This window comes from Artemia sp. Qi Xiang Cuo, chromosome 8 (assembly GCF_049724085.1).
Source record: "Artemia sp. Qi Xiang Cuo chromosome 8, ASM4972408v1, whole genome shotgun sequence".
Classification (NCBI taxonomy): domain Eukaryota; kingdom Metazoa; phylum Arthropoda; class Branchiopoda; order Anostraca; family Artemiidae; genus Artemia; species Artemia sp. Qi Xiang Cuo.
Window position 1 is genome coordinate 58968616 of NC_142801.1, and position 65202 is coordinate 59033817.

Consider the following 65202-nt stretch of genomic DNA (forward strand, 5'->3'; position numbering starts at 1 on the left):
GTTGTTAAGTCCATTACTTTGTGTTTTTACAACCAATCATGTTACACTCCCCAAGGTATTTTAAAATATTTTTTGTAATAAAATGATACCCGAATCCACTTCCTGCTTTTGGCTCCACTTAAAGTGATTCCAGTTCTAAATCTTCTGGCACCAACCCTGGTTCCAGTCCCAATTCCAGCTTCAGTGATTCTGGTCCTCTTAGTTTCGGTTGCGTGACTTCTGCTCCCTGATACCACCGTTCAGATTTCACCGAACCAGTTCCAATTTACATCAGTTCCAGAATTTATTATGCAGCTGTCCTCTTAGCAATCTATGGCTGGTCATTGACAGTACCTAGTTTATTAGAGTTTGTTTGTCATTTTGAAATTGTTTTATATAGTTCCCCTGTAAAATTAAAACTTTTAAAACATACATAGTTTAACTTATAAAAAGCGGGCAACCCCCTCTGGGCATTTTAGATGACAGTTAATTTTTAACATCACTCCTTAGTTTTAGCAAAATATTTGATCTATTTCAATATCTTTTCATCTTTAATTTTATAGTGTCTTGATTTGAATATTTTAATCGACAAGTATTTTTTACTCTGTTAGAACTATTTTGGATTTGTGGTAAGTATTTTTGTATTTTTTAAGAATAATTTATTGTTTTGTAAGAAATATTTTGGATTTTTTAGAAATTTTTTAATTTTTTAAGAATTATTTTTGTTTCGTAAGAAAAATTTAGATTTTGTTTGAACTTTTTATATTATGTAAGAACTATTTTTGATGTTGTTAGAAATCCTTTTGTTTTGCAACATGTATTTTGAATTTTGGAACAACTATTTTTTATTCTGTTATTACTATTTTTAATTTGTCTAAAATATTGTTGTATTTCGTAAGAACAATTTTTGTTTTTTAAGAACTATTTTTGGGTTTTGTTAGAACCTTTTGTATTCTGTAAGAACTACTTTCGGTGTTGTTAGAATTTTCGTGCTTTGTGACAAGTATTTCATATTTTGCAGAAGCCATTCTTAATTCTATTAGAACTATTTTGGATTTGTGTAAAAGGATTTTTTCTATTTTTAAGAATAGTCTTTGTTGTTTAAGAACTATTTCCGATTTTCCTATAACTTCTTGTATTTCGCAAGAATTGTTTCTGATTTGTAAGAATTATTTTTGGAGTATGTTTGAATTTTTGTATGCTATAATAACTACAGGGTGTCTAAAAAAAAATGTACTCACACTTATAATAGCGAGAAATTCTTTGTTTATGAATATACAGCAAAATGGAATAGCTTTGAATATAGAAGACAAATATCATTAGGAATCACGTTCATTAAGACGTGATTCAATAATGTGGTTAAGGACGCTGTTCAAGCGTCTGCCCTGGAACTGCTACATTCCAACACCAATTCATGCCCTAAACCAAGACGATCCTGACCGCCGAGTTGAATTCTGTGAATCGTACCTGGCAAAATGTGCAGGGTTTCCAAACAAAATTGTTTAGAGCTATGAGGCAACCTTTAAATTAAATGGCACGATTAATCGCCATAAGTGCACGTACTGGGCTCCTGTAAATCCTCAGGTAGCACTTAAGCGCAATGTCTACGTGCCAGGAGCACCAGTGTGGTGTGGGATATATGCTCTTGGCCTCATAGGGCCATTTTTTATTAATGGAGTGGGTACTAATGAGAGCTCCCTTAACTTGCTTCAGGAGTTTGTTTGTCTACAAATTCCGGAGATGTCTAGTGATGACGGCGAAATTTACTTTCAGCAAGATGGTGGACCTCACGCCCTTGGACTTCTTTCTGTGAGGATATCTCAAAGACGAAGTTTATCGCACCAAACCAAGAACAAATGAAGCTTTGAAAATGGAAATTGAAAGACAATGTCGCAATATTCCTAATGACCTGTTTCGTGATGTTTGCGAATCCCTTGGTGCGCTTTATCCGCATTGTCTGGACAATAATGGCCATCAATTCGAACATTTGCGAACATAATTCCTTAATCACATTTGTCGTCTATATTCGAAGCTATTTCATTTCACTTGTTTAAGAACTATTTTCGACTTTCTTACAACTTTTTTGTATTTTGCAAGAATTGTTTCTGCTTTGTAAGAATTATTTTTGGAATAAGTTTGAATTTTTTGTATGCTATAAAAACTAATTGGGATGTTGTTAGAAATTTAGTGTCTTGAAGCAAGTATCTGGTATTTCGCACCAAGTATTTTTTATTGTGTAAGAACTATATTGATGCTGTTATAATTTTGGTGTTGTGTCACAAAACAAAATATTTTGTTTTACAGCAACTAGTATTCTGTATTTTGCGGTAGCTATTTTTTATTCTATTATAAATATATTTGATTTATTTTGAACTATCTGTTTTATGTGAGAAATACTTTGCTTGTGGTTAGAATTTTTTGTATTTTTTAACAAGTATTTTGTATTATACCGCCAAAAACTTTTATTCTCTTAAAGCTATTTAGGATTTGTCTAAAGTGTTTTCGTATTTTTTAAAGAATATTTTTGGTTTTTTAATAACCAGTATTGAATTTTGTATTATTTAAGAATTATTTTCGATGTAGTTTATAATCTTCGCGGGTTGTTACAAGAGTATCATATTTTGAAGTAGCTATTTTTTATTGTGTTATAAATTTTAATAATTTTATTTGTTTAAGAACTATTTTGGATTTTATTACAACTTTTACGTTTTTTGCAAGAATTGTTTCTGATTTTTAAGAATTATTTTTGGAATATTTTTGAATTTTTGTATGTTATAGGAACTATTGGGGATATTGCTTGAAATTTAAATTTTTGAAGCAAGTATTTTGTACTTTGCTCCAAGTATTTTTTATTATGTTAGAACTATTTTGTATATGTGTTAACAGTTTATTATTTTTTAAGAACAATTTATTGTTTTGTAAGAAATAATTTGGTTTTCTTACAACTTCCTATATTTTTTAAGAATTATTTCTGTTTCGTAAGAACAATTTAGATTTTTTTTGAACTTTTATATTCTGTAAGAACAATTTTTTATGTTGTTAGAAATCATTTTGTTTTGCAACAAGTATTTTAAATTTTACAACAATTATTTTTTATTCTGTTAGTACTATTTTGGATTTGTCTAAAATATTTTTGTATTTCGTAAGAATAATTTTTGTTCTTTAAGAACTATTTTCGGATTTTCTTTGAACTTTTTGTATCCTGTAAAAACTACTTTCGGTGTTGTTAGAATGTCCGTGCTTTGTGACGCGTATTTCATATTTTGCCGAAGATATTCTTAACTCTGTTAGAACTATTTTTGATTTGTGTATAGGATTTTTTCTATTTTTAAGAATAGTTTTTGTTTTTTAAGAACTATTTTTCATTGTCTTACAACTTTTTGTATTTTGAAAGAATTGTTTCTGATTTGTATGAATTATTTTTTTAATATGTTTTAACTTTTTGTATGCTATAATAACTATTTGGGGTGTTGTTAGAAATTTAGTGTCTTGAACCAAGTATTTGGTATTTAACACTAAGTATGTTTTTATTCTGTTCGAACTATTGTGGATTTGTTTAAAGTGTTTTTGTATTTACTACGAATAATTTTTGTTTTGTAAGATCTATTTTTGATTTCTTAGAACTTACTATATTTTTTAACAATTATTTATGTTTCGTAAGAAAAATTTTGATTTTGTTTGAACTTCTTATATTCTCTAATAACTATTTTTTGATGTTATAAGAACTATTTTTTTTTTTTAACAAGTATTTCAAGTTTTTAAAAAACTATTTTTTATTCTGTTAGTACTATTTTTGATTTGTCCAAAATATTTTTGTATTTAGTAAGAATGATTTTTGTTTTTAAGAACTATTTTTGGAATTTGTTTGAACTTTTTGTATTCTGTAACAACTACTTTCGGTGTTGTTAGAATTTTCGTGCTTTGCGAGTATTATTTCATATTCTTCTGAATCTATTTTAATTCGTCAAGATCTATTTTTGAGGGGGGTACTGGGTTTTTTCTATTTTTTAAGTTTAGTTTTGTTGTTTAATTAATAGTTACGAGTTAATAAATACTTTTTGTATTTCTCTATTCTAGTTTATTAGGTGTAAGAATTATTTTTTTAATAATTTTTAATTTTTTGTATGCTATAATAACTATTTGGGATGTTGTTAGAAATTTAGTGTCTTGAAGCAAGTATTTGGTATTTTGCACCAAGTATTTTATATTCTGTTAGAACTATTGTGGATTTGTGTAAATTATTTTTATATTTAGTACGAATATTTTTTTTTTTGTAAGAACCATTTTGGATTTCTTAAAACTTTTTGTATTTTTTAAGAATTATTTCTGTTTTGTAAGAACTGCTTTGGATTTTGTTTGAACTTTTATATTCTGTAAGAACTATTTTTAATGTTGTTAGAAATCTTTTGTGTGTGTGTGTTGCCTCTGTGTATGTCTCGTCTCTGTGTGTGTTTCGTCTTTGTGTGTGTGCCGTCTCTGTGTCTGTGTTGTCTCTGTGTCGTCTCTGTGTGTGTATTTGTTTGTGTGTCGTTTCTGTGTGTGAGTCGTCTCTTTGTGTCTGTCGTCTCTGTGTGTTTGTCCTCACTGTGTGTGAGTCGACTCTGTGTGTGTGTCGTCTCTGTAAGTGTGTCGTCTCTTTGTGTGTTTCGTATCTGTGTGTGTGTCGTCTCTTTGTGTGTTTCGTATCTGTGTGTGTCGTCTCTTTGTGTGTGTTGTCTCTTTGTGTTTGTCGTGTGTGTGTGTGTCTCTCTGTGTGTGTGTCGTCTCTCTATGTGTGTCGTCTCTGTGTGTTTGTCGTCTCTGTGTGTAAGTCGTCACTTTGAGTGTGTTGTCTCTGTGTGTGTGTCGTGTCTGTGTGTGTGTGTCGTCTCTGTGTGGGTGTCGTCTCTGTGCGTGTGTCTTCTCTCTGTGTGTCGTCGTCTCTGTGTGTGTGTCGTATCTGTGCGTGTGTCGTCGCTATTTGTGTGTGTCATCTCTGTGCGTGTGTGTGTTGTCTCTGTGTGCGTGTTGTCTCTGTGCTTGTTGTCTTTGTGTGTGTGTCGTCTCTCTGCGTGTATCGTCTCTATGTGTGTTTCGTATCTGTCTGTGTGTCGTCTCTTTGTGTGTGTCGTTTCTATGTGTGTTTGTCGTTTCTGTGTGTGTGTTGTGTCTTTGTGTGTGTGTGGTCTCTGTGCATGTGTCTTCTCTCTCTGTCTGTGTCTGTGTCGTCTCTGTGTGTGTGTGTGTGTGTGTGTGTGTGTGTGTGTGTGTGTGTGTGTGTGTGTGTGTGTGTGTGTGTGTGTGTGAACATTGATGCTCAAGGTAAAAGTTTGAATCAAACACTTTTAGCATATCGAATGTCCTTACTGAAAAACTACTGCATTAAAAAAAAATTAAATTTATCATACGACCTAAATTATTTCATCAGATACGCCAGTACTCATAAACGATCCTTTTGAAATTCAGCTAACAACATCGATTCTCAAGGTAAAAGTTTGAATCAAATACTCTTAGGATATCGAGTGTCCTTACTGAAAAACTACTGCATTAAAAAAAAAATTAAATTTATCATACGACCTAAATTATTTCATCAGATACGCCAGCACTCATTAACGATACTTTTGAAATTCTGCTAACAACGTCAATCCTCAAGGTAAAAGTTTGAATCAGAAACTTTTAGGATATCGAGTGTCCTTACTAAAAAACTACTGTATTGAAAAAAATAAATTAAATTTATCATACGACCTAAATTATTTCATCAGATACGCCAGCACTCATAAACGATCCTTTTGAAATTCAGCTAACAACATCGATTCTCAAGGTAAAAGTTTGAATCAAATACTTTTAGGATATCGAGTGTCCTTACTGAAAAACTACTGCATTAAAAAAAAATTATCATGCGACATGAATTAGTTCATCAAAGACAGGTCAGCAATTATAAACGATCCTTTTGAAAGTCTACTAAAAACTTTGATGCTCAAGGTAAAAATTGAATCAAGCATTTTTAGGATATCGAGTGTGCTTATTAAATAAGTACTGCAAAAAAAATAATTAAAAATTAAATTGATCATTCAATCTAAATTATTTCATCAGATACGCCAGCACTTATGAACGATCCTTTTGAAATTCTGCTAAAAACCTCGAAGTTCAAGGTAAAAGTTTGAATCCAACACTTTTAGCATATCGAGTGTCCTTACTGAAAAACTACTGCATTAAAAAAAAATTATCATACGACCTAAATTATTTCATCAGATACGCCAGCACTCATAAGCGATCCTTTTGAAATTCTGCTAACAACATCGATTCTCAAGGTAAAAGTTTGAATCAAATACTTTTAGGATATCGAGTGTCCTTACTGAAAAACTACTGTATTAAAAAAAATAAACTAAATTTATCATACGACCTAAATTATTTCATCAGATACACCAGCACTCATAAATGATCCTTTTGAAATTCTGCTAACAACATCAATGCTCAAGGTAAAAGTTTGAATCAGACACTTTTAGGATATCGAGTGTCCTTACTGAAAAACTACTGCATTAAAAAAAAATTAAATTTATCATGCGACCTAAATTATTTCATCAGATACGCCAGCACTCATAAACGATCCTTTTGAAAATCTGCTAACAACATCGATTCTCAAGGTAAAAGTTTGAATCAAATACTTTTAGGATATCGAGTGTCCTTACTGAAAAACTACTGTATTAAAAAAAAATTATCATAAGACTTAAAATATTTCATCAGATACGCTAGCACTCATGAACGATCCTTTTGAAATTCTGCTAACAACATTGATGCTCAAGGTAAAAGTTTGAATCAGACACTTTTAGGATATCGAGTGTCCTTACTAAAAAACTACTGCATTAAAAAAATAAATTAAATTTATCATACGACTTAAATTATTTCATCAGATACGCCAGCACTCATAAACGATCCTTTTGAAATTCTGCTAACAACATCGATTCTCAAGGTAAAAGTTTGAATCAAATACTTTTAGGATATCGAGTGTTCTTACTGAAAAACTACTGCATTAAAAAAATAAATTAAATTTATCATACGACCTAAATTATTTCATCAGATACGCTAGCACTCATAAACGATCCTTTTGAAATTCTGCTAAAAACATCGGTGCTCAAGGTAAAAGTTTGAATCAAACACTTTTAGCATATCGAGTGTCCTTACTAAAAACTACTGCATTAAAAAAAATTTATCATACGACCTAAATTATTTCATCAGATACGCCAGCACTCATAAGCGATCCTTTTGAAATTCTGCTAACAACTTCGATTCTCAAGGTAAGAGTTTGAATCAAATATTTTTAGGATATCGAGTGTCCTTACTGAAAAACTACTGTATTAAAAAAAATTATCATACGACTTAAATTATTTCATCAGATACGCTAGCACTCATAAACGATCCTTTTGAAACTCTGCTAACAACATTGATGCTCAAGGTAAAAGTTTGAATCAGACACTTTTAGGATATCGAGTGTCCTTACTAAAAAACTACTGCATTACAAAAATAAATTAAATTTATCATACGACCTAAATTATTTCATCAGATACGCCAGCACTCATAAACGATCCATTTGAAATTCAGCTAACAACATCGATTCTCAAGGTAAAAGTTTGAATCAAACACTTTTAGGATATCGAGTGCCCTTACTGAAAAACTACTGCATTAAAAAAATTAATTAAATTTATCATACGACCTAAATTATTTCATCAGATACGCCAGCACTTATAAACGATCATTTTGAAATTCTGCTAACAACGTCGATGCTCAAGGTAAAAGTTTGAATCAAACACTTTTAGCATATCGAGTGTTCTCACTGAAAAACTACTGCATTAAAAAAAAATGTATCATACGACCTAAATTATTTCATCAGATACGCCAGCAGTCATAAACGATCCTTTTGAAATTCTGCTAACAACGTCGATGCTCAAGGTAAAAGTTTGAATCAGACACTTTTAGGATATTGAGTGTCCTTACTAAAAAACTACTGCATTAAAAAAAATTATCATACGACTTAAATTATTTCATCAGATACGTTAGCACTCATAAACGATCCTTTTGAAATTCTGCTAATAACATCGATTCTCAAGGTAAAAGTTTGAATCAAATACTCTTAAGATATCGAGTGTCCTTACTGAAAAACTACTGCATTAAAAAAAATAAATTAAATTTATCATAGGACCTAAATTATTTCAACAGATACGCCAGCATTCATAAAAGATCCTTTTGAAATTCTGCTAACAACATCTATGCTCAAGGTAAAAGTTTGAATCAGACATTTTTAGGATATCGAGAGTCCTTACTAAAAAACTACTGCATTAAAAAAAATAAATTAAATTTATCATACGACCTAAATTATTTCCTCAGATACGCCAGCACTCATAAACGATCCTTTTGAAATTCTGCTAACAACATCGATTCTTAAGGTAAAAGTTGGAATCAAACACTTTTAGGATATCGAGTGTCCTTATTGAATAACTACTGTATTAAAAAAATTATCATGCGACATGAATTAGTTCATCAAAGACAGGTCAGCACTTATAAGCGATCCTTTTGAAATTCTACTAAAAACTTCGATGCTCAAAATAAAAATTGAATCAAACATTTTTAGGATATCGAGTGTGCTTATTAAATAACTACTGCAAAAAAAATTAAAAATTAAATTAATTATACAATCTAAATTATTTCATCAGATACGCCAGCACTTATGAACGATCCTTTTGAAATTCTTCTAAAAACATCGATACTCAAGGTAAAAGTTTGAATCAAACACTTTTAGGATATCGAGTGTCCTTACTGAAAAATTACTGCATTAAAAAAAAAAAATTATCATACCACCTAAATTATTTCATCAGATACGTCAGCACTCATAAACGATCCTTTTTAAATTCTGCTAACAACATCTATGCTCAAGGTAAAAGTTTGAATCAGACAATTTTAGGATATCGAGTGTACTTACTCAAAAACTACTGCAATAAAAAAATAAATTAAATTTATCATCCGACTTAAATTATTTTATCAGATACGCTAGCACTCATAGACGATCCTTTTGAAATTCTGCTAACAACATCGATGCTCAAGGTAAGAGTTTGAATCAAACACTCTTAGCATATCAAGTGTCCTTACTGAAAAACTACTGCATTAAAAAAATAAATTAAATTTTGCATACGACCTAAATTATTTCATCAGATACGCTAGCACTCATAAACGATCCTTTTGAAATTCTGCTAAAAACAACGATGCTCAAGGTAAAAGTTTGAATCAAACACTTTTAGCATATCGAGTGTCCTTACTAAAAACTAATGCATTAAAAAAAAAATTATCATACGACCTAAATTATTTCATCAGGTACGCCATCACTCATAAACGATCCTTTTGAAATTCTGCTAACAACATCGATTCTCAAGGTAAAAGTTTGAATCAAATACTTTTAGGATATCGAGTGTTCTTACTGAAAAACTACTGTATTAAAAAAAATAAACTAAATTTATCATACGACCTAAATTATTTCATCAGATACCCCAGCAGTCATAAACAATCCTTTTGGAATTCTGCTAACAACATCAATGCTCAAAGTAAAAGTTTGAATCAGACACTTTTATGATATCGAGTGTCCTTACTGAAAAACTACTGCATTAAAAAAAAAATTATCATACGACCTAAATTATTTCATCAGATACGCCAGCACTCATAAGCGATCCTTTTGAAATTCTGCTAACAACATCGATTCTCAAGGTAAAAGTTTGAATCAAATATTTTTAGGATATCGAGTGTCCTTACTGAAAAACTACTGTATTAAAAAAAATTATCATACGACTTAAATTATTTCATCAGATACGCTAGCACTCATAAACGATCCTTTTGAAAATCTGCTAACAACATTGATGCTCAAGGTAAAAGTTTGAATCAGACACTTTTAGGATATCGAGTGTCCTTACTAAAAAACTACTCCATTACAAAAATAAATTAAATTTATCATACGACTTAAATTATTTCATCAGATACGCCAGCACTCATAAACGATCCTTTTGAAATTCTGCTAACAACATTGATTCTCAAGGTAAAAATTTGAATCAAATACTTTTAGGATATCGAGTGTCCTTACTGAAAAACTACTGCATTAAAAAAATTAATTAAATTTATCATACGACCTAAATTATTTCATCAGATACGCCAGCACTTATAAACGATCATTTTGAAATTCTGCTAACAACGTCGATGCTCAAGGTAAAAGTTTGAATCAAACACTTTTAGCATATCGAGTGTTCTCACTGAAAAACTACTGCATTAAAAAAAATGTATCATACGACCTAAATTATTTCATCAGATACGCCAGCAGTCATAAACAATCCTTTTGAAATTCTGCTAACATCGTCGATGCTCAAGGTAAAAGTTTGAATCAGACACTTTTAGGATATCGAGTGTCCTTACTAAAAAACTACTGCATTAAAAAAAATTATCATACGACTTAAATTATTTCATCAGATACGTTAGCACTCATAAACGATCCTTTTGAAATTCTGCTAATAACATCGATTCTCAAGGTAAAAGTTTAAATCAAATACTCTTAAGATATCGAGTGTCCTTACTGAAAAACTACTGCATTAAAAAAAATAAATTAAATTTATCATACGACCTAAATTATTTCAACAGATACGCCAGCACTCATAAACGATCCTTTTGAAATTCTGCTAACAACGACGATGCTCAAGGTAAAAGTTTGAATCAGACACTTTTGGGATATCGAGAGTCCTTACTAAAAAACTACTGCATTTAAAAAAATAAATTAAATTTATCATACGACCTAAATTATTTCTTCAGATACGCCAGCACTCATAAACGATCCTTTTGAAATTCTGCTAACAACATCGATTCTTAAGGTAAAAGTTGGAATCAAACACTTTTAGGATATCGAGTGTCCTTATTAAAAAACTACTGCATTAAAAAAAAAAATTATCATGCGACATGAATTAGTTCATCAAAGACAGGTCAGCACTTATAAGCGATCCTTTTGAAATTCTACTAAAAACTTCGATGCTCAAAATAAAAATTGAATCAAACATTTTTAGGATATCGAGTGTGCTTATTAAATAACTACTGCAAAAAAATTAAAAATTAAATTAATTATACAATCTAAATTATTTCATCAGATACGCCAGCACTTATGAACGATCCTTTTGAAATTCTTCTAAAAACATCGATACTCAAGGTAAAAGTTTGAATCAAACACTTTTAGCATATCGAGTGTCCTTACTGAAAAATTACTGCATTAAAAAAAAAAAATTATCATACGACCTAAATTATTTCATCAGATACGCCAGCACTCATAAACGATCCTTTTGAAATTCTGCTAACAACATCGATTCTCAAGGTAAAAGTTTGAATCAAATACTTTTAGGATATCGAGTGTCCTTACTGAAAAACTATTGCATTAAAAAAATAAATTAAATTTATCATACGATCTAAATTATTTCATCAGATACGCCAGCACTCTAATTCCGATTGTAAAAGCGTGTTTAATCATGTTGCTTGGAAAGGTATCCACAAGTACATGCTCTGAAAAGGTGCTAAGGAACGTAATCTCCCCAAATAACACCATTATAAGTACTCTAAGACACCTCGCCCCCATCATCCCATCCCTCCAGAAATATTTTATTCAGAGATTTCTTCCACAAGTACATGCTCTGAAAAGGTGCCAAGGAACGTAATCTCCCCAAATAACACCATTATAAGTACTCTAAGACACCCCGCTCCCATCACCCCATCCCTCCAAAAATATTTTATTCGGAGATTTTTTGTTAAAAAATTATCCAATCACTAATTAGAATCAATCACACTCCTATTATTCAAACATTAATTAATATCAGTCATAGAGTCCATTCTGTGAATTCCTTATTCTTTTTTGCAAACGTCAATCAAACGATTCCTATTGTAACAGCGCGTTTAATCACGTTGCTTGGAAAGGTATCCACAAGTACATGCTCTGAAAAAGTGTCATGAAATGTAATCTCCCCAAATAACACCACTATAAGTACTCTAAGATACCTCGCTCCCATCACCCCATCCCTATAAAAATATTTTATTCAGAGATTTCTTGTTAAAAAATTATCCAATCACTAATTAGAATCAATCACATTCCTATTATTCAAACATTAACTAATATCGTTCATAGAGTCCAATTTGTGAATTCCATATCCCTTTTTTGCAAATGTCAATCAAACAATTCTGATTGTAACATCCAATTCTTTTTAATAACAAACTACCTTCGATGTCTCTGATTGGCTCCTAAAAAATGTCTACGTCAAACGGTACAATCTTGTGCAATTCTTATCAATAACAAAAAACCAGTTTCTTGTACGCTTCATATCTATTACACTTTTGACCATATTCTTGTAGGCGTGAATGTATGGTTCAAAGCTTTATATAACTTACTACTTCCATACAAGATTAATGGTTAATATGAACATTTATCTTGATTCTCGATGTAGTTAAGTCGATTCACTTTATTTGACATGAAATTATTTTTTAGTGATGTATAATTGCACATCAGCTACAAGGACGTAGGGGCATCGGGTCAATTGGGTAGGCGGGGGGGGGAGGGTATCAAAACCCCAAAAGTCGGCATTCTAATGCCCAAATTGTCACTTCATTGAATTGTGAACTCTCATCGAACCTTCAAATGGATTTTGAGGATGGACGGGGGTGTAAAAGCTTACATCTAATCCCTTTTTATCCCCATGAATATTATTCTCTATGTTTTTGTCAGTGGCATTGGGAGGGGGTGGGAGTAAAAGTATCCATCCCATTTTAACAATATTTTACTTTGTACTATATAACATTACAGTGACACGTCTAACGGCACAGACGTGGGAAGGACGTGGGGGGGGGGGAAGTTCTACCAGGAGCTTTGTTTTAGATATTTAAAATTATAATATTTATCTTCTCTTAATTAAAATCAATTTTTTAATGTGTTTAAACATATGAATATAATGTATTTAAACAGAGAATTTTTGACCATATGAAGAACAACGCCCCTGTCTGTCCACCTAAATTTCTGTAGTAAAAACATTATTAAGAAATTATTCAATAAAACTGCTGTTTATGGAAGATTTTGACTAAACATTCAAATTTTGTCAGAAATTTAAAGTTTAATCAAAATTTAAAATTTTTAAATCATAATCCAGCATTTAATTCTTAAGTATAAAATTGAAAAGGCGGGATGCTACTAGTCAATTTATAATCATTTATATACACAGTTTAGCAAAAAAATCGGGGCTTGTGGGGGCGACAGCCCACATCATATCTTGGTTAGTATAAGACAAAAGTAAGTATGACTACAGTAAGTAAGTATGACGGTACTAGACCTTTAGGTCCAAACCTGTGGTGCTGATCCCCTTTTCGTGACCCTTCAGCCACTAAATACAATGGGGGGGGGCTGGGGGCCAGCCATCCTGTACTTTCGAACACCCTTCCTGTTTACCTTCCCCAGATTTCTCCAGGTACCCATTTACAGCTGGGTTAACTCTGGCTGAGGTTACAGAGTCACACCACTGACCCTCATCCCAAACCAAATAACTGGTCACGCCAGGGATCGACCCCGTGCCCCCTGGACAAATAATTCTCAACCCAGTGTGCGTCCACTTAAGCAGGACGGCTTTCTTGGTTATGCCTTATCATGATTTAAAAAATTATTAAAAATATAATTTTAAAGTTTTTTCAACTGAAAGTAAGAAGAAATTTAAAACTTAAGCTGGTTCAGGTTACTCAGAAGTTTACTGCAATCTTCGGCTACCACAGGCAGCGCAATAGAGCTGCCTAAGTTGAAATTGGAACGGGTTCTTTCTATTATTTCTTCCTTTCTTCTTTTTAACAAGGTACTTCGTATGGAAAAAGCTGTCGTGATGCTTTGGGAGGGGCTCATTAAATTGGAAGCTCTAGTGCCCTTTTAAAGATTCAAAAGTGATCGTTGGGCAAGCAGCTCCCTTTCCCCCCCCCCCTCATTTTATGCCCAAGAACACATCTGATGAAAACTTAGAGATAGCTATATTGTTTAGCATTATTGAACTATATTGTTTAGCATTATTGAGAGTAATTGTATACCGAAAACAAATGCTTAGGTTACATGAGCATCAATCCTTAATCTTCTTAAATTGCCATTTTTTAATCTTCGGACAAGTGCCCTAAGGCATGTCCCATGGTACATCCATCAGTGACTTTTTTGGAATGAATGTGCAGCCGTGTGGTATTACTTAATTCCACTGGAACCGGGAAGCTTGGTATATAGTTTTGTCACTTTCAAATCGATTTACTACATCAGAATTTTCAATTGATGGTAACTTGGTCCTCTTAGGGGCAAAATTGTAATATGGAGCCACAAAATGCCAGAAAACCCCACTTTCTCATGACAAAATTTTTGTGGATACTCAAAAAGAGTAGTAGAAATTGTAATTTATGTTCAAATGAGTCCACTTCCAACCTTCTAGGACCGTCAATTCAACATAGTCATTCTGGGCAGGGAGTGATTACCTGAACAGAAATTATTATGTATATGAGGGGGGTTGCCCCCTCCTCCATACCTCATTATTTACACTAAGTTTTTATAGAACTTTTAGAAAGGCTTATTATTGTGAGTAAAGAACTGCTAGAACTTTTAAAACAGCCCTAATCTTTTTTAAAAAAATTGGGACAAGAATTTAAACTTTACCGGAGAGTGCGAAATATTGAGGAGGGGGCAACATATGATTATCAAATTGAGTCAACATAAAGAAAATAAGACAAATAAAAAGAATTTCGTATAGGAATTCTGGCAAATGCCCCCTTGACAAGTTTTCCCTGGAAATTTCACCTCCAGAAACTTCCCTCCCCTGGAAAATACCCCTAGCAGAAAATTCAGCCCCCCCCCAAAAAAAAAAAGTAACGCCTGTATACTTCCCAGAAACAAATCCTAAACGTAAACAATGGAAAAATTCCATGACTTACACACCTTCCCCGGGGGGATGTGTATGTCTGGGGGGGGGGGGTCAGGTTATACCCAAAGGCATAGTTATTAGACTTTCCAACCATGCCGAACAAAATGAATATCTCAAAATTTTGATCAGACGACTTTGAGGAAAAATGGGTTGCGAGGGGGGCTAGTTGCGTTTCAATATTTTTGTTCACTTGAAAAGGGCATCAGAACTTTTAACTTCTGCTCAAATGAGCCCTTTCTCGACATTATAGGACTATTGGTTCTGTGTGATCCCCCCTAGGAAATAAAAAACAACAAATAAACAAGCATTTGTGATCTTTCTTCTGGCAAAAAAAAAACTCCACATTTTTGTAGATGGGGGTTTGAAACCTCAAGAATAGGGTTTTAGATACGATGAATCTAATAGTGTAATTTTCATTAAGACATTTTGACTTTTAGGGGTGTTTTCTCCTTTTTACAAAATCAGGAAAAAACTTTCAGACTCGTAACTTTTGGTGAGTAACACTAAACCTAATGAATTTTGTTGAAAGGGGTTAAAGATTTAAAGCTGAGGAAAACATTAAAATTGGATACAAAAGAGGTTATAAAAGTTTTTTATTCCTTTGCGTTAAGAGCAAATTGATAAATGTGAATATCATTCTTATTGTGGACTGACGTTCTTTTTATTAAATAAGTAACAATGTTTGGTTTCTTGAGCGCTAGAGATGCCTAGCAACTACCGTTGTCTTCTTCTAAGTTCTGTGTTTTTAATGAGACTATCGTGATGCCAATGTCAGTCTATTTGAAGATTGGACTACAATTTTCTTAATGAAAACTTTCGTGGCTTGTAGTCTTTAGTATACCAAAGACAGCTCACTGCCTATGAGTCCTTTGGGTTTGCTCAAGTCTGTACACATGTTACATGAAGAGAATGTAAGTAAACTTGTTTATTTGAGGGTTATGGAGTCGGTCCACATTACCACCGACTCGGACTCCTGAAACCTTATACATAATTATTCCAGCTCCGACTCCTAACTTTTTCTTTAAAGAAATAAAACCTCCAACTACGAACTACAACATTTCTTCTAATTTACTGCAGAAATCAATGAAAGAAATGGACATTAATAAGAGGAATGAAGAAAATTAATATTGAGGGCTAATTATAGGCTATAATTAGCCTAGACAGTGATTATAACATCTACAAAATGTTCAGTATAGATTGTAAACATTATTATTACTATCTAATAAAAGGATTTATCACTATTTTAACTTTTATTTATCGTCATGGAAAGGCAGTATGGTCTTTGTTATTACCTATTGCCACTTTTTAGTAGTATTTAATAGTAGTTTGCTTGACTCCACCCTTTGTGTGTTTCCGTAACTCCGGCTCTAACTCCGACTCCAACGGGTCTTACAGTATTTCTATTACGCCGATTCTGACTCCATTCACTAAAAATTTACTAACAATCGGACTCCACGACTTTGACTCCGCAGCCCTGGTTTACTTCATATACACGAAAATTAAGGATTTCTGATTTTTTTTTTTTTTTTTTTTTTTTTTTAATCCTCAAAATATTCTTTTTTTTAAGCTATTTCTAGCAATAAGTACTTCCAATACAGATTATTCTTGTTCCTTATTTATCGTTCGTATTTTCAAAGTGCTAATTTTCGAAACAAGGATGTTGATATTTTTACAACGTTCTTCTCAACATTATAATATAGAATTCTTATTGATTATTATGAATGACATGTTATTCAACAGTCTGTGTTTAATTTACTTTACTCTAAAAATGTAGTTTTTAAACTTTGATTTCAGAATGTTTTCTCCGTGAGAATTGTCCCCATTTTAAACTAATGTTTTAGGAATTTAGTTATGGATTTCGGTTCACAGGGATTTATGCGGTGTAGATTTTTTACAAGTAATAGAAATTATTTGCAATTATTGCAACTACCAAATTTATATTGCCTAGGGCACCACCTATCCCTATTTCTACCGACCTAGGCACTAAAATCTCCTTATAAGAGCACCGAATTTTACCTGGGATCCTGTCTATTTGTTCCTGTAATTTTAATTAAAATTCCTCTGGGTCACTACTATCTCCGTCAGTCGGTTCTACAGGGGTATATACTGCTCTGAACGATATGCTGCATTATTTAGTAATAAAATTAGCGCTTAGTAATCTATTATTAAGACCTTCCCAATCTAAACAAGACTTAACAGCTGCCTTATTCATCATGAGCCCTACTCCCTGTCTATGTACCCATCCTTCCTGCCTGAATCTATGAATTCTATCACTAATTTCATGTTTCCTAACCCTGGGATATGAGTTTCTGATACACCCAATAATTCTATTCCGTAGCATCCGAATTCGTCAGTCAAAATATCGACACGATAGTTATTTTTCAACGTCGTACCAGTTCAAATTGCAATTTTCATTCTTTAAATCATTAAGATTATTTTGGCCACAGGAAAGGCAATGGTCCCAGAACCAGTACAAGACGGGGATCAAATTAACGTTTCAACACGTCTTCTCAGGTTACACCAAAGTTCTTTAACCGGCTTAGAACCGGACAGTAAGAAGTCCCTGGGACCTCCAGTGTGAATGGAGGCCTTGTGCGATCCTGGGCACATTTTGAAATATGCCCAGCTGAAATACGGCACAGACAATCTAAAGTCTATTACCAACTCATTACATATCCATGCCTACAAATATTATGCTACTACGGGGGGGCAGCCCATAGTAGATAAATTAACTAGGAATAGTTTTTACAGCCCGAAAACGCCCACCAAAACAGGCTAAGCCCAACAGAATTTTCCATTAATTGAAATCCTGTGCAAATTCTGTGTCGTTTACTAGGCTATAAATTTCTCGAGGGGCGCCACTCCTCAAGTGGGAATAGAGTTGACCGCAAAATCCCCGGTCTTGCGGATACTCCAACAGGATTGAGACAGCCCTTTGCAGAGGCCATTGTCAATAGATCTGGATCTTATGCCTTGTCACAGTTGTCCTCCCATAAAGGATCCTCCTACGATGGTGTTCTGTCTCACCATGCAGTTTAACCCATTACTAGGAGAAGGTTTGTAACTCACGAAACATGTTCCCACACCGGTGGGTATATGCCAACGGATTGTTTTGGGTATCTGACTGACTCACCGTATTTCAAACACTAGGACGTACAAAAATTCTGGTTCAATCCCGCTTTCTAGGGTTATAATGAGTGAAAGGTAGGGATGGCTAGGGTATGTTTTGTGGATGAAGGATGACAGATTGACCAAGACTGTCCTTTTCGGCCAACCGTCTAGGGTCAAATGGAAAGCAGGTCGTCCGCGATTGGGGGGGGGGAGAGGATGTCGTAAAGAAAGATTGAAGGTAAATTAGAACTTTGTGGGAGAGAGGTTTTTAATAGATTGGGATGGAGGGGGAGGGCACATAGCCATGTTGGTCTCAGGTGGTTTGGTGCTACGGTGAGTTGTTAGAAGGAGTAGCACTAGGCAAGTTAATCTCTAGGACCTTTCAAATAGTCAATGAATTTGAATAATTCTGCCTTTCGTGAGAAATTGAAGAACATAACATCAGAAGAGCTTACAGAACAAAATAGAGCTTAGCACAAGGCCGTGCCCAGGATTTTTTTGGAGGCGGTTTTACTCAAAGATTTTTTTTTTTTGGGGGGGGGGGAGAGCGGGGGGTACACGAAAAAAAATCAAAAACGCATACAAAGTTTGTTGACATTCATTATTGTTACGTTTTTACGAGTCAAAAACATTTCGGGAGGGGTTCAAAACCCCCTACCCCCCCCCCCTCTGGGTACGGCCTTGGCTTAGCATAAAACTAATTGGAAGTGACACACATGATCAGTGAAAGAAAGGGGGCGGAGACTCCCCCAATCCATCTTCCTTTCTTTTACAGCCTTTATTAAAGTTACATTTCTATAGTTAACATTATTACTCTTATTTGTTTAAAAACGCATCACAAAATCCATAGGACATAGCAGAAAAACAAATAATTGAAGAAAAAACGCATACAGCTCAAAAAGACGAAAAAAAGACAAAAAAGAAATATATGTTATGTCGTTGGAAGGGATAGAGATGGTTTAAAATGGGTAAGCTCAGTAAACTTGGTAAAAATGGGTATAAGTTGGCTTTTCATATTAAGAGTCTCAATGGTATTTAAGCATCAGAAATCGCAGTCTCAACTTGAGATAGAGGTTTCTAAAGCTCAAATACCATTTATTAGATAGTTGGGGTAGGCCTCCTAGCCTACCCACAACTGACGTCCCTGCCTCACAGTTCAAGAAACATCTAGGCTAGGGCACAACTCGAGGGTAACTAACCAGCTTCTTAAGGTGTACATGAGCATGCACCTCACCCCCCCCCCCCCAACCTTCGTAGATACACACAAATTTGGATATTAAATTAGATTGGATTAGCTCTAATACGTAAAGTAGATATTTCAGTATTAAATTCACCTCTTAATCATGAATAAGGTGGCCTAAAGTACACATCTGAAACGAGCATAAAATCAAGAATATAAGCACTTGATTGTATAAGCTTGGGAGATGCAGCCGAGGAAGAGCTTTTCTGTTTGCAGTAGACTAAGACAATAATCAGAAAAAAAGTATTGAGGGGATTCAAATGAAACTGAATTCTTTTACTTTTGACTTGCTGATATGTAAAATTTAGTACTAAAGTGAAGCAACTTCGTATGCCTTTTATGTATATTTTTTTTTTTTTTTTTTTTTTTTTTTTTTTTTTTTTTTTTAATAATTCTACACAAACACTGTGAAAATCCCCAGTACTTGAGATTTAACTAAAACAAAACGTGCAGTTATTAAATTGTAATTTCACACTTCTCTTTAAAAATTTGAGGTACCATAAAAAGAATGTTGTAATTTTGTCCCGGGTTTTGGGGGGCCTTTGCCCCCAACCTAAATTGGTCGTGTTTTGTAAGTGGGGCTTCCCTTAGCCCAGGATCTTAAGGATATAAATTTCAAGTCGTAAGTAGAAGAAAAATATTTTTTCCTTTTCCAGAGATTTACTTTGGATGTAGGCTAATTTGCGTCAGTTTTCAAGTGTCGGTGTATCAGCGTAGCCAGCCAGAAGCTCAAAAGGCTCTCTCTGTTCATGAAAGCTTTCTGGAAAACTTCGGTAGTTGCTAAACTCTTGAAATTTCATGTTTTCATAAAATAGCATTTGAAAAATCCTGAAAACAAGCTTTTGATTCTAAAAGTATATACTATTAAGCATATACTTTATTAACGAGTATAATTAGTGTGTAGCCTAATGTGCCTTGATACTTTAGAATAAAGAATGGGGAGTTTTGGGGAGGGGTGACTCTTGATAAGCTAAATTTTGATAAAGGAAAGATAGGAAAGTGTTGACATATGAAGCATATAAGAGACCTCAAGCAGAGGTACTAGGCATAATCTTTAACATTTATGCTTTCTATAAAAACATTTCTGCAATTTCAGCGTCTTCTCAATAACCGCTTCTCTTAAAACACACATTCTAATCTAATCCCCATCTCTGCCTCATGACCGTACAAACTTCGGTGGATGCTCATTCAATCAGAAATTGAGACTTCAAGTCATTTTTTTATAAGTCGAAAGTGATTGGAGACCAACGAGCCGCGGGGGGGGGGGGGGGTTGGAAGTTTCTACGGGTGGGGGAGGGGAAATTCCGGTCGGTATATTTGAGGGATTATTTTTCTGGGGGGAGGGGGGGGGTATTTGCAACGGTTTTTTTCCTGTTGTATTTTTGGGGGTGTATTTTTTGTGGGGGAGGGGTCTTTTCCGGGGGATACTTTTCGTAGGTGGAGGGCATTTTCAGAAGGGGTAAACCCCTAGACCCTTTTAAACTATTTGGAACATTAAGTTTCAATTAAATACCCTCAGATGTTCATAAGATATTACAGAAAAATCTTTTCTACAACCAGTATGTACATAGTTTGCATCAAGTATTCTGTTCATAACTTACAGCCCTTCCTCCAGAAGCTTAGGAGGGATCATATCATCTCCGAAGTCATAACTATTTAATCCGTTGAGTCTTTGAACAAAATGGATGTCTCAATACCTTAAGGGGATGTCTTTTGCGGACTGGTTGGGACTGGTTACCCTCCGAAAACCTTTTAACCTTCCCCTTATCATACCCGAAAGTTTAACCTTAATACCCTCAGCCGTTCCTGAGATATTGCTGACATGCCCTTTTGAAAACCAGTATGCACATAGTGTGTTTTGATTTATTAAACATCCCCCTCAACATCTGCCGTAAGTTTCACTTCAATATCCTAAGCCTTTTTGGAGACACCAGATCAAATACACCCCCTTTACCAAAAAAAAGAAATATGTTTCCAAACAATTGGCAACTCGTATAACTTATAGCCCTTGTACCAGGGTCTCTGGGGAACCATGTCATCTCCGGAAGCATTTAAAACTTTTTCATTTTAAAAATGAGACTAAAACTTTCAATTACCAGTCGAATGAGTCTTTTCCGAGGCTTATGCGATCGCCCCTTTTATATGAAGATAAATCGGAGGGGCAAAAATAATTATTGATAAATAATACATTGAAGCCTTATAGGCAACCCTAAAGCATTACCTCTGACAACTGCTTTGTTAGGGTGCACTTTAGATTTGGAAATGGAAAAGAGACCATGGGTGGAAAGGGAAAAGAGACCACGTGATGATACAACTGGAATTGTAAACAAGTTTGCAAATTTCTAGCGAATATTGGTTCTGAAGTGCAATCTAGTGTTATTGACAAATATAATGAAATGCAGTAAATATTATCAGTGATGTCCGTGGTGAAACAGTAAATATGGAATTCCAGCCGTGCACGTGTGAAGAAGTACAGAAAGCGGTGAAGTCACTTAAGTCTATTTCTGCTGGTGTTGATGGTTTGTCCCTGCGAGCTCTTAAAGTGATTTGAGGATATATTCTTCCCAGTCTAGTGTTTATCATCAACCTTTCTCTAGGAATGGGAAGTTTCTCGGAGCAGCTTAAGGTGGTGAAGGTCATTCCCCTACACAAAGGCAGTCGCAAAGCAGATATTGAAAACTGGAGACCCATTTCAATTCTACCTATCTTTTCAAATACACTGGAGAAAGTGGTGCATAAACGACTCTATGATTTCCTTCAGACTAATAGTCTGTAGAGCCAGACACAGTTTGGGTTTCCTAGGGGTCACTCATCGACGCACGCTTTGCAGCACCTGGTTCAAAGTGCAAACTGTTCATTAGACTCAGGTGTCATATCTATGTCTATTTTCATTGACATCAGAAAAGCCTTTGACACGGTTAACTTCAAAGTGTTGCTTCACCGAATGAGAAGTCTTGGAATCAAAGAAATTTGTCTAAGATGGTTTGAGAGTTTTCTTTATGGTAGGTCCTTCAAAGTTGTATTAAATTACGTAGTCTCATCTTCTTTTACTGTGAAGTTTGGTGTGCCACATGGCCCTACGCTGGGCCCCTTACTTTATCTAGTTTATGTGGATATGATGCGCTTTTATCTGCAAGATGTTTGTATTACTTCCTTTACTGATGACACTGCACTAACAGTATTTGCAAAATCTGTTGATGATTTAATGGAAAAAGCTAAAAATGCCCTGAAAAGACTGGAGTTGTTTATGAGTTTAAGTTTGCTATGTGTTAATGTACAGAAGACTTCTTTGATGACGTTCTGTAGAGTGGGTGTGTCTGTTGATGTAAGCGGTAAAGTCTTGCTGTATGGAAGGCCTGTTGTTCAAGTAAATTCATTGCGGTATCTTGGTTTCTTCATTGATTCTAGTCTTACGTGGAAACTTCACAGTGATACCATTTCAGCAAAAACTGCATATGTAGTAGGAATACTTAGAAGAGTGAAGCATATTCTGCCGCAGAGTACTCTTCGTACGATATATTATGCAATCATTTACCCGTATATATCATATGGATGTTTCGTGTGGAGCAGCAACTTTTATGTGAACTACAAGCGTGTGCAAGTGTTACAGAATAAAGCAGCAAATATAATTAGGATGAATATACAAAATTATGAAACCCATCAGTGCATGTTTTAAATCTCTAAGGCTGCTTAACTTTGGGCAGATAAGAGACTACCAAGCCGCGATATTTGTTTATAATTGCGTGAATAATCTAGTCCCGCAAATTTTTAAGGAGTTCTACCGTTTCAACATTGATTTTCATGATTACGAGAAGCTGTGATAATTTGGTTGTGGAGCTTAAAAATAGTGTGAGATCAGATTTTACTTTAAAGTATCTTGGTCCTTCTGTTTCGAATCCACTTCCTGCGAGTGTTAGGGCGGCTGAGCATCATTTTCAATTTAAAAATGGATTAATTGAGTATTTTTGGGGGGGAGGGGGAATTAGTTGTTTATTGTTTTATTAGTTGTTTATTGTTTTTTTTTTTTCGAGGATGAAGCTGGGGGGAGGAGTGGGTTGATGGGCAGGGGGAAGGGTGGGTGGGTGGGATGGGGGAGGAGTGGGTGGAAGAGCTGGGGGAGGAGTTGGTGGAAGGGCTGGGGGAGGAGTGGTTGGATGGGCTTGGGGAGGCTGGGAAATGTATTTGATGATGGTTATTGCTCTGGATGTGTGTGAGTGAAGGGGATTGGCTAAGTTTTTTCCTTATTATTTGTTTGTGGAACTGATTTATTAATTTAGGTTGATTTAGGAAGAGTTATGTATGTAGTTGCTACGCGCTAGCAAAAATTTTTTTTTCCCCTAGCGTTGTGTTTTCTAATTATATTGGCTGTATTTTTTGTTTATTTGATGAAATAAAACCTAAACCAGTGCTGGCGTGCTGTCTATGGTACAGTTTTGTTTATTCACCGAATAAGAAGATGGTTTAAGCGGGCCATATGTTAAACTGAAAGCAACTATTGCGACCAGTGTTGGCTCTTCAACTGCCAATTCAGTTTCTTTTTGCTGATTTTCTTTCACATTTTATTAATCAAAGGAAAATTAAAACGGAAATTTGAAGGACAAATCGAATATGGATTAAACCAAAATCGGAGTGTTGGTGCAACAATTTTACAAAACTTTGTACAAAAGCTTTTTTCTTCTGGGAATCGTGGTTCCGGACGGCTAATATTCGTTTTCAGCAAAACATTTTTCCAGTCTCTAGATTTATATATTTTTTGTTGATAAAAGAGAGTCAGTGAAAGTTAACATATTAATTAAAAAGTATCGTTAAAATAAAGCTATTTATGCATAGAAGATACAAAGAAAGATCTTGACTTTCCTTCCTTTTTGGACCAATCGAATCAATCAGTGTTTTTGGAGGATTTACAAACATATTGCTGAGATTTCAAGACTTTATCAGCGAAAAGATGGCATTTTTTTTCTGACGCAAATGATTAAGGATGCTGTTTTAATTTCTTTTCTGGTGTGATTGTATCGAATCAATTGCTCTAGAGCAAAGAGAAAAGATTCATTCTAAGGGAAACTAAAAGCGTTAGTAACCGGTTTAACTAACCGGTTACTAACGCTTCTAACTAACCGGTTAATAACCGTTTAACTAACCAGTTTAACTAACGGTTTAACTAACTGGTTACTACCGCTTCTAACTAACCGGTTACTAACAATTTAACTAACCGGTTTAACTAACGGTTTAACTAACTGGTTACTAACGCTTCTAACTAACCGGTTATTAACCGTTTAACTAACCGGTTTAACTAACGGTTTAACTAACCGGTTACTAACACGAAAATTTAATAGGCAGGGCGAAATGGATATTACCAAATCCAGAGGGGGACAAATTGTTTTTTTTATTATTATTATTATTTTAAAGAAAATATCAAAACGAGCAAATTCAATGAAATAACCCGACATAGATATTTTTCAAAATCAAAGGGAGGAGGGGAACTAAATATAAAGGGAGCACCCTCTCGTCTCTCTCACTCTGCTCCTTCTTGAAAATATAAAATAGTATTTAGAAGAAGAGGGGAAAGTTAACCTCTGGTTAACTTTCCTTAATTTCTGGGAGGTTTTCCTTAATTTCTGGGAGTATTCTTGGACAAAGCCTTAATATTGATGCTACAGGGTAATAGCTTCCTTGTTTTGGCAGAGATACTTTTCTCTATTATATAAAATTAATTACAAAAAACTTTTTCCACAAAATAAGTTGTTCAAAGAAAAGTAAAGAATTCCATTAAACCAAAAATGAGCAAAAATAAAAGCAAATAATCTACCAAGCGTGAAACTACACAAATTAGCATCGATAAATAAATGAAACCCAAAAAGAACAGAAATTACAATAAATAACCGAGAGTAGATAGTATCTATGGAATTCTGCTGCCTGTATAGCAATTCATGAATGTAGGTCATGAGTTCACATACACATTCTTAAAACTACACGGGATTAAACACGTTATAAAACTACGTGCTATTTGCTAATGTCCTGTTGGTACCAGTACAAACGGGTGGGAATTCCCCACCTGTTCCTAAATATTTAAAAAAAGATAACAGTATGACCGGGTGATTCCCCGCGCAAATTTGTTTAAACTCCAAGTTTTTTTTCAACCAGAGTGGTTTTTTTTCGATCGGTCCCCTGTTTTTTAGGCAGCCCAACATAAACATGCTTAACAAATAGTCATTGAAAACCAGTATAAGGCTTTCCAAGGCATAGTCTACAGCCAGCGGTTATTTGGCAGTGTATAATGTCCTCAAACAGGTTTTTTTTCTGTTTTTGTTGTCAATTACACAATGAATGTAGGTCGTGAGTTCAAATATAAATTCTTAAAAATACATTTTATTAAACACTTTACAAAAATAATTTTAAACTCAAATTTTTTTTTTTAAAAAAGTGTGGGGTTTTTGTTAGAGCAGACACCTGTTTTTTATGCAGCCAAAAAGATAATTTAGTAAAAAATAGTAATTGAAAACCAGTATAAAGTGTTCATGCTTTGGAATCCAATTTTCATTATGTATTAGCATATCGAGCATAGTACACTGGATTTTATTAACTCTGAAACAATGGATATTTCTATTTTCAATGTGAGTTTCATTCGATTCATTCTTTATTTCAAAAAAAAATCGTTTTACTAGTAAATTCAAATTTCAGGGGGGACTTAGCCCCCCTACAACAACACAAAGCTTAAAGTATGATGCGTGTACTTAATAGAAACGGCAAAGCACGCTTTTTTCTATTATGTAAAATAAAAAACTCCCTTTTCCATTGCTCTGTTAGGGACATAATTCTGTAGTTTTAGTTCTTTTTCGTTCTAAAGAATCCTTTCCCAATCCCGCATTTAAAATGTACTATCTTCTTCCGCTCTAAATAAGGCCATCTGTGTTTAACATGTTACCAAAGAGGGGATGATTTCAAAACAACATTCCGCTGCAACCCGGATCTAATTACTCTAACTGTTATCGGTCTGATGTGATCTGTTCGCGGTATGCGTCTTATCGGGATTAAGAAAACAAAAAATAAAAGACGGATATGTGCGATTCAAGGCTCATTGACAGAAGAGTTTGTTTTTTGACCAAATTAGACAGATATTTTTCAATTGTACTTGATGAAAGCAAATGGATTTCACAGATGATTAAGAGGCTTTTATAAAAATATATGACAGGGAAGAGGACAATGAATCAATTCTAACACAGTTTTCTTTACTTGGTATCCGTTAAAAACGAAATTTTTGTGTTAGATAAGTAATTCTTGTATCTTTTAAAAGAGCTTTACGGGGTTTGAGAGAGACTCTGTTCCCTGATTCCGTGTGGTTAGAGGGGGGATTCTTTGTGCAGACTAATTTTTTCTTCTGTAAAAAAGGGAATTGTTTTTTCCATGCTAAATTTTGCCTTCTTTTTAAGAAAGAGGATTCCTACAATTACCCTCCCCTGGAAAAGAGAGCTAAGACTGACGGCGTTGCTCCAATACAACAAGTGGAGATAGGCGGACCATTGGGGGCCACTCATATCTAGTCCAGAGCGATACAGCCTTCTCAAAACTCACCAGTGCCAACTCTTATACAACCATGTAGAAAACTGAGAAGAGAATGGATAGTTACTCATATGATGGGGAGCCTCACTGCCTTACCAGTACAAGCTAGAGACATCGCCACCCCATCTATGCCAGCAACAGACTGCGCTCAACAGCAATCTTAGTTTGGAAATGTGAGTATTTTCACCTCTAGCTTCTACCTATTTCTATCCAACTTTTTTTGTTTTTTTTAAGTATTTTCTTTTCGCCATTTTGCAACATCGTAAAGGTGTATGTCAAAGATATTAAAATTTTAATCTTTCCTCCACCCCCGACCCGGGGTTTAAATTTCTCTGCCACCCTCAGATATAGCTGAATATACTGCATTTTTTTATTAGCAAAGACAATACTCTTTTGCGTCTTTCTTAACTTTCTGTGGGAGGGGGGGTCGAGGCAAATATTTAGTTTAAATAATTCTAGGAGGAATTGCGTTCTGAGAATGGGGTGAAAAAAATAGCATGTTTTTTTTTTTACTGTATAAAATAATGATTATTTCACATAGAAAATAAAACCTTTTTTCTATAGGCTAATGAATTAGTCTTTTCGACATTTTTCAACATCGTAAAAGTGTATGTCAGAGATATTAAAATGTCAATCCCCCCCACCCCCGACCATTGTTATAAATTTCTCTACCCCCTCATAGATATCTGAAAATAATACTTTTTTTTATTGGCAAAGAAAGAACTCTGTTGCGTCTTTATGAAGTATCTGTGGGAGGAGGGGGTAACTTTTTCTTTTAATTAATTAGTTTACGAATACTCAAACTCTACAATGAAGATATAGAGATTGTGTCTCTCTGAACTTTATGCTGGCGAATGGGGGTAGCTTTTTTAGATTGAATATTTAGTTTTCGATTAGAAAAATTTTTAACTAAAAATATGGCTATTGTGTTTATGTGAACTTTCTGAGGGAGTAGGGGGTAACTTTTTAGTTAAAATAATTCTAGGAGGAATTGTGTTTTTTTGGATGGTACGGAAAAATGGTACGTGTTAAATATTCGTGAAACATACGAGTAGAAAAATGCTTCACTACAGATAAGGCTATTGTGTATTTCTGAACTTTCTGAGGGAGGAGGGGGTAAATTTTTAGTTTAAAAAAAAATTGTTCTATAAAAAAAAGAAAAGAAGAAAAGTGTATTATAATTGTGATAAAAATTTCGTCAAAGAAAGAAAAAACTTAATCCATTCATTTTCTAGTTTCAGGGGGAAGCTGTGAAAACTTCTGCCTTCCCTGGTCCAGGATTTCAAAGTATCATGGGTAATTGTCCCCTCTCGCCGGATGATGATGTTAGTGAAGGTGCGTCATTTGATATCCCCCTGGATTTTCAATTTACAGATTAAGAAATGAACAGTCTTATGCAAGTTTTTGAACCCAACTCTTTCAGGGACATTTTTTATGGGAACTTTACGATTAGCGAATTGGACCCTTTAAAAACCCGGGCAGAACATGAATACAGTGCAATGTCCTCGGAATTGCGTGAATTTTACTTGTTAGAGTCTGCTCTAAGTCACCTGCAAACTTATAGGGTAGATTTTAACCCCCCGAGGAAAACGCGGTTGACGAGAGCATTATTTTAACAGACCCCGTGAATGTTCTCCAGAGCTATATCGACAGAATTCGAGAAAAAATTGAGATTCAGATTCAGAAATGGGAGGGTCAGGGGGGGTTAAAGCATCAGTTAATCAAAAAGTTTATTTACAAAAGGGGACATCTGGGGAATTTTTTTATTTTCATTTTTCAACTGGCAACCAGACTTTTTACCCTGGTCTAAACGAATTCGAGAGCAACTTTTTTAACTGGGTAAATAAATTAATTTCAACTTTGGATATATTTAATGAGAGGGGTAGTGGGTCAATCATTTTATACATTGAAAGCATGGATCTGAATCGAAGTAGATTTAAAAAAAACTTTATTTTAAGGGGGGCAGGTAATCTACAAACAAAATGTCATCCAGTATTTTTGACTACCAAAGCGGTTCAGAGTTTCAATTTTGACACAGGGCTGCACTGTTTTAAATACGAGTGTTTAATGGCAGCCCATAAAATATTAAAAAATTAGTCGACAATAAAAAATCTTGAGGGACTTGCTCGTACTGTTGGAAAAAATTTCCCTAAAGTAAATTTTTTCTTTTTCCAGGGAATGTATCCGGTGTCCTTTAAATAAATAAGAATTTTCTAGAAAGAAAATGAAAATCTTGGGTTGGGGGTGGTTGTTCTCCAGTATGACACTGAATTTGTAAATGGGGGAAAAAAACAAATAAAAAAGGGGGTTTGTACTCAGTGAGGACACCGAAGGTGGAAAATGTTAAAAATTGGGAATGGGTTATTTACGAACCTCCCAAAGATATAATTTCTAATGGTCATTTTTTCCCCGTTACAGCAATAAGTCGACTCCTATCCCAAGGCACGAAGAAAGGAGAATGTCTCTATTGTCCCATGTGCCTTTCCTCATTTAGATCTGAGCAAACATTCTCAGATCACATGAGCACTTGCAAAACTCATGGCAATCAAAGAGTTGAACTGCCGGCAGAAGGCAAAGACACTTTACAATTTAAAAATTTTCAAAATTCCCTGCTACAAATTGTTAAAGTGTGCTTAGATTGTGAATCAAGACTGATGGAGGTATCGGATCCATCAAAGCCAAATATAGTCAAGGAACACAAACTAGTTGCGTGTTCCTACGCACACGCTCGTCGCGATTCCAACAATAAAATGCAATTGGAAGAGTTTTTTTTTGGCTATGGATGAGGAGGGCAGCATGGAAAAGTTATTGGTTTCTTTAAGAAAAACAGCAAACGGCGCAATTTCACGATTGCGTCACATCAACTACCCAATGACATTGTCAGATAAAGAGCAACTGGCGCTGGAAAAGGGGAAAATTTGCTGGGTATGTAGGAGTGCTCTTGCCCCAAAAGACGAAGTCCAGGACCAAAATCACCTTATTAACTCCGAGTCCATATGGAAAAATAACTCTCGAGGGTGAGTACACACTTAGTGTCAATTAAAATTAAACGAAAAATCTTTTTTACTGTTTTTAAACACAACTCTTATTACGATCTGTAGTCAGTTCTACCTGAATTAGTACGTCTTCGAAGACACGAACGAATAGGTAATGCTTCTTGGGTAATAGATAGCTTTTCGTACAATCTAAAGAATAAATTCTCGATGAAGTTTCTTGTTTCGGAGTTTACGTGGAAACATTCTGTGGATAGCATTAATTCTCTGAAAAAAATTCGCAGTTTATGTTCCTTAGGTTTTTTCCCCAAATAATAGAGCGAATTCATTCAGGCGCAAAAAAACTACGACGGCTGCAATACTTTCCTCCTTCTCAAGCAACAATTTTAAACTGATTTAGATGATTTACTGATGGTAAAGGGTATCTATCTGAATGGTCATTATTTTTTCATGACAAGGGTTACCGAGAAAACCAATTCTTGTATTTAATCTTTTTACGATAGTATACATGATCGTAGGTGCACCCTCGAGGAATACAGTTTTTCTAAAAAGGTTTGGCCAGAAGGAGGTTGTAAAAATGGGTTTGACTATTGCAAGCTGTATTTGTCGAGTGACGTGTTAACTCTGTTAGACATTATATGTAAAAATACGGACAAATGTATAAGGAGTTTAACCTTGATTGGGGCTATTATTTTTCTTCGCCTCATCTAGTGATGGACCTTATCCTAAAAATTAGTGGGTAAAAAATTGGGCTAATCACTGAGATTTATCAGCATCTGTTCACTGAAAGGTCATTGAGGGGGGGTTTTGTTTTTCACGGGGATTGTATCATGGAAACTGATCCACCTGGAGAGAAGACAGGGACAAAATCGAATGCAGTTTTCCTCAATACGAACTCTGTCTATCCCTCGGCCAATTCCCATTATGCACTACCTTGCGGTGAAGATAAATGGCTCAATGACCCTCAAGCTTCCCATTTCCCCAACATTGGCGACAGTGTTGAGGAGAATGGGCCAGTTGGATCGTTTTTTGAAATTGATGGGGAGATACCAGTCGAGCTTCACGATTGAGTAAGGGATTTTGTTTTCCCGTGCATCAATAGACCTGTGACTAAGGACTCTTTGAGTCCTCACAATAGGCATTTAGTCGAGGTGGATGGAGTGCATTGGACACTTTCAAAACAAAAACTTATTGCTGATCTTCTGCCAAAAAAACATCGTTTTACATCATTTAGCTTTAAAATGTATGTGCAGCAACGGCTTCAACGTCACAAAGGTTTACAGAGCACTTCAGTTTAGTCAAATACCCTATTTGAAAACGTTTGTTGAAACTTTTGTCAGCAAACGTTCCGCAGCACAGACGAAGGCTGAAAAAGAAATTTATAAACTCATTTTAAATTCAGCTTTCGGAAAAATGTGTGAGAGTGTTCGTAATAGGAATCGTTGTGACGTCGTGACCGACCCCAGACAATGTGCTTGAATTATTGCCGATCCAAATTACACTTCCTTCACAATCATTGGCCCGGACATGGTACTTTTGAATAGGAAAAAAAGACGCATTGTTTTGAATAAAAATGTTGCTGCAGGCAGTGAGATCTTGGAGATCTCTAAAAAGCTCAAGTTAGAATTCTACTACAATGTGGCTAGGATACAGTGGCCGGAAAAGGGGCAAGTACAGGTCTGCTAGGAGGACACAGATTCTCTCCTGTTAAAAGTAAAACCCCCAAATCTAATTGATGATTTGGCACACGGTGAAATTATCAGTTCACGGATGGATTATACCAATTGGAGTGGCCTTTACCCAGAGCTAGTGAAACTTCGGGCACCAAATCAGATTTTATTTTTTAAATCAGAAACGGGAAGCGACCTGATTTCCCGTGGTATGTTTGTATGTCCGAAGGTGTACTTTATATAGACACACGACGAGGAAATCAAGAAACGTTGCAAAGGAGTACCCACGTGCTATGTGGATAAGAATTTCGACATGGACATTTATAGGAATTGTATTGTTGAAAATACAATTCCACGAGCCAAATTGCTGGCAATTGGTTCTTTCAAACACAGGAACTTTACTGTAAATGTAGAAAAATTGCCATGAGTACCATTTCCGACAAGGTCTATGTTTGTCAAGATGGTGTGACCACCCTCCCCCTTGGTCACTATTTAACTTCAGACCGAGCCGAATGTGTTATCCATTGGGAAAGTCTCGGTTTGAATAAAGTCCTTTAAATTATTTCCTAAAACCTTTGGGGGGGGGGGGGCTCGCGGCCTTTGGGGGGGGGGGCTCACGGCCCGGGGGGGGGGGGCCGGCCGCCAGCACGGGGGGCGCACCGCCACAATATTAAAGTTATCTTTTTTTGACTTAGAGCAGATTTTTTTTTGTAAATGTTTCATTTAAAAAAAAAGCGATATTTTTTTTTTCAAGTGCTCTAATTTAATTTTGTATTTTTTTTCTCTATAAATAAAAAAAAAAGGTATTCAAGTGTTTTTTCTATGTGTGCCTATGTAAATGTTGTATTTTTTTATAAATAAATTTTAAAAAAAGTGTATTTTTTCATTTTTATTTTTCTTTTTTTTTCAAAGTATTGTTACTTTTTTTTATGTATATAATAAAAGAAAATTATTATTCCTTATTCGTCTTCTTATTCTTCTTGAAGAACAGAGTAGTAGTAGGGAAATTATTTAGTCATTAGACAATCATGGTCTACAGTTAGTTGTCCAGGTGATCTGTTGAGGGGAACATGTATCAATTTAAAACACCATTCAGATCGTTTCTGTGTGGACCGTCAATGTCGGGCAAAACAACATTCTTAACTAAAATAATTAAAAATTGCGATAAAATGTTTGTGGAAAAGCCGAAAAAAAATCTACTATTGTTACAGTATTTGGCAGGAGTCATATGATAAAATAAAAGCAATTGCCGTCACCATGAAATTGGTGCAGATACAATTCATACAGAAAATTGATGTTTTAAGCATTATTGAATAAAATTCTTGGCTGATCATTGATAATCTGGCAGAATTTATTAAACAATGGTCTCGCCAAATGTTGGAATTATTTACTTCTCAATACTCTAATGAACAGATTTCCATTCCTCTTGTTCTCACCAGCCTCTTTCCTCAGAGCAAATTTATGCGAAAAATTGCATTGAGTTGAAAGAACTTTCTCATATATTGAGTTGTTCATGATTTTAGCTCGCTAATAACCCTCAATAAAAAGATCTATCAAGGAGCCCCCAAATTTCTGCTCTCAGCATACAATCAGGCAACTAATAAACCCCACGGTTATGTCCTATTGGATCTTAATAAAAATATATCCGAGGATCTGCTTCTAGTCATAAATATTTTCGACAATGAGATTACAGTATATCTCCCTGTGACCACTAAAAATAACTATTAGTCTCTATCATGACACTGAAGAAACTACATGAAAATAGACATTTGATTTCAGTTCTAAGCAATGCAAAACCTTCGCGGAGGAAATAAATACTCAAACCCGGTATAGACAACGAGATCATTAATTTTATATCTGTGTTTAGTTTATATTTGATTAAGAAAATTGTTCACGTTTCAGAGGTAGTTAAAAAAGAGGCAAAGCAACATCGTTCCATTGTACGTACATCTTCAGTACTGATACGACTTCTTCAGGCGGGCGGTAGCTTTTTCACACTTTTACTGCCAATAATTGCAGGACTTGTAAACAGTTTTCTCTAGATGGCAAAACCCTATAAATTGACTCCAATAGAACTCGCTCTCTCACCCATCGAACACTTTGAGAACAATCTGAGTAAATTCCTTGACAATGAAACTATTGAGGATGATAAAAAACTGATTTTACTTCAAGATGCACTTGGCCGAGTGGACAAACACAAGTCCTATCGCTCGAAGTCCACTGCTGCTGCTGCTGCTGCTGATTCCAAAAAAGAGTAATCTCCTCAAGAGTTTCCTGCTGCTGTAAAAAAATTAAATTAGTTGTATTTGTTTTAATTTTTTTTTAAAATTGTAAATATAAGGCCCAGATAATTTGTTGCCAAAATAACACAACTCCTAAACCATATAATGTAAAATGGTCAGGGTCTCATTCGAGTTGAAATCAATGGGAAAGGAAATTTCGTTCAGGTTAAAAGACATAATCGACTTTATTTAATCTATGATATTGTTAGAATTTGTAATTGAATATTATCATATGACGATCATCTATACAACTTTCTAAATACAATAAACGTCCCAAAAGTCTTATTGTCAATAGACAAATTCTAAAAAAATTAAATGAACATGCATCATCGTCATCATCATCAACAACATTGACACCATCGAAATATGAAAAAGAAGATTTTAAATCAATTTTGGAAAATACTAGCACACCTCTGATAGCTAGACAAAAGCGAAGACGTATCAAGTCAACGTCACTATTACCACCACCACCACCGGCTAGTATACAAAAGGGTAGCGGACATTACACAATGTGTTTACGTTCAAAATGGTTGAACTTCTGAAAGGTGTTTATGAAAATATTGGTGAGGCGGGGAGTTTAAGTTCCCCAACCACTCTTTCCAAAGTCACTGGTGTTCACACTAAAAGTGTACAAGACTATCTACAAAATGAATCAACTTACACTCTGCACAGAAATCATAGACTTCGTACCAATCAATATAAAAAAACTAAGGCCTTTTACCCATTGGATATGATGCAAGCAGATATTCTGACTCTAGATCAGCTTCAAAGAGGTTATAATACACCGTACAAGTACAATCTGCTTGTAATCAGTGTTTAAAGTCGTTATGAATATGCAATTCCATTGCGATCAAAGAGAGGTGTTGAAGTTGCTCAGGCCATTGAAAGTATTCTCGAACAGGATTCGTATAAAAAAATTCAAACGGATCATGGTAGTGAATTTGTTAATGCCCATGTTGCAAAAGTACTAGTGAAATATAGCACACAGCTCTATCATAGTCATAGTCCTATAAAGGCTGCATTGGCCGAACGATTGATAAGAACTATTCGACTTTTAATTTAAATATATTGTACATTGAAAAATAAACCTGATTTTATTAATTATATTGTTAAAATCATTTTCATTTATTATCAACAACCTCATCGATCTTTGTCCAACTCTACGCCTACGGAAGTTCATCATTATGATCATGATGCAATTGACACCTTTCTTAAACAGTATTCCAATAAATCAAATGTCAAGAAGAAGAATAATAAAATCAATGTTGGTGATACTGTTCGAATTGATAGAACAACTAATGTTTTTGAAAAGGGGAATTACTTGTGGTCCACTGAACTTTTTAAGGTGGCAAAAATCCTAGATACTAAACCCATAACTTATCGCCTCCGTGATACTATGGATGAAGAGATTCTTGGCGGCTTTTATGACTATGAATTGCAAAAAGTTAAAACATCAAGTAAAATCTATCAAATTGAAAAGATATTAAAGACAAATACTTAGAGAGGTTAAATACAGTTACTTGGTTGGCGGTTAGTATACAACTCTGATCTTGATTTTTTGATTTGTGTTGAAGATTCTCATTAGGCCCCGTCATTTCTTTCTAACGTTCATGTTAAACGTTTTCGATCTTGTCTGCAGCGACTTGAATACAACAAGGGATTTATGGAAAAAACTTTCCCCCGCCATCAAATTTTACAGTGCGTTTAAAGTGTGTCTTGCCGAATGTATTCTCTAAAAATACCTATGACATCCTGAAAACGGATCATGTGTATGATATACAAGTTATACCATTCGATTGGACTATGAATGGCTTGGGATATGCCGACTATGAATGGGTTGAAACACTTACATTTGGGGACTATGCACATTTCAGACTAAAATATATTGAATATGATAATATGGAAAATTTGGCTTGTGCAATCCATAGATAAAACCCATATCATAGGAACGGCACATTCCACTTTATTTAGACATAGGAATACTATAGAATTTACATTAACACACCGTTTGAAACTGAAACAATTATTCTCAATGATAACCTTAGAGATGTTCTTGGCTTCACACAAAAGTCGATCCATGGGAAAAATGCCGGCGTAGTTGAGAGTATGGAGATTTTTCTTTTTGCTGATTATCTACGCGGTGTCGTCTTATCCTCTTGCTTAGTCCTCTACGCATCCTTTGTGGAAATATTAAAATTTGGCCATTACATTGTACCCCTCCTACGTTTACTTGAGCAAAAAACAACTCTTGAAATTGTTCATCATTATAAAGGAGGCACACTTGTGCCTCTATAAAGAGGCGACCCACCACAATGTTAAGCGATTTCAGGTCCTAGAGGTCGCAGAGAGACGGCGGTAATCGCATTTTGTAGCCCAAGCTCAAACTAAGAAACTTGCAAAATTTCATCCTCCTCCGACTTTATCTTCATGGGGTAAACTGGGCCGGAAGTTTGGACCCTCCCACCAAAGGCCCCCTTTAACGTTGTCCGATTGGGCTGAAATTTAGAGGTTAAGCTTTCCTAGGGCCCGGGAGCTTATCCTCGAAATTTTAGCTCAATCCGATCACTCCTTCCCTGTTTTCAAAAAACCAAATATAGCCACTTAAAATTCATCATCATTTCTTTTTTTTTCTTAGCCACGCCTACAAGCCACAGTTGGCAATGGATCCGGTTGAATGAGGACTCATTCGAAGCAGAATTTGACCTGTTAGGGCCTTTTGATATTTTCAGACCGAAAAAATTATCCCCCGAATTTACATTTACGAAAAACCTTAGTTTTTTTCAAATAATACATATAAACAGGTTAGACATGCTTTGTTATGAAAATATCTGCGCGTCAATTTTCATAACAAAGCATGTCTAACCTGTTTATGTGTATTATTTGAAAAAAAAAATACGTTTTCTAAAGAGTTAAAGAGGCTGAGTTACAAGGTCAACCCTTAAAACGTACAGGGATTAGGAGGCACAGTTGGGGGGGCTGTTAAAGAGGCTGAGTCACAAGTTCGAACCTTAAAACGTACAGGGATTAGGAGGCACCCTGTACGACGTGATTTGAGTATTCAGGAATTAAAAGCCTTAACACAAGAATGTTCAAGAGCGGGGGGTTTGGGGGGCGGCAGCCCCCCACTTCAACTCCTAACACGATCAGCTAACAGTTAGTCAAGCAATAATAAGTAATAAACTGTACAAAAACGTGCAGAAATTATTTGAAAAAAACTACGTTTTCTAAAGAGTTAAAGAGGCTGAGTTACAAGGTCAAACCTTAAAACGTACAGGGATTAGGAGGCACAGTGGGGGGGCTGCCGCCCCCAAACCCCCCGCTGTCGCAGTCTTTAAATAAAAAAAAAATTTAAACTGAAAGTAAGGAGCGACATTAAATCTTAAAACGAACAGAAATTATTCCGTATATGAAAGAGGCTGTGCCCTCCTCAACGCCTCGCTCTTTACGCTAAAGTTTGACTTTCTCACAACTCTTTTTTTAAACAATAAAAACTTTAGCGTAAAGAGCGAGGCGTTGAGGAGGGCACAACCTCTTTCATATACGGAATAATTTCTGTTCGTTTTAAGATTTAATGTTGCTCCTTACTTTCAGTTTAATTTTTTTTTAAAGGCTGCGAAAGCGGGGGTTTGGGGGCGGCAGCCCCCAACTGTGCCTCCTAATCCCTGTACGTTTAAGGTTCGACCTTGTAACTCAGCCTCTTTAAATCTTTAGAAAACGTAGTTTTTTTCAAATAATAATATAAAGCATCCTCAGTATGTTCAGGTAAACACTTCATATTTGGAACTCTGTCAGTTAACACTAAGAAGTGAATTGGGTGATCCTCTAGCAATAACAAAAGGTTTAGCAGTGATTACATGTCATTTTCGACCCATTGTTAGCGACAGCACGGTCACTTAAAATGAACAATAGAAGAATTCCATTTGTCTGCTCCGATATCGATTGCTATGCTTGTGCTTTGTGTCCACGTCAAACAAGTAACGGATTCAATTATTACACGGGCGGTACTATAAGGTCTTGCTCTGGTCTTGGTAGGTGGTTTGCTAGGCTATTTCGTTCTGCACTACCCCTTGCCAGAAAATATCTTGTACAAGCTGCGTCAACTTTTTCTGCCTCCACACTACAGGACTGGGGGTCGGGCAAGAATTTCAAGGAGAGTGTTAAGGAAAATATTAGATCTTCAGCAAGAGCCGTTGGTGAGCAACTAAAATCACAACAAATCGGGGAGGGATTGAAAAGGATGCTTCCGCTTTAATCACTAATCAGTCTCCAACCAAGCAAGAAGCATCGGGCATCAACAAGGACTCTGAGAAAAAAAACCACGAAGGCCACCAAGCAGAAGAAAAAGAAAAAGAAAAAGATTGTTAGATCAAAGAAGGATTTTTTCTCTTAAGATGACTTATATCCCCCACAAGGAATCATATCCATCAATAAGTTTCTTATTGAATCTAGTCAGTGCCGAAAATGTTGATGTCACTTTCAATTATTACTACTATGAACAAGTTCACTCCCTACAACCCCTCTTTGAAAATATACACTTTCAAATATTTTCCAATGAAGACTATTTCATTGATTTGTCGTCAACATTTATTGATTTAAATGTTGTGGTGAAAAATAAGTCAGATAATACAACTCCGACCTTTGTTAATTGTTTCTCCTATGAAACTGTTGCCTGCACCATCTATTCACGCAAACGACGGTATTTTTCTCCGGAGCATCGGGGATTACCAGAGATCGTTCATAAAACTAAGCACTGTACGGAAAAGGTATTATGGAGAAACCGATGGTGTACAAGGAGATGATAGGATTATCGTCGTTCTCTGAATATTGAACAGGTGTTGATACTGACGGTGAGTTGACTACTGCAGTGACCCAGGAGTATCCTCTAGTTGAAAAATCAAATCATAATATATTCGATATATCCCAATGACTACCTACCGATCTCAAGATTGACATAAAACTACAGCTGGCCCCATTGAATTTCATGTTAAGAAAAACAATTCTTGTAGCACACAATGCAAATGTCAATATCATTTCAGCAATTCTCCACGTTTAGAAACAACAAGCTATTAGCTCTTTTGCATTGGCAGTGGAAAAGCTAAGAGCCAATGGTAACAACATTAAACTTCTTACTCCTCATACGATCACCAATCAACGTCACATTGCTACCGGCTGTCAGATCCATAGTAATTCATAGTGTATCACGGAAGAAATCACTTCAAAATTGGCATTGGCTTGCTTAACGAATGTGAGCGCTAAGGCATCATGGGATGACTCTCCCCATGTCTTAAGGATGTTTGAACTATCTATTCTTTTGTTTTAAGTGAATGTTCTTCCTCAGACCTCTCTAGCGTTTGGCACTAAATCCTATAGAACTCTGTAAGAGTTGACCATGCAATCCCTAGATCATGACTCTCAAATATTTGAAAATAAAATAAACAATTCAATGTTTTCAAAAAATCATGGAGTTATTGTTTTGGACTTGTCAGGCACACAGGATATGACCAAAGTATGAACAGGAACTGTACGTTTAGAGTGTACATTTGCCAATGCTCTGACTGAGAGTATTACGCTAATATCACTGAGTCAATGTGAAACCTATTGGGAAATCACACCCGACGGCAGTGTTCTACTAGACATAGCACCATGAACACAAAACAAATAACTGACATATTTAGTATGGATCCACACATGTGCCAGTAGAGGTCCTTTCGCGTACCTTCAGACTTCATTGAACAAATTCCAAGTGTTAACAATATCCTCATTATTGTTAATAGCAGTCCATCGACTTTGAAGACCGGCCATTGGCTATATATCTTTCAAACAGCGAAGAATATTAAATTTTTTTATCCTCTTGGCCTATCGTATAAATTCTACGCTCCCTACATCAGCAACTTTATTAAAAGTAGGTTGGAAACCATTATTCAAAATCAACGAAAGGTACAGGATTTAAAGACGAAGACATGTGGCTTTCAGTCGCTCCTTCTTTTCATGTTCCGATGTCGTGGTTACATCTATAAGCAGTTTCTCAACATCTACGTTGACTTACCTCTATTGTACGACTCTAGCGTAAAATATACTTACAAACGTATTTAATATTGATTTTAGTGCCCTAACAATAAAATGTTCTAAAAATGTATGTGAAATTGTTTATTAATTAAAATTTATATACATGATAAAACGACTTTTATACTCTTTAGATTTCATTCACTACTTAGTATTTGTCGACAACACCTAGTTCACGTAGGTTATCTGAATTCACAGGACTCTGCTCTTGATGACCTACGATGTCAGGGTTGTGTTTTCTAAAGGGGATCGAGGCTTTAGTCTTGCCATATTTGATTGTAAAGTTAATGACGTTATTATCGCTAATTTTGTGAAATCAACTTGTTCCAAATTTTTTATTTGAAGTAGTTTCACAAATGTCCTCAAGTGTCGAATCACATTCCGTCATAGCCAAATAATAAACAGTGGGATTATAATTGTCTTCACATTGTACTTATCATAGAATCCTTTGTCTTCACAACGATGACGTATAAACAAAATTTATTTGTTGTTACAGCAGTTGAATCGTTCACCTGTTTCTTCCCCCCAGAAAAATCTAAAACCATTACAATACGAATCTCGTAGCACTAAAATAAAATCACGCTTAGGTTTCTTTCCAATCATACCGGGATATGTATTCTCCCACTGATTACATTTATCATAATGACAATTGGAGGATAGGTGGACTCTAGGATGAGAGGGACACACCTCTTCAAGACAGGAATTATAACCTTGATTTTTTACATCCTCTCCATCCTATAAATTACATGGGGTGTCGACTACATGATGTCCATCCTGTTCCTCAATACGAGTGAGGTGCTCACATGACAATGACCAACGGCACACTGAGTACACACATAATTGACGTTTATGGAGAATTTGTTAAGAAGGTGACACTCACACTATAACCATTAAAGTTACCTATCGTCACCAAAAAAAATTGAGAGAAAGATAGAGAGAAGAGTAAATATCTCCGTTGTATCTGATTGTCTGCCTAAAAAACAGGTGTCAGCTCGAAAAAAAAAACCCACTCTGATTGAAAAAAAACTTGGAGTTGAAACAAATTTGCCCGGGGAATCCCCCGTTCATACTGTTATCTTTTTTGCAATGTTTAGGAACAGGCCGGGAATTCCCACCCGTTTGGAATGGTACCAACAGGACATAAGCAAATAGCATGTAGTTTTATAACGTGTTTAATCACGTGTAGTTTTAAGAATGTGTATTTGAACTCATGACCTACATTCATGAATTGCTATACAGGCAGCAGAATTCCATAGATACTATCTACTACCGAGTCAAACTCAAAAGGAGCAGAAATTAACATAAGCTGGGCTTAAACCCCTAAGCCTTCCCAAGGCCAGAACACAATTTGCACTTTACTGAAAAAAATATAAATGTTTTTACTTTTATAACTTTAATAAATCAAATAATATTAACATTTTGATTACTAAATATCAATATATGTATATTAAACTGACAATGCACATTCATTTGTATTTTTTTCAGTTAAATGCAAATTATGTTCTGGCTTTGGGAAGGCATTGGGGTTTTGAGCCTAACTTATGTTAATTGCTGCTCGTTTTGAGTTTGACTCGGTTATTTATTGTAATTTCTGTTGTTTTGGGTTTCATCTATTTATCGATTCTGATTTGTGGTAGTTTAACGCTTGGTAGATTATTTGATTTTATTTTTGATCATTTTTTGTTTAATGGAGTTCTTTACTTTTTTTTTAAAACTTATTTTATGGGAAAAGTTTTTTTTAATTAATTTCTGTTCGTTTTATATTGACATAGGCTTTTCAGGGAGAAGGAAATTAATACTTTAAATCTTTTCGTTTTTTTAAGGCTTTATAGTTTGGCCAAGTCCTCGTATGTTGGAGAAAAACTTTCCGCGATTTTTAACAACATAAACCCTTTTAAAAATCTGGACACAAATAGTAGTGTCTAATTTAGTTTCATACCTCCTTTAGTTGACCTGAAAAAGAAAACTTGATACCATTCGCACAAAAAATCTGTTTACTTTCTTTGATAGTTTGGATACGCTTACGCTATTTTGATTTGGTTAAATTTCAAGAGCAAAAGTAGCCCCAAAAGTTTGAACATAATACCCTCAGTCGTTCTTGGGATACTCCAGCGATGCCTTATTGGTAATTAGCAATAACATAGTACATTTTGATTTAATCTTAAGGCAACATTTAGTTTTTAAACATAATGGCCAAATGGGAAGGTGGGCGTGAGAGGGGGATTAGTTACCCTCCAATCACTTTCGACTATTAAAAAGGGTATCAGCCCCCCATTGTGGCCCCCCACCCCCCATTGTAATTCCTGGCTTAATGGCCACGAAACCGAGATCAGCACCGCCGGTTTGGACCTTAAGGGTCTAGTGCCGTCATACTTACTTACTTTTACTTATCGGCCCTTTCTATTTTCAGTTGAATGAGCCGTTTTCGAAGTTCCTACGACAAATCCTTCGATACGAAGTGCCCTGGTCTAAACAACAACCAAAAATAATACATTATACCCACATCAATTTTTACTATAAAAATGTCAAGCCTTCCAATCACTTTCGACTATTAAAAAGGGCACTAGGCCTTTCGATTTCCAATCGAATGAGCCCTTTTTGAGTTTCTACGACAACGCTTTCTATAAACACCTTACATGCCCCCAGGGGATAAATTACAACCCGTACCCTAAGGGCTGTTAGGGTGGTTGTCATCCTCTAAGACCTAATTTCAAGAACTTTCACCTAAGTTAAACAAAAGGGCTATCTCAAAATTTTGATTGGATGTGTTTGAGGAAATGGAGGGCGTGAGAGGGGCATTAGGCGCTCTCCAATCATTTCAACTATTAAAAAAGGCATAAGCCCTTTCAATTTCCAATCAAATGAGCCCTTTTGAAGTTTCTACGACAACGCTTTCAATAAAAACCTTATATGCCCCCAGGGCATAAATTATAACCCTTACCCTGAGGTCTGGGGGGAGGGGTTGTCAGACTCAAGGACCTAATTTCCAGAACTTCCTACTACGTTGAACAAAATGGCTATCTGAAAATTTTGATTGGATGTGTTTGGGGGAATGGTGGGCGTGAGAGGAGGGTTAGTTACCCCACAATCATTTTTAACTATTAAAAGGAGGACATGCCCTCTCAATTTCCAATTGAATGAGCCCATTTTGAAGTTTTTATGACAACTCTATCTATAAAAACCTTATATGCCCTCAGGGCTTTTCAATATAAACCTTATATGCCCCCAAGGCATAACTTACAACCCTAACACTGACATCTCTGAGGGGGTTATCATCCTAAAAGACCTAATTTTCAGAACTTTCAAATACGATGAACAAAATGGATATCTCGAATTTTTGACTGGATGTGTTTGGGAAAATGGTGGGCGTGAGAGGGGGGTTAGTTGCCCTTCAATCACTTTCGACTATTAAAAATGGCACTAGCCCTTTCTATTTCCAATTGAATGATCCCTTTTTAAAGCTTCTGCAACATCGCTTTCTATAAAAACCTTACACAGGGCATAACTTACAACCCTTGCCCTGAGGGTTTCGGGGGAGGGGGCGGGGTTTGTAATCCTTAAAGACCTAATTTCCAAAACTTTCAACTGCGTTGAATAAAATGGCTATCTAAAAATTTTGATTGTATATGTTTGGCGAAAAGGTGGGCGTGAGAGAGGGGTTAGTTGCCCTCAAATCACTTTCGACTATCACAAAGGGCAATAGCCCTTTAAATTTTCAATTAAACGAGCCTTCTTTGAAGTTTTTACGACAACGATTTCTATAGAAACCTTATATGCCCTCAGGGCATAGCTCACAACCGTTGCCCTGAAAACTGGGGGGAGGAGTGTCCTGCTCAAAGGTATAATTTCATGAACTTTAAACTGCGTGAAACAAAATGGCTATCTAAATATTTTGATTGGATGTGTTTGAGGAAATGATGGGCGTGGAAAGGGTGTTAGTTGCCTTCCAATCACTTTCGACTATTAAAAAGGGCACAAGCCATTTCAATTTCCAATCGAATAAGCCCTTTTTGAGGTTTCTAAGACAACGCGTTCTATAAAAACCTTATAGGCCCCAAGGGTATAACTTACAACCTTTGGCCTGGGGCTCTGGGGGGTTTTTCATCCTTAAATAAATACTTTTCCAGAACTTTCAACTACGTTGAACAAAAGGGCTATCTCTAAACTTGGATTGAATATTTTTGGGGAAATGGTGGGCGTGATAGGGGGGTTAATTACTCTCCAGTCACTTTCGAATATTAAAAAGGGCAATTTCAATTTCCAATAAAATGAGCCCTTTTTAAATTTTTACAACAACTTTCTATATAAACCTTATATGCCCCCAGGGCATAACTTACAACCCTTGCATGGACAGCTCTGAGGGGGTTATCATCCTAAAAGACTTAATTTTCAGAACTTTCAACTAGCCTACGTTTAACAAAATGGATATCTCAAAATTTTGATTGGATGTGTATGGGAAAATGTTGGGCGTGCGACGGTGGTTAGTTGCCTTTCGATCACTTTCGACTACTAAAAAGGGAACTAGCCCTTTCCATTTCCAATTAAATGAGCCCTTTTTAAAGTTTCTACAACATCGCTTTCTATAAAAACCCTATATTCCCTCAGGGCAAAACTTACAACCCCGGCCCTGAGGGCTGTGGGGGAGGGGCTGTCATCCTTAAAGACCCAATTTCCAAAACTTTCAACTATGTTGAATAAAATGGCTATCTGAAAATTTTGATTGTATGTATTTGGGGAAAAGGTGGGCGTGAGAGGGGGGTTAGTTGCCCTCAAATCACTTTCGACTATTAAAAAGGGTAATAGCCCTTTAAATTTCCAATCAAACGAGCCTTTTTTGAAGTTTTTATAACAATGCTTTCTATAAAAACCTTATATGCCCCCAGGGCATAACTCATAACCCTTGCCCTGAAGACTGAGGGGGGAGTGTCCTCCTCGAAGGTATAATTTCCTGAACTTTAAACCGCGTGAAACAAAATAACTATCTCAAAATTTTGATTGGATGTGTTTAGGGAAATGGCGGGCGTGGAAGGGGTGTTAGTTGCCTTCCAATCACTTTCGACTATTAAAAAGGGCACAAGTCATTTCAATGTCCAATCGAATGAGCCCTTTTTGAAGTTTCTACGACAACGCGTTCTATAAAAACCCTTGCCCTGAGGGCTGTGTGGGGGTTGTCATCCTCAAAGACCTAATTTCCAAAACTTTCAACTACGTTGAACAAAATGGTTATCTTAAAATTATGATCGGATGTTTTTGGGGGAAAGGTGGGCGTGAGAGGGGGGTTGTTTGCCGTCCAATCACTTTTGACAATTAAAAAGGAAGCTAGCCCTTTGAATTTCCAATCGAATGAGTCTTTTTTGAAGTTTCTACGGGCATAACTTACAACCCTTGCCCTGAGGGCTGTGGGGGAGTGTCCTCCTCAGAAACATAATTTCTATCTGGAAATCAACTACACTAAACAAAATGGCTACCTCAAAATTTTGATTGGATGTGTTTCGGAACTGGTGAGTGTAAAAGGGGTGTTAGTTGCCTTCCAATCACTTTCGACTATTAAAAAGGGCACAAGCCACTCCAATTTCGAAATGAATTATTACCCTTTTCGAAATTTCTACGACAACTTCTTCGATACGAAGTGCCCTTGTCTAAAGAAAAAAAAAATAATAAATAATACATTGTGCCAATATCTTTCTTATATGCCCCCAGGGCATAACTTAAAACCCTTGCCCTGAGGGTTGTGGGGGAGTGTCCTCAAAAAAATAATTTCTATCTGGAAATCAACTGCTCGGAACAAAATGGCTGCCTCAAAATTTTGATTGGATGTGTTTGGGGAAATGGTGGGCGTGGAAGGGGTGTTAGTCGCCCTCCAATCACTTTTGACTATTAAAAAGGGCTCAAGCCACTCCAATTTCCAATCGGATAAGCCCTTTTCGAAGTCTCTGCGACAACTTCTTCGATACGAAGTGCCCTGGTATGGAAGAAGAAGAATATATATATATATATATATATATATATATATATATATATATATATATATATATATATATATATATATATATATATATATATATATATATATATATATATATATATATATATATATATATATATATATATATATATATATATATATATATATATATAATTATACATTGGGCCATCATCGTTCTTTACTTAGGCAGCGCGATTGCGCTGCCTACGACAATGGCTATCTCAAAGTTCTTATCAGATGGGTTTGAGAAAAAAAAATTGTGGATGGGGGGCGGCTTGGTTCCTTCCAACCTCTTTTGACTCTTAAAAAGTGAGCTAAAGAACTTTCAATTTCCAATCAAATGAGACCAAGATTTCAATAAGAACCGTATATGCCCCTGATGCATCTCAAATGGCTATCTCAAAATTTTGATTGGATGTGTTTGGCTAAAAAGTGGGCGTGAGAGGGGTTTTAGTTGCCCTAAATTCACTTTCGACGATTAAGAAGGGACTAGCCCTTTGAATTTCCAACCGAAAGAGCCTCTTTTGAAGTTTCTAAGACAACACTTTCTATAAAAACCTTATATGCCCCCAGGACATAACTTATAACCCTTGCCCTGAGGGATGTAGGGGACTGTCCTTCTCAAAAACATAATTTATATTTGGATATCAACTACAATCAGCAAAATAGCTATCTCAAAAATTTGATTGGATGTATTTAGGTACAAGTAGGGTGTAGAACGGGTGTTAGTTGCTCTCCAATCCCTTTTGGCTATGAGAAAGGGCACAAGCCACTCCAATATCCAATCGAACTAGCCCTTTTCGAAGTTTCTACGACAACTCCTTCGATACGAAGTGCCCTAGTATGAAAAAAAAATAATACATTGTGCCAACATCGTTCTTTATTTAGGCAGCGCAATTGCGCTGCCAATGGTATTACAATCATGTGCTTGCCGGAATAAAAGGAGAAACATAACAAGGGCCATGACAATGAAAGCAGAGGTTCAAGATCATAATAGCATGAAAAAAAACGCTCCCAGTTCTATACTTAGCATTAATTTATTTTATAACAGCGTCTCGTACCTCTCCCCCCCCCCCACCCACCCAAAAAATAGCTAGTGAGATTTCTACTAAAAAACTGTTGAGGGTACTATTGAACATGCAATATATAAGGTGATTGTACAAAAATCATCTCTAAAAATCCATTAACCAAAATCCTTTCTCATATCCTCAGTAAGTAAGCAAGTTTATTTATAACCCGCAATAATACGAAAAGAATGCAGAGTAAAGAACAAAAAAAAGGAAAAAAAGAAAAAAATGTACACGTAAGGAACAAAAAATATTATAAACTGCAAGGATATACAGATAGATTTGGAATTTGTGATGTAGAGGCACATATTTTAATGCGTTTAGAAACAATTGACATTGCAAATAGTAAGCAATCGATTGAAAAATATTTCCATAATTAATGTAGTCCCCAAGCGAAACCACCTTCCCAAAACAAGAAAAGGTAGGATTACTAGGGACAGAAACTACTTCTCAGTTCATAATAACAATTATGTAAATATTGCTTTAAAAAACCATGAGTAACAAATTTCATGTCTCAACTCACAAGATTTGTAAAATAAGAAGAAGAAAAAAAAACAGAAAAGACGTATCGGCACACAATCTCGCTCTTTACGCTAAAGTTTGACTTTCCCACAACTATATTTTTTTAAACAATAAAAAACTTAAAGAGCGTAAAGAGCGAGGCATTGAGGAGGGGACATCCCCTTTCATATACGGAATAATTTCTGTTGGTTTTAAGTTTTAATGTCACACCTCAAAGACCCAATTTCCAAAACTTTCAACTACGTTGAACAAAATGGTTATCATAAAATTATGATTGGATGTTTTTGGGGAAAAGGTGGGCGTGAGAGGGGGGTTGTTTGCCGTCCAATCACTTTTGACAATTAAAAAGGGCGCTAGCCCTTTGAATTTCCAATCGAATGAGCCTTTTTTGAAGTTTCTACGGGCATAACTTACAACCCTTGCCCTAAGGGCTGTGGGGAAGTGTCCTCCTCAGAAAAATAATTTCTATCTAGAAATCAACTACGCTAAACAAAATGGCTACCTCAAAATTTTGATTGGATGTGTTTCGGAACTGGTGAGTGTAAAAGGGGTGTTAGTTGCCTTCCAATCACTTTCGACTATCAAAAAGGGCACAAGCCACTCCAATTTCCAATTGAATTATTACCCTTTTCGAAATTTCTTCGACAACTTCTTCGATGCGAAGTGCCCTTGTCTAAAGGAAAAAAAAATTAATAATACATTTTGCCAATATCCTTCTTATATGCCCCCAGGGCATAACTTAAAACCCTTGCCCTGAGGGTTGTGGGGGAGTGTCCTCAAAAAAATATTTTCTATCTGGAAATTAACTACGCTGAACAAAATGGATGCCTCAAAATTTCGATTGGATGTGTTTGGGGAAATGGTGGGCGTGGAAGGGGTGTTAGTCGCCTTCCAATCACTTTCGACTATTAAAAAGGGCTCAAGCAACTCCAATTTCCAATCAGATAAGCCCTTTTCGAAGTCTCTGCGACAACTCCTTCGATACGAAGTGCCCTGGTATGGAAGAAGAAGAATATATATATATATATATATATATATATATATATATATATATATATATATATATATATATATATATATATATATATATATATATATATATATATATATATATATATATATATATATATATATATATATATATATATATATATATATATATATATATATATAATTATACATTGTGCCATCATCGTTCTTTACTTAGGCAGCGCGATTGCGCTGCCTACGACAATGGCTATCTCAAAGTTCTTATCAGATGGGTTTGAGAAAAAAATCGTGGATGGGGGGCGGCTAGGTTCCTTCCAACCTCTTTTGACTCTCAAAAAGTGAGCTAAAGAACTTTCAATTTCCAATCAAATGAGACCAAGATTTCAATAAGAACCGTATATGCCCCTAGTGCATATCTTATAACCCATGCCCTGAAGACTGTGGAGGAAGTGTCCTGCTCAAAGGTATAAGTTACAGATCTTTCAGCTACGTGGAAATAAAATGGCTGTCTAGAAATTTTGATTGGATACGTTTTGGGGAAATGGTGGGCGTGGAAGGGGTGTTAGTTGCCTTCCAATCACTTTCGATCATTAAAAAGGGCACTAGCCATTTCAATTTCCAATCGAATGAGCCTTTTTTGAAGTTTCTACGATAACGCTGTGGGGGATTGTCATCCTCAAAGGCCTAATTTCCAGAACTTTCAACTACGTTGAACAAAATGGCTATCTTATAATTTTGATTGGATGTGTTTGGCTAAAAAGTGGGCGTGAAAGGGGTGTCAGTTGCCCTAAATTCACTTTCGACGATTAAGAAGGGACTAGCCCTTTGAATTTCCAACCGAAAGAGCCTCTTTTGAAGTTTCTAAGACAACACTTTCTATAAAAACCTTATATGCCCCCAGGGTACGAAGTGCCCTAGTATGAAAAAAAAATAATACATTGTGCCAACGTCGTTCTTTATTTAGGCAGCGCGATTGCGCTGCCTATGATATTACAATCATGTGCTTGCCGGAATAAAAGGAGAAACATACACAAGGGCCATGACAACCACAACGAACTTTCCAAGGAAAGGGATGCAAGTAGTGAAAGAGAATTGTTTTTACCAGGACACTAGGAGACTTCTAATTGTTCTTTTATATACATCTTGTATGTTTTCTTGCTCTCCAGGGGAGAAGAAGATGCCCCCATGTTAATTTAGAAAGAGGTTTAGGAGAAGCAAGAGGGGAATCTTTAATTTTAAATCATTCCTTGGCATTTTTTTTCTAAAACATATGGTCAAGGATGCTCTATTAATTTTTTTTTCTCAGGGAGTCGAATCAATTGTTCTAGAGCAAAGAAAAAAAACACATTTTAATGGACATTAAAAGTTTTGTACCCTGCGTCATTTTGAAAAAATAAGCACCTATAACCTGACGTATAACCTGACGTATAACCTGACGTATAACCAACTGAAGTATATTCACGATAGATGTGTACGACCTTATTTTTAGTAACTAAGAACATGTCAGCTTTATGCATGAAGTTAAGATGAAAACAAGAGTCCATATGTTAAGGTGGTTGTATAAAACAGTTCGTGGTAACGAACTGTTACCACGTTCGTGTTACCCTGTTTAACTAACCGGTTGTGTCGAATCACGAAAATTTAATGGGCGGGACTAAATACAGAAGGGACGAAAAAATATGCCCATTTATCTTTTAATGAAAATATCAATACAGGCTCTTTCAGTTATATAATCCGACAGAGGTATTTTTCAAAAATAGGAAGAAGGGTAACTAAGTATACGGAACAAAATAAAAGAGAATTGTTTTTACCAGGATTTAAATAGGCATGTTGCTAATATATCTTATATATACATCTTGAATATTTCTTGATCTCTAGGGGGGGTGCCTTCAAGTTTACTTAGAATGAAGTTTAGAGGAGCTGAGGGGGGAGTGAATTTTTAATTCCGATTCATTCCTAGGACAATTTTGGGACTAAGTATACAATTTTGTGTTGAGGGCTCCTTTTGTACTGTAGAACTTTTTTTTGCAATGTAACAGATTACACTTAATGTGCTTTCCGGCGCATAGGGAGTAGTAAAATTGACTTTACAAATTTTGTTGGAAGAGGGAATAGTTGTGCCCCTCAAGTTTAAGGAAGCCACGAATAAAACAATTATCGGCAATAAGCTGTAATTAAAAAATTATTCTCATTATAAAAACTCAAACTCCAAAAGCTTTAGTTTTGAATAGAACATATAGAGCAAAAAATCCAATATTTATGCTGATATACATAATGTATTCGTTTCAATGTTGCTTATTAAAACCTATTAGCGAATTAACATTTTCAAAACTTCGAAAATTGAAATTGAACTCATGCAAAGGGGGAACGGTCTTGACAGAAATTATACAGTTGAATTGAGCATGTGTGAGAACTCTAAAATCCCTATCAACAAGACATGAAATTTCTTACTTTTCTAGAAAGGATTGGTTACGCAAGTGACCATTCAAATTTTTCCAATAAATCTTGCATAAACTGCGATAAGACAATTTTCAAGATGAAATAAAAATGAAATGCTAACCTAAATCTTCGAATGTATGTTTGCTCCTCCCCCCTTGTCCCTCCTGTTTCTCCAAGTTTATAAGTATAAGCTGAACACATTTTAATAGCTGCAATGACAAATAACCGTTGGTGTAACGGAGGATAAGATTGAGACTGAATGTGTCTCAATTAGCGGTTAAATCTTCGACAAATTCAGTAAAATAGGATAAAATTTTTTATAAAAACTTTTAAAACATCTTTTGAATTATAATAAATATTTTTTGAATAGCCTAAATGTGAAATAAAGCAGATTGAATAATCTACGCTCAGAAATGTAAGCATATTTTTTTTTTCTCGCAAAGTTTTTTGAAAAAAGAACATGTTGATGAGAATTCCACGCCAGTATTGAGGAAACCTTTAAATAGCATTAATTATTAATAATTTTTTAAGAGCTCTAAAAATTAGGTTTAGACAGAATCTGACGTGTCTAAATTTGAGCTCTGACAAACTACAAATGGTGCCTTTTGATAATGTGGTCACGCTATATCTAACCTTCAGATTTGAGCTTAAACAAATCATTACAATCACAGTGTTATAGCTTAAGAACATTATCGTAAATCTGTTACGAATGGTAATGAATACTGTTGACCGGCAGTTTGATCTTTCGGATCATGTTTTTGCTCATATTAACTCTTGGTTTTGCCAAATTTAGCGCTGGGTGATAATTTGATTAATCAGTGTTTTTACTTTCGATATTATGCTCAAATTAACTCCTGGTTTTTCCAAAGTTCAGTAACAAAAATTGTAATTAAACAGTATTTTGCAGAATTTTTGTCAAATTTCGAATAATATAAAATGAAACAATAAAAAGATAATTCGATTCCATAAATAATTATGGATATTTTGGATTATGTTACTGTTCAGACTAATTGTATTCAGACTAATTGATTGTAATCAGACGTATTGTTTTTGCCAAAGTTAAGTTCAACCATAGAAATTGCATTAAAGTGTATTTGACTTTTTTTTTCCTTTTTTTTTTACTTCGATTGCATAAACGAATATCACGAAAACCACCAGATTCGAAATTACTCAGGCTCAGGATAAAGAACGTTAAATTACCGGCTATTTGACAACAGCACCATGTCGATGTTTCCCCCTAAGTTGATTCCCCCTTTCTGTGATTAACTGAGAAGGTTTTAGGAAACAGTCTAAGAGGGAGCACTGGTGACGAGCATAGACATTAGTTTCATGACAACCTCTCATAAGTATTTCTGAGACCCCCCCCCCCTATATTACGGGATTTCCACGACTGGAATGGATCAATTTTCCTGGGAACTCGTAGTGTCCTCATTGATTTACCTACTGCCGAAGCACACCTTACATTGGCTACTAAAACATTGTCAATCTCCTAAACTGGCTTGATTTTATCGTTGCTGAATCAAAGGAAATGTCACGGCTCTTGTATTTACTGAGTGAGTGAGTAAGTGAGTGAGTGAGTTCTTTATTTAACAATAAAAATCATAAGCAAAAAGCTACATCAACGAAATCTCCCCCGTAAGGCTCCATGGCCGGGAAAGAACAGGGGAGAAAAAAATACCTACAGAAAAAAATATATAAACAAAATCCAAAAAATAAAAAAAATAAAAAAAATCCAGTCGTCTACCTAAATAATCTCCAGAATGACAAGCTAAGAAGGGGATAACACATGAATTAACCAACTCAAACAAATATCCAACTCAGTCCAGAGACATCAACTCCAAGGGAAACCTGAAAAAAAATGAATTTCTAGCTAGAAAATCTCTGAAATAATTTTTGAACATACCAAACGAGTGGCAGCCTCGTGCAGACACAGGGAGCGTGTCCCAAATCCTGTAGCAAGTTTTCAGAGGGTTGAAGTCAGACCTCACTGATGGAGTATGAAGAATCTGTAAGTTGCTGGAAGTGCGGAGATGATAAGTCGACTGATCAGAAACAAAAGATATATTATTGCAAAAAGCAGCAAGAAGATTGCCGTGCAACTGTAAAAAGATGAAAGAAGAGCAAGAAAGAAAATAGAGAGATTTCAAATCAAGCAAGGGTTTAAGTGAATATCAGTTAGTTTCCTTAATAAGAGTCCTTGCCTTATCATAAAGTTTTTAAAGTGGCATCAGAGACGAGGGAAAAGTTGGCATCCAAATAACAGAACAATATGAAACAAAAAATTGAACAAGACTTTTGAACCAGATACTAAAAATTGACCATGAAATTTTATATTTGAACCTTCTAAGGATTCCGAGATTCCTGGAGACTTTCATTTTAATCAAATCAACATTATATTTAAATTAAATATCGTTGTCGAACAAGATACCTAAAATCGAATATAACGATCCTTAGGTTTACTTAGAGATCCTCTTGATACGTGTATTTCATTTAAGTCAGGGCAAGCCTTTGAAACTCTGGAGAAAATGAGAAAAAAAAACTTCCCGACATTTAAGGCAAGATAGTTTACATCAAACCATTGGATAACTCTTTCAAAAAGGGCATTTATCTTTGAACGAAGATCAGACTCAGTTCTACCAGCTGTTCCAAGAGTACTGCCATCAGCAAAAGCAATAAGTGCATCCGGTAAAGACGAACTCCTGTCACAGTTAGTGACGGATGCTGGTTGACAAAGACGACAGCAAATGGTAGGTTTTAAATTTTGAACCGCATTAATAAGGTCATTGACGTAGATTAAAAAGAGTATCAGCCCAATAACGGATCCTTGTGGAACGCCAAATTCTATTCCCAAAGGGTTATAAAAGTGCGGATCAACCGAAATGACTCGACCAGATAAATATGATAGAAACCAAGAATAAGTATTCCCTCTTATACCAATATGGGAAAGTTTCGAAAGAAGAATCATGTGTGTTAATTAGTCGAATGCTTTTCGTACATCGAGAAAAAGAGCAGCATGTATCAGACCAGAGTCAAGAACTGAATATAAATAATTCAAAAGAGTTGCGCATGCATACTCAGTTGAGTGCTTCGCCTTAAAAACAAACTGAAAATCATGAAAAAAGTGTTTAGAATTAATAAAATTAAGAAGTCGAGAAAGCATAGCTTTTTCAAATATTTTACTAAACACTGATAAAAGGGATATGGGACGATAATTTGCAGGATCATTCCTTGATCCACCTTTAAAAAGAATAATCACGCGAGCACGCTTGAAAGCACTTGGGAAAACACCATTTTCAAAGGAAAGATTGATAAGTCTCGTGAGGGCAGAAATGATGACAGGAAGAATGAACTTTACGACCTTAGTCGGAATACGGTCTGAGCCAGAAGATGAAGAACCCCTCAAAACATTGACAATTCTGGCTACTTCAGCTTCAGATACAGGTTCAAATCCTATTGATATAAGACAATGCGGTCCAAGATAAGATCTAAAATCAGGTAGAGAAGAATAACGACTTACAGAAGAGGCTGTAATTTTGCCGATATTAGCAAAATAAGAAGTAAACACATCTTGAACTTTTAGCTCACCCTCTACATTTTCGCCTTCCATCACAGTACTTGAAGGGGCAGAAGGAGGCAGAGAAGATGACCTGATAACAAAATTGATTACTTGTCATGTCTTCCTAATGTCTTTACCACACGCTGAGAATTTTCTGTAATAAAATAACGATTTGGCATTTCGGCAAAGCGAATAGTAAACTCTTCTATAAGCTTTGAAAAGTTGAAGTCGAGAATCACGAGAAGATGGCTTAGAGGACCTGTAAGCCTTCCAAAGATTATTTTTCTTTCTCCAACTTTTAAGGAGTCCCGGAGGCATCCAAGGATTCAAAGAGGTTGTTCTTTTCGATGTCGGATTCGACTGGGGCGCAACACATGTATCCAAGGTAACTTCTTTCAAAGAATCATACAAATAATTAAACAAAGAATCTGTATCAGATTTATTTTCAGAAATACTCCACAAACAACCCGCCAACCGTGACCTAAGAAGATACAAACCCTGATCATTAAATTTTAAAGAGGAAAAACCAGCCCCTTCGTTCCTCCTTGGCAACGCATCGGAAAAATCATACGTGGAAAAAACACGAAAATGGTCCGAGATATCACTCGTCAACACAAAATTTTGCACCAAGGTCAACGATGAAAAAATATTATCAAACAAAGAAGCAGTAGTGTTGGTAATGAGAGTTGGAATTCATGCAGAAGGTAATGTTCCACAAGCGAGCATTGTTGAAATAAAATCCAAGGACGAGGATGACCTCCGGTCACACAAATTAAGGTTGAAGTCACCCATAACAACAAGTTCAAATGAATGAAGTTGGATTGTTTCCAAAACTTCATCAAGAATCTCAATGCAAGAGGGAACAGACCCACAAGGAGACCGGTATATATTACCAACGATCAAAGTTTTAGCTTGGGTTTTAATCTAAATAAATATGGATTCAAAAATTCCTTCTTCATTTCTTGATAGGTCACGTCTAACAGAGTACGGAAGACATTCCGAAACATAAACAGCGAGGCCACCTCTTGCCATCCTACTTCGATTTAAATATTCCATCTTGTACCCAGAGAGATGCAATAGATTCATTTTTCAAATCAAGGAAAGTCTCACAAAGCCCAATAAAATCAGGATGGCCACTAAGCACTATTTTTTTCAACTCATCAAATGAAGAACAAAGGCCCTGTACATTAAGCTGAAGCACAGAGAAACTACCATCTCGTTTGGATACTCGCTCCAAATCCGATACATACTTACTACTAAATGAAAAATAGGGATTAGATGCATGGGCACCCATAAGTTGAATTCCAGGGGGGGGGGCGAATTTCGTCTAATTGGCACTTTTAATGCTATATAATCGGAATCTCAGAACAAAAATATAAAAATAAGCCAACATCATTCAGCCAGGGGGGGCGGGAGCCCCCATCCTTATGGTCGCCCATGATTAGATGGTGATTTATTAGACTGACCTACTCAATTATTAATCAGGCTAAGAAAATCTATTGGGTTATTTTCAAATTGAAGCAGTCGCTCACCAAAGGAGGAGATGTCAGCCGAACTAGAGTCAAACAAATTCAAATTCAAAGAAATAAACTAATTTAAGTTTTGTAACTTCATCTTGGGCTAACGTAAGTTGCTTTCAGATTGCATATGATTCGCTCAAAGCAGTTAAATCAGTACCCGTGCCTTTCGCAGTTTTCTTTTTCATAAAACAAATACGGATTTAGCATTCTGATGCGGATTTAGCAGCCAAACAGGCTAAATCCATATCTCTTGCTATTTTACTCTCAACTTGAAGAAAATCGTCACGGGATATAAACATTTTCTTGAAACACCAATCAAGGTAGATGGTAATTTTGACGGATGTGACCTGACCAAGGCTGATAAACTAAAGACATTTTATTAAGCAAAGTCTTCCAGAGTTCCTCATCAGCATTTAAGAGTCAACCGACTCAACCTTCACTAAATATAGTTAGTGTTTGAGAGCAGGCTATGAGCAGTGATACAGGATACATCTATGTATGCTATATATCAGTTTATGTATTGAATACCTTATTCCTCTTCTCGGCCATTTGCGAGACAATTTTCTATGTTCAATCTTTTTTGCTGGCCATCCACCGATAGATGGCAGAAAAAAACCGAAAATAGTCAAAAATATCCAAGTAACGTTTTCGATATTAAAATTTACGACATTTATCTGATATCGATATTTTAACCCGATGTATCGATATAAAACTCGCCTAACACTGTACACTACTGATCAAGAAAACGCTTTAGAGTTGTTTGCAGTAAAGTGTGATATGCTTAAATATTTTAACAGCTCCGTTTTATTTCTTCGATCCTCTTCATATGGAAGGGATGATTGCAGAAAATTATTTTGCCTTTCATTCAGTCAAAATTTTGGGATTGTCATTTTGGTCAAAGGCATAGCAGGTAAGCCTCTGGTTAAGACATGACACCCCAAAGGCTATGAATAATGTAAATTGCTTAATGTTTAAACACACCTTTCGTAATGTAAAAAGGGGCGTGTAAAACACACAAGAGACAGCAGAGTATTAAGTGGAATTTTCTAGAACAGGCTAAATCGAAAAAAGAACTATATCGAAAAATGTTATGTGTTTCCATACCACCTTCACATGAAATGGGATGTCTTAGAATCCGTCAACTGGAAACTAAAAGTTTATGGCTCTTGAAAAGTGATTGAAGAGCTCCGTATTATCAAAGAAACTCAATAAAAAATTAGGGGGTGTTCACTTCACGCAACCTGCTGTACATTGTATAACGCCTCGTGTGCTACACAGTTTTACAACTTCTTAGTTCTGCCATGCTTGGCGTGCTTCTACCCTGCTTGGAACATTTCTACCATGCTTGATACACTTCCTCCATTCAATTATTCACAACCATTTTCTCATCGTTCTATACTCAGTTTACCCGATTCTGATTCGGAAAATTTGAGTTTTTTAACTAGGTTATTTGTGCATTGGCCAAAATATTACTAGCTAAACTCAATTTTTCGAATTTCTTTTCACATGACTTGGTTGACTTTATAGCTGTCGGAAACATACAGGGATATATGCAACCAAGTAAAAAATAAACCACGACCCACAGCAAACAAAAACAGTATGGCGAAAAGAGATTACCAGTTGTAGTTGATGCAGGAATTGCTATTATTTTGATTAGTTTTAATGGTAAAATTTTATATTCAGACGAAAGTAATGGCTATTCGAAAAACGGCCTAAATTCCTAAAAAATGGCAAGTTTTAGTTCGAAATGATTGATTTTAATATTTACGTTGTCATCTAAGGCAGGCTTCTGTCGTCCCAATTGCTACTAACAATTTTTGGTTCGCTCTTGAAAATAAAATTGCACGCTAATCGGCTACTAATGATTCATGGAAACGTATTAACAAGGAAGCGAATTCAAAAATATAACCTTCAAATGTTAACAACGATTTAAAACAACATTGTAAGGCAAGTAAAAAATACTATACAAAACTGTAGCGGGAAGGTTGTCTAAAGTTATCCCTTAAATGAGGAAATTGGCAAGTTTTATTTTATTTTCCTTTTTTTATTTCGCAGTCAAAATGATTGCAAATTTCTTCCAAGAATGTTTTGTCTGAAAACTTCACTGACAATTAGAAGTAAAAACATTCTCCTAGCCCTTTAATAAAATTCTTCTCAACAAGGCTTTGTTAGGATAAGGGAGACAGGCCTCTCTTGAGGAGTTTTGTACCAAAAATATTAGAAATTTTTTTAATTAAAAATTTGTATTTGTGTGTGTTGAATCAAACGACTCGTTTTTATTTTGGAAGAATTGTAAACTACCGGGTAGACTTATCTAAACTGTTTTCTGAGTTTTAGTATTTTTTGAAAATAACTAATTTTTGAGTTTCTCTATAAATTATAAAAGCCATGGTTTAAGTTTCACCTGTGTAAATTTTAATTTTTACGCATATTTTTATACAAAACTGAGCCATTATGTAAGAACCAGATTCAAATTGCAATCTGGCTGATAAATTGATCAAAAATAGGATTTTTACATTTTCATATTTTCAGGGAAAAGAGTGTACATGACAATGATGCATAAATCTTGGAGCAGTTTCATTTGTAATTTCATCCATGAAGTCCAGGACCCAACAACAAACTTAGCCTATTTTCTTTAGTTAGCGTAATTTAAACCATCAAAAATTAACCACGCAACTCCTCTCTACATTATGATGGCAAGAGGCGAGAAGGAAGAAGCCGAGGTTCCCTCGGCCACTCTTCTCGCCCTCTTGCCACCACGCAAAAGACCACCACCACGTTTAAAACAAAAGCTGACCCCAAGAGTTATAGCTAACTATTTTGCAACAGGCCTGGCAATATTTTTGCTTTCAGTTAGTATTGTGCTTCTAGCCATATTAACTCCAATATGGGGTGAGCCAGCTGTAACATCTCTGCTTGCCAATTTTGTACCAGAACCAGTCACCTGTGTCACATCAAGAGTAGAAACACTCAATGGATTTGGAATAAACAACCCATGCATTAAGGCTTCATGTCGTCAGGCCTGCACTGTCGAGCTTTATAAGTGTAAACAAATTTATGTTAATGTGTCCTTCAAAAGTTGGGAGAATTTCAATACTAGTTTAACCCCACTCTGTAACAACGTTTTACTGTTAAATCCTCGTGTAACTACGAAAAATCCTTTCAATTTTGGTGAACTCGTTTTTGAAGTAAGGGGTAAACGAAATGCTGATCAACAACCTACTGCAATGAAACAAAGAGGACGAGGCCGTCACGAAGAAAGACGGAGTTACAAAACTAAACAAGTATTATCAACGACCCAAGCACCCATCAAGATTGAGAAATGGAGTATTACGGAAATGGTTGCGTGGAATTATACAAATCTTCTTCTTTTAACAAACATTAAAGGCTGCGGCTATCCACCAACCGTGAATTGCAGTATATTTTACTCATTTTCATCATTTGTAGGATCAGCCTATCCGTGTTACGTTTCGCAAAGAGACCCAAGTTATGCGGTCACCACTTTTAGTGAAAGAAACGCGTTGTTTAATATTTATATGTGTCTTGTTGCACCAGGAGTAACTGCTTTGCTTTCGAGTGCTTATTTAATCGCTAAACACTTTCCAAAGTCATGTTTTTGGCGCAAAGACAGGATCTATGAGGCGGTTGGTGTTGTTCCTGATGCATTTTGTGAAGAAAAACAGAATGTTGTTTTGACATCAAACGGTGTGAATAGATAGTGAACTAATTAGATTTTCTTATGTGTCAAAGAAGTCACAGTAAATGTAATATACATTAGCGAAATGTTTCTCCAAACATGACACACATTTCATAGCACGTAATTAGGCAATTTGACGGACCGTCAGAGCAATGCGTCGGCAGAAGCATATACGTCAGAGCCATAGTTATAGCTGCTACTTGGTTTTTATCGGAAATATTTATCATTGCGCGTACGCGAAGGCGGGGTCATGAACTTGTGTGGTTTAAGATCTGTGTCAAAAATTTTCAACGGAGAGCATAGGACTTTTTGTTACTGTATATTACCTTTACTGTGCAAAGAAGTAGATCATAGTACCAGTTTTTGACACGTTTTATAACAAAATCAGCAAACATTAAGAATAATTGTATGTATCCTTATGTTTGTTTATTACGTTCGGTAGTATATTTGTGATAAAAATGAATGTACTAATATAGGAGCCAGGGGATTATTTTTTTTTTTGTAGGAGGTGGTCAAATTGAAAACAGATCTAAAAATGCATTCATAAGACGATGCATATAATTTGACTTGATTCTGAATGGAAAAGCTAAGTTTAGAGCACTGCTGATATACGACACGATTTTAAAGGCATTGACCATGGCAAAAAGATAGCATATAATAACGGAAATTATTACAGTATAATAATTTTATATTATAGTACAATAGTATGAATATATAATAAATATTATATAATAATGAGGAAATTATATAGTATTTTAACAACACAGATAGATTTATGTAAAGCTACCTTATAATTTCCCGCAACTTTCTATGTGGTCTATACTTAACCGAGGAACCCCCCCCCCCGCAACCACTCGCTTCCAGTCACAATTATTAGCCATTTTTGATCAGATTCCCCTCAATCAAAGACTCAAGTACTTAAATGTTCCACACTCATACATCAAGCCCATCCTCACTTATGCGCACACATATTGGGCATGAATAAGGGCCTTCTTGTTTCTAAACAGTGTATAAACAATCATTTCATTACGAAAACTTTTGTTTTTCGTAAGTTTTCACTTGCAGTAAAATGTTGTGTTTACTTTTTTATAGGTGAGGGCATTGATGACTTACCTTAAATCTTGCAGAAAAGTTTTGTTTTTACTTTTGGAAAATTTAGAGATAAAATCATTCAAAAGAAGTTTATTTTTTATCCTTACAATCTTTTTAATCTTTCTATGTTAAAAAACTTCCAAGTAAAAAACAGCTTTAATTTCTGAATCAAATTATGGAAAGACAATTTGATCGTTGAGACTATCCATGGGTTGTTGCTATTATTTAACAGAAAATTTCAACCAACAACTGGCGGTTTTCGGTGTTAAGGGTTTCGATATGTCGATACTTTAAACAGATCAACCCATCTCGTCCATTACAAACGATTTTTTTGTGGCCAAATTATTTAAAATTGATAGGGTAGTCTTGCCATAGCTTGTGGGGCTTGGATAAAAGATCCAAATAAGCGACAAAAAACTAAAACCCGCCTCCTATTTTCCAAGAAATCTTTTCAAAACCATTTAGCTTCTCTCGTTTTGAGCCGGAGATAAAGATATTCAGTTTTGATTATACTTATATCATTAGAAAGTGTTTATTTTGCTTTTTCAATTAAATGGGGTAGAATTTCACTTTTAAAGTTCAGGAAAAGGGTAGTCCCTAAAATATTTTAGCTGGTAAAACGCCAAAAATCAGGCGTCATTTGATCAATTTTACAGTTTTGGAGTTCCCTATGGTGCTTGGTACACACTTTGATTGAAAACCTTGCCGACACAGTTTCAATATCTTTTCAACTGAATTTTATAGTTAAACCACACCACAAATTCTCAATAGCTTTCAATAATGATCAGTTCCTGGAAGAACTCGTTAACCGACCCTTTATCTTTGAGATGGTCAGCCGACAGTGAGGCTTGTAAAATGATTTTTAAAGTTTCGAATCCTCCTCACGACTATTCGTTTTCAGAAAAATTATTCCAGCATAAGTAAAAAAAAGGATGGTGATATCAAAAACTTAGCATATCCAATTATTCTCAATTGACCAATTACCATTAATTAAGATTTATTATTTGTCTCCTTCTGTAATGAGATAACAAATAAAAAATTGATCATAAATGCAAACAAAATCATTACAAATGCGAAAGGGACAATTCACACTGTAATTGCAATATATTATGACAATAATTATGAGCATACAAGTGGCTGAATTGGTTGTTCCTCAATGTTTTACGAAGGAGGTAATAGCAAATAATTAACAATCCTCAAAAATAATTTTCATTCTAGAACAAAAAGTATGAGCAACTTATAAGAGTGGAAACTGGCGCTGGTATCGACAAAACAAACTCTCAACGTCATCTAGTGTTTGGCAACACCCGGAACTTTTTTCAGTGCAACAATAAGAATAATTAATTTAATTAGTGTAGTTGGTAAAATTAAAGTAGTAATAAGTATGAGCTTAGTCTTTGACAAAATAAACGATTAAAGCTTGAAACAAAAACGAGCAAAAATGGGGTTTTTATAGGCCAAATGAAAATACTGAAAAAACAAAGCGAATATTTCTCCTACAGCAAAAATAGGAAAATTCTTATCAGTTGTATTTCGCCCACTAATTCAGGCTCAAAAATCCTATATTAAAAATTCCACTGATTTTTTTCCAAGGAAAAGCAAGTTTCGGTTAAACCAAATGCAAGAATTGGCAGTTTTGATGCGGATTCAATGTATACCAATTGTGATCCCCAAAAGGCCGAACTCATTTTGGAGCATAAACTTAATTCCAACCCATGTATATCAGAAAAATCTACTCTTTCGAATCAGACACTTCTTTCACTTATAGCCCTTTGTAACAGAATTTCTGTTTACTTCCATTATAGAGGTATTTTTTATAGACAGAAATATGGCTTTTCGAAGGGCGCCCCCCCTTTCTCCAATACAGGCTTATATCTTCATGGAAGACCTTGAAGTAAGGGCTATTTTGCAAAGTTCTTGTAAACCTGAATTTTGAGTTCGTTTTAAAGATGATGTTTTTTATTTATGGGAGCATGGTGACGAGTCTCTGGGTTCTTTTCTTCACTTGCTCAACTCCTTGGATCCAAAACTGAAATTTACTCAGGAATCAGGGATAGAGAGGCGTCTTCCTTTTTTAGATGTTCTGTTGCACCGAACACCAGTTTATCTTGGTCTCCCATACGTTAAAGGGGTTTCAGACCACATTTCAAAAAATCTAAGGAAAAATAACATTTACGCTTATTATAGACCCAGAAAAACTATCAGGTCCCAAATTTATCAAGGTAATGACCCTATCCCGATAGGTGAAAACTCCTGTGTCTACACAATTCCTTGCTAGTGTGGTCTTTGGTATATCGGAAGAACTGATCAGCGACTAACGGATAGATTAACTCAACACTCTATTTCAATTAATAATACACTTAAAAAGCGAAAAAAAAACAGACAATTTTGACTCTGCCCTTGCAGAGCACATTTTTGAAAAACCAGACCATACTATTTTGTTTAATCAAGCTAGCCTTATTTTGCAAGACAAAGGTATAGTCCAGCACTACAGAGAAGCTGTTGAAATTTATAAATACCAACATTTAGGTCTAGCTTTAAACAGAGATTCCGGTGATTTAAGAATAAACAAGTCATATTTCGGTTTTCTCAAAAGAGAAGCCAATACTACTTTAGTAATCCCTGAAATAAACCTTGAACCACTTTCCCAGTCATCTAATCAAACACGAGCACAACCCCTTAGGTCTCAAAGGCTGTCTGCAAGAAATGCATTAATTAAAATCCGAAACCAACTGGCATAGTTCTCCAACTTATTTAATTGCTGGTTCGTTGTGTTTTTTGACTGAATGAATTGGTTCTTTTTCTTGGTCAGTTGTTCGCTAGTATCCGTCGATGGCAGTTCAGATTTTTTTTGGATTTTGTGCAAATCGCGGATATTGAAGAATAACTCGCTTTTATGGTTGTTAGGTATTTGGTTTTAATTCTTTTAATTTTGGCTTTTATTGAATTTTATTCATATTTTAATTTTTTGGTTCTTTTCACATTGACTTTCCGCGTTTGTTTTTTGTTGTTGTTTTTTTTTTTTTTTTTTTTTTCTTCGGCACTTTCCTTGGATACATCGTTTCGTTTCGCGCTGAAGAAGAGAGGCGTTTGTCCTCTCGAAATATTCGCTGTTTTTTCAGTATTTTCATTTGGCCTATAAAAACCCCATTTTTGCTCGTTTTTCTTTCTTTATGTGATGTCAGGCCAATTTTGTTTAAGAAATTATCTGAAGCTTGAAAACTGACAAGTGTTGTCAAACAGTAGATGGCGTTGATAGTCATCTTTTGTCGACACTAGTGGCAGTTTCCACTCATATAAGTTAACCACGCTCTTTGCTCTAGAACGCAAGATTAATCAATCCTGATCACGGTCTGTTCAGGACTGATTGAAATTGGTAATTGGAGATCACCACTGCTATATTCATGGGTAAAGGTGAATTAAGACACCTATCTTATTGTCTATCAGTAAATGATTTGAATTATTCAGTAGCTAAAACTATTTAATGTAACGAAAGTTCTTTTGCTTTTAAGATCTTATTACCAATCCAGGTTATGGGATCAAATTTATTGTTGTTCAAAAAATCAAGCCACGACAAGGTCGTAGCCACTTGAAGATGAATTTGGATCAGGTCTCTCATTTCAAGCACATTCGTAGGATTTTTGTTTTTGGTGAGGAGAGGGGGGGGGGCAATAAAAATTTCGTTGCCTGGATAAAAAGTGTCCAGAAATTCGAGAGAATTTAAGATTTCTAAAGCCCCTGCCCCGATGTTCCCCCGCACACATCCCTGTCCTATTTCCTCACAAGTTTCACATGCCAGATTCTTACTTAGTCACAGTCATTAATAATCAAAACTATACAATCGATGAAGAAGGTGAGGAAAAATTAGCGGTAGAAACAAAACCGTATGTCAGTCCTGTACCGGTTTAGAGCCAAATTCCTTACAAATAACAATTAATTACCCAAAATGTCAACAAATGTCGAGGACTGAACGTTAAATGGCCTTTTTCAAGATCTGAACAACTCGGAACAAAATTCGGTTGTCATTGTAATAATAATAAAAAAATCATATGCGAAGATATGAACAAAAACACAAAAAATTAACTGAAAATCTAACCCTCAAGAAGATTGGTACATCTTACTAAATGCACAATAATACTATAGATGTATTAGTTTATTTACCTGTCAAGTTTTTCTCAAAAACGGCATCAAGTTTTCCAGAAAATTGGCGCATTACCATTTTCTGGTATGAAAAAAAACAAAACAAAAAACGATCTAATTAGGTTATGACTGAGGGAAGTTCTTTTAGGGCCTTAATTTTACGACAAATTACTTGGAGTATTTCGTTGAAGACGAGTGTCTGTGCTAAATATTTTAGAAACCAACAACAATTTATGTCGATTGTCAATAGTATAGAATAATTAGTCAGCCTGAATATGCAAATATATTTGCCAAATAAATAAATGAAATTAAAACTGTTTTACAATTGTTGGTAG

The 65202-nt window shown here is 35.4% G+C and overlaps 1 protein-coding gene across 1 annotated transcript; it reads left to right on the forward strand.

The window, feature by feature from the left end:
• Positions 1–15801: 15801 nt before the first annotated feature.
• On the forward strand, positions 15802–60042 carry LOC148949619 (protein tipE-like). The gene is made up of 2 exons (XM_089093047.1): positions 15802–15853; positions 58471–60042. Exon 2 carries the CDS (start codon positions 58629–58631, stop codon positions 59655–59657), a length of 1029 nt encoding a protein of 342 aa, XP_088949173.1. The 5' UTR covers positions 15802–15853; positions 58471–58628; the 3' UTR covers positions 59658–60042.
• The last annotated feature ends 5160 nt before the right edge of the window (positions 60043–65202 follow it).

Coding starts and splice junctions, on each gene's coding strand:
- LOC148949619 (XM_089093047.1), top strand. CDS start 58,629: ATGATGGCAAGAGGCGAGAAGGAAGAAGCCGAGGTTCCCTCGGCCACT.